This window comes from Citrus clementina, unplaced genomic scaffold (assembly GCF_000493195.1).
Source record: "Citrus clementina cultivar Clemenules unplaced genomic scaffold, Citrus_clementina_v1.0 scaffold_5, whole genome shotgun sequence".
NCBI lineage: Eukaryota > Viridiplantae > Streptophyta > Magnoliopsida > Sapindales > Rutaceae > Citrus > Citrus x clementina.
In genome coordinates this window covers 10,273,755-10,345,313 of record NW_006262201.1, presented here as the reverse complement: position 1 = coordinate 10,345,313, position 71,559 = coordinate 10,273,755, and the positions used below count along the sequence as shown (strand labels likewise).

At 39.3% G+C, this 71,559-nt stretch overlaps 6 protein-coding genes, 1 long non-coding RNA gene and 1 other non-coding gene across 10 annotated transcripts; 2 read left to right on the top strand and 6 right to left on the bottom strand.

Moving 5' to 3' along the window:
• Nucleotides 1-226: 226 nt before the first annotated feature.
• Nucleotides 227-15,104, bottom strand: LOC112098550 (disease resistance protein RGA2-like). 3 transcript variants are annotated; one of them, XM_024185144.1, is made up of 10 exons: nt 11,816-15,104; nt 11,305-11,436; nt 10,983-11,094; nt 10,772-10,858; nt 10,569-10,691; nt 9,992-10,457; nt 9,709-9,821; nt 9,528-9,580; nt 9,350-9,443; nt 8,912-9,253 (listed from the first exon to the last, which is right to left on the bottom strand). In XM_024185144.1, exons 1-2 carry the CDS (start codon nt 14,963-14,965, stop codon nt 11,407-11,409), a joined length of 3,180 nt encoding a protein of 1,059 aa, XP_024040912.1. In that variant the 5' UTR covers nt 14,966-15,104; the 3' UTR covers nt 8,912-9,253; nt 9,350-9,443; nt 9,528-9,580; nt 9,709-9,821; nt 9,992-10,457; nt 10,569-10,691; nt 10,772-10,858; nt 10,983-11,094; nt 11,305-11,406. The 3 variants fall into 3 exon arrangements, with proteins under 3 accessions (XP_024040914.1, XP_024040912.1, XP_024040913.1); XM_024185145.1 differs by lacking the exons at nt 8,912-9,253; nt 9,528-9,580; nt 9,709-9,821 and having other exon boundaries at nt 9,429-9,443; XM_024185146.1 differs by lacking the exons at nt 8,912-9,253; nt 9,350-9,443; nt 9,528-9,580; ... (3 more) ...; nt 10,772-10,858; nt 10,983-11,094 and adding an exon at nt 227-249.
• Nucleotides 848-2,581, bottom strand: LOC112097897 (putative disease resistance protein RGA4). The gene has a single exon (XM_024183489.1). The coding sequence runs from the start codon at nt 2,579-2,581 to the stop codon at nt 848-850; it is 1,734 nt and encodes a 577-aa protein (XP_024039257.1).
• LOC112097896 (putative disease resistance protein RGA3) lies at nt 2,626-3,939 on the bottom strand. The gene has a single exon (XM_024183488.1). It carries the CDS (start codon nt 3,937-3,939, stop codon nt 2,626-2,628), a length of 1,314 nt encoding a protein of 437 aa, XP_024039256.1.
• Nucleotides 15,105-23,405: 8,301 nt separating the features above from the next.
• On the top strand, nt 23,406-25,760 carry LOC112097895. Its single transcript, XM_024183487.1, has 2 exons — nt 23,406-25,013; nt 25,437-25,760. Exons 1-2 carry the CDS (start codon nt 23,406-23,408, stop codon nt 25,758-25,760), a joined length of 1,932 nt encoding a protein of 643 aa, XP_024039255.1.
• A 19,499-nt stretch (nt 25,761-45,259) lies between these two features.
• On the bottom strand, nt 45,260-45,856 carry LOC112098279. Its single transcript, XR_002905384.1, has 3 exons — nt 45,795-45,856; nt 45,471-45,582; nt 45,260-45,346 (listed from the first exon to the last, which is right to left on the bottom strand). It is a non-coding gene; the product is annotated as an uncharacterized LOC112098279 (long non-coding RNA).
• Nucleotides 45,857-47,753: 1,897 nt separating this feature from the next.
• Nucleotides 47,754-49,478, bottom strand: LOC112097894 (putative disease resistance protein RGA3). The gene has a single exon (XM_024183486.1). The coding sequence runs from the start codon at nt 49,476-49,478 to the stop codon at nt 47,754-47,756; it is 1,725 nt and encodes a 574-aa protein (XP_024039254.1).
• A 6,223-nt stretch (nt 49,479-55,701) lies between these two features.
• LOC112098746 lies at nt 55,702-55,808 on the bottom strand. Its single transcript, XR_002905855.1, has one exon. It is a non-coding gene; the product is annotated as a small nucleolar RNA R71 (small nucleolar RNA).
• Nucleotides 55,809-61,365: 5,557 nt separating this feature from the next.
• On the top strand, nt 61,366-63,342 carry LOC112097893. The gene is made up of 3 exons (XM_024183485.1): nt 61,366-62,056; nt 62,315-62,745; nt 62,797-63,342. The coding sequence occupies exons 1-3, from the start codon at nt 61,366-61,368 to the stop codon at nt 63,340-63,342; spliced, it is 1,668 nt and encodes a 555-aa protein (XP_024039253.1).
• Nucleotides 63,343-71,559: the final 8,217 nt, after the last annotated feature.

Sequence of the window (71,559 nt, the reverse complement as noted above, 5' to 3'; positions counted from 1 at the left end):
ACAATTCAATATGTTTATATAGGATAAATGATTCCAAGAATGAAACAAGATATAAATGATGATCTTAGCACCTTAACATCATGCAAAAATAATCATCATGTCTTTCAGGCAGCTGTCCATCCTCAATTGAAACAGAGCGGACCCGGCCATCGCTTCCTTCTTCAAAGTCCAGCAACCAAACGTTGCACAATAACCATAGTGATAATCCTTGGTTACCCTAATGTTCTCCATAGAGTCTTCAAAGTCAACCTAAAAATGAAATGAAAATGCAGTGCAGGTGGAAATGAAAATTCTAAAAATAAAATAAAATAAAAATGCAATGCTTGAGCTTGAGCTTGCTTTAACACCATCACAATAGCGAACTTTCATATATCTTTACTTCTCTGTGGTTCAATTATTTACTTCTCTGTTCTTGTTTATTCACAACAAGATATCAATAGAAGAAGATGGAAATGAAATTCTATAAAATAAAGCAAGTGAATTACCAGCAGAACATTTTAGCAATCCTTCGGCTAAAAGACATGATGATTATTTTTGCATGATGTTAAGGAAGTTTAAATTTGATAACTAGGAAGTTTAAATTTTAAATAACTTAAATTAAAATATATATACCATGATTGATTCTATAATTTTTATAACAGCATCATAAAGTGACCCATTAAATTAATGGTTAAAGTAAACAAAATTCAATATGCAAATCAAAATATTAGAAAAATATTATATATTCTTGTCAGACATTGGCAATATATAGAATTTTAATTTAAAATATAATTATTTTTATTAATTTCATTGCAAGCAACAACGAAGTAAATCAGAGGAGGAGGAGAAATTACCGGCGAGTGATATCTTACGGTGACCACTTGATGTGGGGAATGTGAGATATCTTCTGCAAGTCTTCTCCTTTCCCCTCTCTATAATGTTCTTCTAGAAGGTCACAGCCCAAAATTATCAATAGCTGCAGTGTTTGAAGAAGGTAATCCGGCAGCACCTTTAAATTGGGGCAATCAGAAATCCACAAAGAAGTAAGACGTGGTATGTCTGTTGTCCTGCGATCTTCTAGAATGGGCAGTTCTTCTAGAAGATCACAAGAACAAATACTCAGTTCCTGCAGTGCCGTCGTTTGAAGAAGGTAATCCGGCAGCGCCTTTAATTTGTTGCAAGAACTAACTTCCAAGAAAGAAAGACGGGGCATGATGGAGATGTTTTCCTTCATCGTAATCCTGTAATTCCACTCTTCCAATTCTTCCATTCCGTGAATTTCGAGTGATTTCAATTTGGGGAAGGCAAAAACTGATGGTGACGATGAAGATGAAGATGGGCCATCCTCACTGCTTTCTTCTATTCCCAAAAACTCATTACCCACTCTTTTTACACTTTTCAAGTTCTTTAGTTGGAGTTTTTCCAGAGGTAATTTTCCCAAAGGAGGCAAACGCTCACAGTTAAAACACAAGAGAAGTTTTAGTTCCCTTAGATTGGTTAGCGAAGTCAACCATTTGGGAAAAATGTTGCCTCCGTAGGATACAATCCGTAATTCCTCTACATTCAAAGGCGGTTGTAAGGCTTCAAGAAGTTTCTCATTCTTCCTCCTCCCTTCTTCATCTAACCCCTCTACAACTTCTGCGTCTTCTTCTTCTTCATCTTCCCAATCTTCATCTCCCCCATCAAACACAAGACACAAACGAAGGAGGTTTTCCATATTGTGGAGTTCTAATCTCTCAGCCTCATCTAAATGTGACACACTACTCAGCTCATCTATTACATAATCTCGAAGGAGTTGAAGATTTTTCAGAGATTCAAGCCTAGATGTACTGCTACCATCAACATCTCCTCCCACAACAAACCTGTCCAATGTTCGAAGACTGGTTAACCTGGCAATCCCTATTGGCATATGCTTTAACGGAGTTCTAGCATTTAGTAAACTCCTAATGTTCTTTAACTTCCCAATCCCCGCAGGCAATTCTCTAAGATATTCGTACCGCCTAATATCTAGCTTTTGTAAATTATATAATTCACACAAAGTCTCAGGTAGTCTCTCTATAGCTAGTCTAGACAAATTAAGGAATTTTAAATGTATCAATTTTCCGACATTTTCTGGAATTTCTCTAATCCTATTTGGGTAAAATTGCTTTATAACTAATGCCCTTAAACATGCCAATTTACTAAATAACTCTGCAAGGTTGCTACTACTAAGGGACAGATTATAAAATTCATCACTAATTAGGAGGGTACGCAATCTATTAAGTCCATGAATGGACATAGGAAATGAAGCGCCTCTTTTAAGCTTTAACCCTAAGTGACGGACTTTGTCACCAAAAGAGTTTATGACTGATTCTTTGGTACCGCTAATTTCTAGCCACAAACATTCTTTGCTACTCACAAATTGAGCAAAATCATGTACTATGTCATGCATCTTACACTTCACATATTCACCATCGGCACCATATATTTCAAACTCTTGAAAGAAAGAGCGTGTTGCTAAGATGTTGAAATACTCTTCTCCAATCATCTCTATTTCTTCGTCTTCTTCTGCATTAAGGTAACCTTGAGCCATCCAGAGATCAATCAATTCCTCTTTATCCATCTTGTAGTCTTTTGGAAAGACAGCACAATATGAGAAACACTGTTTTACCATAGAACTAGCGGACAAATCATTATACTCAACAACAAAGGAGCCAAAAGACCTTTCGTAATATCTTCTACCTTCCACATTTCACTCTCTAAAATTCTTTGCCACTCTTTTACTGTACGTTTAGAGCGCAAGAGATTCCCTATTACTTTTGCGGCAAGAGGCAGGCCTTTGCACTTGCGTGCAATTTTTCGCCCGATTAGTTCTAATTTTTCACAATCCTTGAAAGAGCGACCGAAAAATGCCAACCGCTTGAACAACAACCAGCATTCCTCTTCAGCTAGTTGTTCAATGGAGATAATATCTAACTCTATTGTTCGCATCATACGTGCAACTGACTCATTACGTGTGGTAACCACAATTTTACTTCCGGGAAGACCATTCTTTAGACAAAAGAAGAATTGATCCCATATATTATAATTCCCATCCCATACATCATCTAAGACAATAAAAAAATTTTTTCCTTCAATTGATCTATGGATATGGCTCATAAGAGATTGGAATTCGCTTAAACCAGAAGTTGACTCGCCTAGACCTTCAATGATTGCTTTAGCAACCCTCATCTCATCAAAAGTGTCTGATACACACACCCATATAACTTTTTCAAAATTTCTTTTAACCTCATCATTATTATAGGCTAGTTGTGCAAGAGTGGTTTTACCTATACCCCCTAACCCAACCAGTGAGATGATATGAGGATGTTGTTCGCCACTCTCACCCAACAACTTACCTAACAGCTCATTTTTCTCGTCATCTCTACCAAAAACCTCTCCCTCATCAATCAAGGAGGTGGTTCGCACTCGCTCTGGTTTCTTAACATTGTTACTCACATTCTCAACAAATTTAAACATATCTTTTCGAGTGGCAACACCATCTAGCTTTTCACTGATTTCGCTAATCTTGACAGCAACATCATCACGAAGAATGAGTTGTTTGAAACCACCTAAGTAGTTTGAGGCAGCACGAAAGAAGGAACATACCTTCTTCTTAGGAGGAGCAAGAGCAAGAGCATCGTCATCATCGCCGCCCTCATCAAGCTGCAATTTCCTTGTTTCAGTGATCCACTCTTCCAACACATCTTCAATGTCGTAGGATGCGTCTCTGAGCTGATCCAGCCAAAGAGTAACAGCTTTGTCCTGCTTCATTTGCCTCTGCTCTGCATCTTCCAGTACAGCTTGAATGGCTTGAAGATTGGTAGTAAGCTTTCCCACTTCTTGTTCGACACCCGTCACAAGCCTCCACTTTTCTTTCACCTGATCTTGAGCAATGGATTTCAGCTGGTCCAAGAGAGAGGAAACGATCGCATGAGCCATTCTGATATTAGATCAAATGGTAAATGCAGCAATTGCTTTTCTTGCTGCTAAAATGCTCAGAGGAAAGTAGGTTTTATGTATTCTGTGAGAATGTTCATTCAAGCATGTTTGCATTCTTCTTATACCATATGAAATATTTAATTTTTACCCTTGAGTCAATGTCAATGTGAACGTTCTTTCGTGCTGCAAATTAAAGGAGTCACCATCTGGGGCTAGCTTTCTGATCCACCACCTCAATAATTGCACAGCATCTGCCCTCTGTTTCTCTTATTCATAATAATTCATTGTTAATTCTTCAGAGTACACAGCATCAGCACTTGTAAAATTCCTTACATTTGTATTTAGTTACATGCTGCTCTTGAGATAATTAGTAACAAAATATTTGTAAACTGCAACAAAAAGCTCAGTGCAATCTATCTATGAATCTTGCGAGTTCACATATAATACAGTCGATTTTGGTCGGGACCGTGCGAGTGAAATTTTTGATAAAATCATCTCCTGACAATTTATTTATTATATTTTTCAATTTATCCATACTAACGTATGGATCCATTCCTTTTATTATCAGGTAGGCCAAAGCCATTTGGACATTTGAAAAAGTATGTGATTCCGTTTTAGTCTATTATGTCACGACAAAAAGAGAATTGGAAAATGTAACATTCTCAAATTAATTTGTAGTGGAAAAGAGAAAAATAAAACAATAGTTGGAAAAATCATGCAGCCGACCCTTTTAAACAGTAGTTATTCTGTCATTAATTTTTTTTTATTTAATTAAGAAAAGGGAGAAAAGATAGCATATGTTATGATTATTGTGAATTTTCCATCCCCTATATAAATTCTTAAATTTATTTAAATTGTGAGTCATAGTAGTATATTACCTAAATTATGTTATCAGGCCATGTTCGGATACTGGGAGTAAGTATGGAATTGGACTAATTTTGTGATTAAAAATTTATCTCATGTTTGGTAAGCTTAATTGAATTGGATTTAGGAACTAAATTTAAATTTATTCCTAAAATTATGGGATTAAGAATCCTAATTTACACATTACTTTAGTTGAGATAAGATTAAAGAAAAAAAGTTATCCATTTATGAGACTTTAATTTATGTCATTATTATTTATTTATACTTAATATTAATTAATTTTTTAATTTATGATTTACTTAAAATTTATATTTATCTATTAAATTGGAACTTTACTTCAACTAACTCTTGAGATTAATTTTTCATTACTTGCGTATTTGATAATATGTCAATAAAATTAACCATTTAATAATTTCTTTCATTATTGATTGTATTAAATTTAATAATCACTAATATAATATTAAAAATCATCATGGAAGTTACTGTTTTGCTGGAATCGGGACCAATTTTTTGATAAAAAATTCGTTATAAAATATGCAATTAAAGTCGAGTAAGATCAAGTAAAGTAACACCTTGTATGGTAAAGTACATCGAGTAAGGATTTCTATAATCGAGCTAGAAAGTACAATTAAAATTAGATAAGAGTGCCGCGGAGCATAATTTTAAAGTTACAGTATCAAAGTATTTAATAAATATTTATTATTGTGACTTAAAAATTAAGTTGGGAGTATAAAAAAATCAATGATACATTTATTAATTTTATCAAAATTATTAATTAAAAATCATATATACAACACTAGATCAACATTTATATTATAGTTTCAGTTCCTTTTTCACAATAACTATAACTGCAACACGGTAGTACTAAATAGGAAGTCGAGTGCGATCTAGTAATTAAAAGCGCTATGGTTTTTTGGCATTACAAGATGATTCAAACTTGAACTTGCCATCAAAAGTGTATCAAAACAATCACAGAGACACTCTGTTTGACAAATCTGCAGTAGAATTTGCACAATTTAACTGGGTTGCAGAGAGTGAATAAGATTCCAAAGCAACAGGCAATTATTGTTATTAAGAAAACAATTCATCGCTAGAACAAAATTAACTTTTCTAACTTACTAGAATTTAACTGGAGAAAAATTGGAATATACGAAGTTGTATCACATATAGTATTTAGACATCAAGAAAAGAATCCCTCTATCAGTGAACTATACTTGCCAGGAAACACGGTGAAATACCACCACCTCCCTACTAGTTCTTAGATGTCTCAAAAGAGTTTGATGACGACTTCCGTGTTGTACCTCTTCGACAGGCAGCAAAATTGGGCTATTGACTAGGATTAACTCCCAAGAAATTTATGCGGTCACCTTCTTCCGGACTATCCTCTTTCTTCGCACTTTAGGAGCCCTTGCTTCCCCTTCAACAGAGTCGACATTCCCTTGTTTGATGCCAAGGAGCCCAAGCCCAGAGACAACGGCATTCTTCGATATCAACCACTTTGGGGACTTTTGAGTTGAGCCATTGACATCCTGAGACGGCCTGTTGTAAGCCTTCTTCAAAAGGTCATCTGACTGAAGTAGTGGATCCGCTTCCACTCCTAGCCAAGCAAGCCTTGATCTTTCTCCTAATTGGACATTCAAAACCCTGCATGGAATCCATTTGAGAAGTTGAACAGTAGACAAAGTCCAACACATATAGGCATTAAAGAAGAATTTGGACAGAAATTACTGATTGTTTACGCACAGGGCTGAACAAATGGGAATCTTAAGGCACTTAAAAGTTGGAACCATATTCACCACTTGTATTTCCTCAGAGAACTATCTCAGAGTTCTGTTAATTTAAAACTATTCTTACGTATTTAACTACAAAACTAGAGAAATCGTACTTCTGTAGCGGAGTCTCACTATTGTTAAGGATCTAGACTTGGAAAGTATGCAAGTTGATTAGGTAAAGAAAAATTGAAATAATACTTGGTGATAGATCAACACACTTCAATCGAAACCACACTAACATCATATCAGACAAATAAACAGATTCCCCCAGTCAAAGTTTAACAAACAAAACAATAAAACAAGGATAATTTGGTACGACCAGAATAGTCTATCAATGTATATAGAGAGGGAGAGACCTCAAAGCAGTGCTTAAGAACAGTGCTACTCCAATAACATCAATATGGTTGATGACCGCTCTATCAAATCCATTGGAAATTGTATACTTAAGAACAAGAGACTAATCATTTTAATCGTAACGAAACATGCACACTATGAGTAAGTGAGCCTTCGAATGAAAATCTAAATCCTTGCAGCCTGCGTCATGCAGCTTCTCCCAATGAGTAAGTGAGCCTTGAACAGTTATCACTCAGCTCAAACTAAAATGAAATTACTGTGGACATGTGAATTAAAAATAGATATAACAAACAATGAAAAACAGAGCTAAAGAAGAACTTACCTGTGCGTATGCTTTTTCATAATCTTCAATTGCATAACAAACAATCTTTCTTAATCTGGGAACTTTAAAATTGAAATTTAGTGCAAATGCTTTTTCTTAATCTTTCAATTCACATATGAGAGCCTGATAACACAAGGAAACACTGTAAGTGAATTGTCAACTGTGACATATTTTGGGTAAAAATTATCAACTGTAGTTATCTGCATAACATTTAGTGTCAACCCCAAATTCCTTCCTGATCCGTGGAAGCATTTCAGCCCACAGACGGTTAGCTTTGTCAATATACGGCAACTCAGGATTCTATATTTAAACTATGATGTTTGATGACTTGCTGATACAAAAGACATTGCCCCAAGCACTTTTTTACATTAGCTAAAATCAAGCCAGTCACTTCCATTTGTTGCAGTTTTAATGCAGAAAGAAAAAAAGGGGAAAAAAATCTGCAAGATGCCACTTGTAATACCGCATGTTCGCAGAAGCAGAGTTAAATAATTACAAAATTACATTCTTTATTGCACAAAAATGATATATAGCAAAACAAGCATAAGGAAATAACAATATAATTTTACATTGTTCAGCTTTTGGTCTACGTCACAGTCAGAGACGTGAAGAGAATTTTACTAAGAAATAAGAGTGTACTAATGTTAAAGAAAAACATTCAGTAATCGCTGATATATGCTTAATTTCTCACCCACTAAGGACGTTCAATTCACTCAAATGAAACTTTCACAGGAAGGTCTCATTATTAAGGCTTTAGCTTCACTTCACATGCTCAACAATTCAAATTTGAGGATGATATTTCTCAAAATGGAGGGCTCTATTTGGCTTGCCAACAATCTTCCTCACCACTATCATCCTTGCTATACCGGTTGCACTGAACAATCTTCATTCTGACATTTGCCATATTAACCTGAGTACACAAGAATCCGAAACAACTGTTAGAAATTTTAATCTTTATATATAGCCAAAATGGTGAATAAGATGTTGAACATGATAACAAAAACCTGATTTAATAAATAACTAAGCGGCCGATAACAAGCACAGAATCTCATCGTGTGGGGGAAAGCCTTGACAACAGAAGATGGTGCTTTCATTCAAGCAATGATAACTTTCCAATCTCATAAGGTAGCTTAATGCCCTTTTAAGAACATCTGCACCAGCCTGACAATTATTGATGGAAATTCAAATTCAGAATCATGTTCGTATGAGAGATGAAATGTAATGAGCGACTTGGCCACTATATATGCATTTATCATCTTCAATTTGCTCATCTTTGTCTAGAGTATTGCTTCTGCGTTAACTTAATTAGCGTGCAAGCCACCTGAAAATGGTTTTAAATAATGAGAGTCTGAATTCGAATGAATTAATCAAATATGATGACAGAAAATACAAAAGTAAAATAACCACAAGAAGTAGAAATATACTTTTGTTAGATTTAGAGCATAATTCTTCTGTCAAGTTCTTTTCCATTAGCCTTGTTTCTGTGTGTGCTCAAACGCAATTCCTCAACCCTCAAGATAGTTTCTGCAGACCCTGAAAACTGGTTGTGGCCCTAAGGAACTTGAAAATTAGAAAAGATTCAGAATGAGTGACTAAATATTTTAATCAAAACTAATTAAACATACATGCCCTGAAAATCTGAAACTGAATTACTCAAAGAAACATAGTCAATATACGAAGATGATTTTACTAACAAGTGAGTGCTTACACATATTGGAAGGATAATGATTACTCATAACCCAAATCCCCAACACTCCCTAATATCTCACTCAAGTGAGTTCGAGCTCCCAGAATTCACTACTGTGAAACTCTTACAACAAAATTCCCTTCAAAGATTCTCTACTCAAATTTGATGATGATGACCCTCGAAAGGAGGCAAAAAATCTAACACTGATCAAATTGGCTTGTGAACAATTAATCTTACTGGCCATCATGCATACCAGGTGTGGTGAACAATCTTCATTCTGACATTTGCCTTAATAAGCGGCTTAGTATCCTTAACCTGATAACTTACACAAACAAAAACAACTTGCTTAAAGTTTAATATTTAGAGGCAGAACAGTAAAGAAGATGATATATATTGATACTAAAATTTGACCTGTGTTATCCTGATGTCAAGAATCACAGCATCTCATGTGGGCAGAATCTTTGCAGTACAAGATGCTTGCAAAATTGAAGCAGCATCTTATCACCTGTAATTTAATTAAGACAATAACTTTCCCCAACCATTTCAATGCATTATTGGCAACTAAATTCAGAGGGTGCTAATTAAATACCCTTTGAACAATATCTTCTGATTCGTCTCCAATCTGACAATTATTTCGAAAATCTAAATGACAATCACGCATCGATGGCATCAAAATTTGGCTACAAAGCAGCCTGGAAAAGGCTTTACTCTCTTAATGAGAGCATGAATTCGAAACAAATATGATGAATGAAGAAAATAAGGCATAATACCACCAAAAGTAAAACTTTTTCCCAGTGCTCTATGTTTCTGTTTGTGCTAAAACCAATGGAAACCGATGGAAATGAATTTCTGGGAATTCGACATATCAGCGAAAACAGGTATTCTGTACAAGCAAAGTAAAATAGGGTTACAAAAATTTTTAAGATTGATATGATAATTAAAATTTCAGTCACCATATAATAAATAGAAAACTTTGGACACAATGATTTTTTGCATATTAAGATTGCTATACAAAATATAATATTAGCATTAGGAGACCGCACCAAAGCATACCGAATTGAATGTGCCTTTTCACAGCCATTTTACAAGCTTTGAAGCTTTACCACAAATGCTTTTTCCAACCCGTGAACATGATGCACCCGAGAGATACAAGCTATGAAATTGTTACTACAGCAAGCGTTGGAACATTTGTTAAAGAAGGAAGTTTATGAAAATCCGCCTTTGGATACCCGTCTCCTGTAATCAATTTCATCCGTAATAACAATTTTCAAGAAGTATCAACTGCTTTAAGTTCATCGACATCACAGAGATCTTCAACTAAAATAGAGCAGATCCGGCCATCACTATCCCTTCGACTGCTCTTTTCCTTAGAGAATGCTTGAATTACAGAGTGTGTGTAAGGCATTCTTATTCAAGGTCCAATGATCAAACCCTGCACTATAACAACAGAGGTAGTAGTTTGTTCGCCAGCCTAATCCTTGGTCTCAAGAATGTCCTCAACAGGGTACTCGAAATCAACCTAAAAATTAAGAATGAGTTGGAAAACTGTTTATGGCCCTAAAGAACTTGAAAATCAGAAAAGATTACGAATGTGTGACTAAACATTTTGCTCGCAACTAAACATACAAACCTTGAAAATCTAATTTTGAAGTACTCTTGAATGAATGAGGAATTGCACGAGCTGGTGCCAACTAAGTTTACTGCGAAGTCTCTTACAAATCCTTAAAGATGATACTTTACATACCACAATAACCTGATAACACATAGGAACACAATGAACATTAAAGTGTGTTCTGACAATGCAAATTTGTGGAAATTATCAGCTGTGGTTACCTGGACAATATTGCCAACACCAAACTCCTTCCTCAATTGAAACATATGATCAGCCCACAAATGCTTTGCTTTGTAGCTTTTGAGAGCCTGAAATTTTTATCACAACCAACAATGAAAATTGGGTGAAAAAATTGATAATATTAGCATAATTCCATATGTTTATGTAGGATAAACCGATCAAAGAATGAAAAAAGATAGAAACAGAGCAGACCCAGCCATCACTTTCTTCTTCAAAGTCGCACAATAACCACAGTGGTAGTCGTTCCACTGCCAGCCTAATCCTTGGTCACCCCAATGTTCACCATGAAGTATTCAAAGTCAACCTAAAAATAAATAAAAATGCAATGCAGGTGGAAATGAAAATTCTATAAATTAAATAAAATAAAAATGCAATGCTTGAGCTTGAGCTTGCTTTAGCATCATCGCAATAGTAAATTTTGATATATCTTTACTTCTCTGTTCTTGTTATTCACAACAAGATATCAATAGAAGAAGATGGAAATGAATTCTATAAAATAAAGCAAGTGAATTACCAGCAGAACATTTTAGCAATCCTTTGGCTAAACTTTTCATTTTCATAGTCTTGCTCTCCTGCGTGCATCATTAGAACCAAATTAGCGTGGACCTGCGAATTGCTAGTGTAGTTCTGACATTTCCTCGAATCCCTGGTGAACATAATTAAACTCGTATGAAATAAAACAAGGTGGGCTAATGACATTTAGTTTTCAACATTACTGCAAATGTATCACAGAGATTTTGTCTCTCAGGAAGTTACACATAACATTTCTATGATATTGTATGAACTTTTACAAAAGAGCACATATTTTTTAAAAGTAAATAAATATAGAAATTTCAACAGACTACACTTGTATTTTTTTATTATTTAATCTTTAGAAAACAAGTTTAACAGATTTGATAACTAGGAAGTTTTTCATATTTATACCATGATTGATTTTATATAAAATTTTAAGTCAAAATATAATTATTTTTATTAATTTCATTGCAAGCAACAACGAAGTAAATCAGAGGAGGAGGAGAAATTACCGGCGGCAACAGCGACCACTTGATGTGGGGAATGTGAGATATCTTATGCCAGTCTTCTCCTTTCCCCTCTCTATAACGGTTTTCCAAAAGGGGACATCCCCAAATTGTCAATTTCTGCAGCGTCGTCGTCCGAAGAAGGTAATCCGGCAGCACCTTTAATTTGGGGCAACAACTAATTTCCAAGGAAGAAAGACGTGGTATGGCTGTTGTCCTGTGATCTTCTAGAATGGGCAGTTCTTCTAGAAGATCACAAAAATATATACTCAGTTCCTGCAGTGCCGTCGTTTGAAGAATGTAATCCGGCAGCGCCTTTAATTTGTTGCAAGAAGAAATCGTCAAGGAAGAAAGACGTGGCATGATGGAGATGTTTTCCGTCCTCGTAATCCTGTAATTCCACTCTTCCACTTCATCAAATTCCTCAATATTGAGAGATTTCAATTTGGGGAAGGCAATAACTGATGATGACGATGAAGATGAAGATGGGTCGTCCTCACTGCTTTCTTCTATTCCCAAAAACTCATTACCCACTCTTTTTACACTTTTCAAGTTGTTAATTGTGAGTTTTTCCAGAGGCAATTTTCCCAAAGGAGGCAAATGCTCACAGTTAACGCACGAGGAAAGGCTTAAATCCCTTAGATTGGTTAGCAAAGTCAACCATTTGGGAAGAATGTTGCCTCCGTAGGATACAATCCATAATTTCTCTACACTCAAAGGCGGTTGTAAAGCTTCAAGAAGTTGTTTGTCTTTCTCATTCCTCCTCCTCCTTTCTTCATCTTCCCCATCTACGACTCCATCAAACACAAGATCTACGACTCCATCAAACACAAGACGCAAACGAAGGAGGTTTTCCATATTGTGAAGTCCTAATCTCTCGGCCTCATCTAAATGGGATACATTACCCAGCCCTTCTATTCCACATTCTCGAAGGAGTTGAAGATTTTTCAGAGATTCAAGCCTACACGTATTGCTACCATCAACACCTCCACCCACCACAAACTTGCCTAATGTTCGAAGACTGGTTAATTTGGAAATCCCTACTGGCATGTACTTCAAAGAACGAGTTTTATCATTCAGTAAACTCCTCATGTTCATTAACTTCCCAATCCCCGCTGGCAATTCTCTAAGATTTCGGCACCGCCTAATATCTAGCTTTTGTAAATTATATAATTCACACAAAGTCTCAGGCAGTCTCTTTATACACAGTCTAGACAAATTAAGATATTTTAAATGTATCAATTTTCCAACATTTTCTGGAATTTCTCTAATCAAATTTGGGTGATTAGGACAAAAAGGTGGGGACAGTTGTCTTATAACTAATGCCCTTAAACACGCCAATTTACTAAATAACTTCCGAAGGATGCTACTATTAAGAGATGGATTGGAAGGACTTTCATCATCAAATAAAGATGTATTGGAAAGACTTTCATCATAAATTAAGAGGGTACGCAATCTATCAAATTCAAAAAAGGACATAGGAAATGAAGCTCCTCCTTGAAACTTTAACCTTAAGTGACGGACTTTGTCACCAAAAGAGTTTATGACTGTTTCTTTGGTACCATTTATTTCTAGCCACAAACATTCTTTTCTACTTATAAATTGGGCAAAATCATGTACTATGTCATGCATCTTACACCTCAGAATATCATCATCGTCATTTTTCTGAAATTCTTGAAAGAAAGAGCGTGCTGCTAAAATGTTGAAACACTTTTCCCCAATCATCTCCATCTCTTCGTCTTCTTCTGCATTAAGGTAACCTTGAGCCATCCACAGATTAATCAATTCCTCTTTATCCATATTGTAGTCTTTTGGAAAGACAGCACAATATGAGAAACACCGTTTTACCACAGAATTGGAGGGTAAATCGTTATAACTCAACAACAAAGGAGCCAAAAGACCTTGCCCAATCTCTTCTACTTTCCACATTTCACTCTCTAAAATACTTTGCCACTCTTTTTCTGTACTTTTAGAGCACAAAAGATTCCCTATTACCTTTGCAGCAAGAGGCAAGCCTTTGCACTTGTGTGCAATTTTTCGCCCCATTGGTTCTAATTTTTCACGATCCTCAAGAGAACGACTGAAAAATGCTAACTGCTCGAACAATGACCAGCATTCCTCTTCAGCCAATTGCTTAATGGAGATAATATTTGTTGATCTCATCATACGTGCAACTGACTCATTACGTGTGGTAACTAAAATTTTACTTCTATGGTGACCATTCTTTAGACAAAGGAAGAATGGTTCCCATTTATTGTAATTCCCATCCCATACATCATCTAAAACAAGAAAAAACTTTTTTCCTTCAATTGATCGATGGATATGGCTCATAAGAGATTGGAATTCACTTAAACTAGAAGTTGACTCACCTAGACCTCCAATGATTGCTTTCGCAACCCTAATCTCCTCAAAAGTGTCTGATACACACACCCATATAACTTTTTCAAAATTTCTTTTCACCTCATCATTATTATAGGCCAGTTGTGCAAGAGTGGTTTTACCTATACCCCCTAACCCAACTAGTGAGATGACATGAAGGCCTTCTTGTTGTTCACTACTTTCACACAACAATTTGCTTAAGAGCTCATTTTTCTCATCAACTCTACCACAAACCTTTCCCTCATCAATGAAGGAGGTGGTTCCCACTAGCTCTGGTTCCCTAACATTGTTGCTCACATTCTCAACAAATTTAAACGTATCTTTTTGGGAGGCAATATCATCTAGCTTTCCATTGATTTCCCTAATCTTGACGGCAATGTCATGACGAAGACTAAGTTGTTTGAAACTACCAAAGCAGTTTGATGCAGCACAAAAGAAGGAGCGTACCTTCTTCTTATGAGGAGCAAGAGCAAGAGCAGTGTCATCATCAACGCCCTCAATCTGCAATGTGAGCCTTGCAGTGGTCCACTCCTCCAACACGTCTTCCATGTCGTAAGATGCGTCTTTGAGCTGATCCAGCCAAAAAGTAACAGCATTGTTGCGCTGCATTTGCCTTTTCTCTGCATCTTCCAGCACAGCTCGAATGGCTCGAAGATTGCTGGTAAGCTTTTTCACCTCTTCTCGGACACCAGTCACAAGCCTCACCTGCTGTTTCACTTCATCAGCCGCAACAGAGATCAGCTGCTCCAGGAGAGCGGAAACGATCGCATCAACCATTCTGATATTAGATCAAATGGTAAATGCAGCAATTGCTTTTCTTGATAAAATGCTCAGAGGAAAGTAGGTTTTATGTATTCTGTGAGAATGTTGATTCAAGCATGTTTGCATTCTTCTTATACCATATGAGATATTTAATTTTTACCCGTGAGTCAATGTCAGTGTGAACGTTCTTTTGTGATGCAAAATTAAAGGAGTCCCCACAGGAGTTACCGTCTGGGGCTAGCTTTCTGTTCAACCACGTCAATAATTGTACAGCATCTGCCCTGTTTGTCCGATTCATAATAATTATTCAAACTACTGAGCATCTGCTCCACCACCTCAATAATTGTACAGCATCTGCCCTATTTTTCCGATTCATCATTATTATTCAGACTACTGAGCATCTGCTCCACCACCTCAATAATTTAACAGCATCTGCCCCGTTTCTATGATTCATAATAATTATTCAGACTACTCAGCATCAGCTCCTGTAAAACCTTAAAGCAATCCACCGAGAAATCTTCTGAAGTTATATATAATAGATTAATTTGATCTAGAATAATCTTAGTGCTGGAACAATTTCAAAATAAATGATGTCTTATTATAAAGACATGTCTAATTAATTTTGATATTTAATAAATATCATATTAATTTTGATATTTAATAAATATCATACTATGGTCTATGACTTACCTCATATTACCAAAAAAATATGTGAAAGATAATTAAGGAATAAATCTTTCAACAACGATTTATAAAATTGCTTTTGATAAAACTGTTCTGATGAAATAAAATTATGTGAAATTACTAAGAATTTAATTAGCCCCTCAAAAAGGTTTATTCATTGCTTGACTTCTCGAGTTTAAAATTCGAATGTCAAAATAGATAAAAAGTTAAAAAAATTATTTTGAGTTTTCTCCATCCGTTTACCATTTTGATATATAAAACTCTCCTATTGCTTTAAAGTGTCATTTTTTATTTTAAACAAGTCTCAGCCAAAGATTAAGGACCACCGCGCAGCTGCCCCAAACGGGTCTTAAATTGTCATATGTTCGCAAGATATTCAGCACAACAGTTGAGTGAAATTTCTTCATCCTTGAGCGGAAAATACAAAGAAAAACGTAGTTCGCAATTTTAGTAGCAAAACTAATATTTTGTTCCATATGGGGTAAATCTTCGGAAGGCCCAACTTCACTTAAAATGTTAGTTGGGGATTAATTTTAGACTGTTATTCTATTTATAGTTATTATGTAGTCGTTAGGAATTTCGAAATTTGAGAATTTTGCTTGTGGCTACAGGCTGCAGCGATTTTGATTTGCCGACTTTGATTCATAATTGAACTTACTGTTGCAAGTAAAACTAAAAAATAATTAACAAAATAAAAATCAAAGACTTAGGCCCGATTATTTATAAAAATTTTAATAAAAGGCTATTTTTCATTTTGTCATAATGAAAAAATAATTAACAAAAAAAAATCGAGTTTACTTGATTTTATTTTACAAAATATAAATTAAATTTCTATTATATGTATAAAGTTTATACATCAAGTGCTTAGGGGTCAAATCAGTCTTTTTATATCTAATTTTTAATGTTTTACTTCGAAACCTCAAAATTTTTCAAAGTTTGTAGGGTCACAATCTCCGGAGTGGGCAAATTTGTGTTCATATCAACTTGAATGGGTTTCAGGTTGATTAGGCTAGAATTGGATCAGATCAAAAAGTATGAGAGAAATTAATTGAGCTTCTCCCAAGAAAAATACATACAGATGATTGATATAAAACCATTAAATAATAAATATGATAGACTTACATTTATTTTTTAGCCCGAAAAGTATGACAGAAATTAGTACTTTCCGAATTTATTTTTTGTACCGTAAAGAATCAAATTACTCACAAAATTATTTTTGACTTTCATGATGCAAACAAACAAATCATCATTAATTTCAATAGAAAGAAGTATTCTAGGTGGAATTGATTTCGGGAGCAGAATATGATGTATTTGGGACTTCCTACTCTATTAGATAGGTTAATAACATGTTAATTGTCACATCATTAATTTTAGATTATAAATTTTATATTCAAACTTTGTATGACTGCTCCTTTTTCATTTGAAAAAAAACAATTTAACTTCTAGCATGATCTAATTAATTGATCTTGTTTCAAAAGAATAAAAAAAATAAATAAATAAAATAAAGTAATGCCATAATCTAATTGGTCTTGTTATTGACATGTACTAATATGCATTCTATATTTCTAACTTTGTACATTTCATGTCGCAAAATTTTATTAAGGCTGGGAATATATATGTTCTAATATTTTGAACATTAATTTTTATTCTACTCTTTAGAATACCAAAATAATCCTTACCTAAACATCTTTCATAAATGTTTTTTGCTGGGGCTGCAAAAATTCATAATCTAATTCTAGTTGATGTGGCTTGTGTTCCATCACATTAATGTAGATAATAATAGTTAATTCATTAACAAAATGAAAAATATTAGTCTACAAAATACAAATCCGAATTTTTTGTGTGCGAGAGGGAATTTAAAAGGGAGAGACTAAACAAATGTGGTGACAAATTACACGTAGTACCAAAATTGAAAAAACAAAGTTTAGGCAACTGGAAACATCTCTGTCAATGGCAATGATAGAGATAAATTAAAAAAGAAAACACAAAACAAGGATAACTACTAGTTGTTTTGATCATCCCTGCTTCTTTTTCTTAGCATAGCTCTTGTAATGAAAATTAACAAAAAGGGCCAAAAGGGAAGCATTAAACACAGTATTGAAGCACCAACCCCAAAACCCAGGGAAACCAAATCCCGTAAAATGATCATACAGCATCAAAATGAAAAATGTTATGGATGGCTGTGATGGGTCTGAGGATGTGGGGTCCAATGAGAGGTGATGATGATGGTGATGGTGATGTTGATGTTGATGTGTGGTAAAGGATGGATGTGAGGGAGAGGTAAGTAATGATGGAGTGAATGAGGATGTGTGGGAAGGAAGCTAGGGTTTGGTCTTGAGTCCATATGAAGTTGAGGACTTGTGGGTGGCTTACAAGCAATATTGGAGTGTTAAGCTGATTGAATTTGAAGCCATGGCTGGTTTTGGGGGAAGATTGATTTGGGAGAGATGATGGTCAGAGGAATGGGGGAGTTTCGAAAGTTTGGGATAATGTGAGGGGTGTTTTAGGCATATTTTTTCGTCTTAGCTTAAATTTTGTTAAAAAAATGATAAATTCTTTTCTCATATCAATTTAAAACTCCGACTATGTTTCCAATTCTTCTTCTATTTTTGGATTTTGGATCATAATTTTTGAATTCAATGACGGCCTCTTTGGACGCGGGTTTCTTTTTTTTTTTGGTTATTTCTTCTCAAACTTGGTGCAGATTACATGCACTCAACGTGGAACCCTTTTGAATGGAAGTTACTGTTTTGCTGGAATCGGGACCAATTTTTTGACAAAAATTTCGTTATAAAATATGCAATTAAAGTCGAGTAAGATTAAGTAAACTAACATCTTGTATGGTAAAGTACATCGAGTAAGGATTTCTATAATCGAGCTATAAAGTACAATTAAAATTAGATAAGAGTGCCGCGGAGCATAGTTTTAAAGTTACAGTATCAAAGTATTTAATAAATATTTATTATGGTGACTTAAAAATTAAGTTGGGAGTATAAAAAAATCAATGATACATTTATTAATTTTGTCAAAATTATTATTTAAAAATCATATATACAACAGAAGATCAACATTTATATTATAGTTTCAGTTCCTTTTTCACAATAACTATAACTACAACACAGTAGTAATAAATAGGAACTCGAGTACAATCTAGTAATTAAAAGGTGTATCAAAACAATCACAGAGACACTCTGTTTGACAAATCTGCAGTAGAATTTGCACAATTTAATTGGGTTACAGAGAGTGAATAAGATTCCAAAGCAACAGGCCATTATTATTATTAAGAAAACAATTCATCGCTAGAACAAAATTAACTTTTCTAACTTACTATAATTTAACTGGAGAAAAATTGGAATATACGACGTTGTATCACATATAGTATTTAGACATCAAGAAAAGAATCCCTCTATCAGTGAACTATACTTGCCAGGAAACACGGTGAAATACCACCACCTCCCTACTAGTTCTTAGATGTCTCAAAAGAGTTTGATGAGGACTTCCGTGTTGTATCTCTTCGACAGGCAGCAAAATTGGGCTATTGACTAGGATTAACTCCCAAGAAATTTATGCGATCACCTTCTTCCGGACTATTCTCTTTCTTCGAACTTTAGGAGCCCTTGTGTTTGGGAGAAATACGTCGACGAGACCAGGCATGGTGAGCAGATATCTGGTGGCATAGTTCTGCGAACCGGTGTGTTCCGTAAGAGCCTGGCGCGCGGGGGAACAGGAGCAGAAATATCCTGCTCGTCCACGAGCACGTCATCCGCGAGGCCAATTTCCTGTAAGAGGCATAAGGCCATTCCGGCTAGAGGTCGAGAGGCGAGGAGATCCGGTCAACGACAGTTGGCAAGACATGCTCTCCAGCCCGAGAATCTAGGCACAATAGCCGCGCTTCCCCCAGAACCGTGGCGTAACACGCAAGATCTCACAGAACCACGACAGCCGCGCTTCCCCCAGAACCGTAGCGTAACACGCAAGATCTCACAGAACCACGACAGCCACGCTTTCCCCAGGACCGTGGCGTAACACGCAAGATCCCACGTTTGCCCATAACGCAGCAGTCAGAGTCCCATACCGTCTCGAAAAAAGCGGAAAACTGGGATTCAGAGGAAGCCTATAAAAAGGTAGCCAACGAGGTAAAAGGGTTGGCATTTTTTTAGAAAAGAAATTAAAAAGAGAGAAAACCACGAAAAAGCCATAAGATCTGTGGCAAACGTTCCCCGAATCTTGATATCTGACTTGAGCGTCGAAGGGTTTGCGCCGGGAAAACAACCGGCGTACTCTGACTTGTCTGTGTGCGCAGGAACCTCTGGAGAAGAAGCCTTACGAGGAGACCTCCTGGTCGTGATGAAGTTGATCGAGCAGAGATCCTGGTCGTAGAACGAGGAGAACCGGAATCCTGCATCAACATTTTGGCGCCGTCTGTGGGGAGAAAGCAAAAAGCTTCTGTTGATAGCAAGAAGAGGGGCGAAGCAAGTAAAAAGCGATGGAGACAGGAGGAAGTAGTGCACAAGGGGGTGATAGGAGGCTTAACGATTCCGTGACGCTGAGGGAGATAGTCAGTGAAGCACGGGAAAAAGTCATGTTCGACCGGATGGAACGGATGGAAAAGCAGATGGAGACCTTGACAACCATCCTGCATGAGCTGCGGAGCGAGCGAAGGGTAACCCAAGAGGGAAGGGTGAGAGGCGGTGGAGTGGCACCAGGTCCCGATAGTGCGGGGAGAAGTCAAACCACCGGGAGATTTGGTGGTGAGAGAGGTAACGTACCTCTGCGGGGAGAATTTCATAGAGAAAGAGAGCAGTCCCCGGTAAGACAGACTGGTGACGAGGACGACGGGGTGGTGAATGCAGAGGAAACAGAGTTGAGGCAACACTTGCATGATGTAGAGCAAGAACGGGATCAAGTTGCAGCACGTGACCCTGGTCGTGCAGTGCAGCTGGAGGAGGAAGTGCGCAGACTAGCACAGATAATTGACGACATGCAAGGAAGGAACAGAGCCCCTGGTTGGAGGATAATGCTGGACGGAGAATCACCGCTCGCAGCAGAGATCATGAGGGCAGTTATTCCGAGAGATTTCCGCCTCCCAGACCTCAGATACTCAGGAAGAACAGATCCGCTGGTGCACATAGAGCGCTTCAACGACATAACTGGGGTACAAGGATTATCCCAATCCCAAAGGTGCAGGGTGTTCCCACTATCCCTTGAGGGACGTGCACGAGAATGGTACAGAAAACTTCCTCGGGGCAGCATTAAAACCTTCGAGCAGATGTGTCAGGAATTCGCGGAGCAGTTTTGTGGGGCAATGGCACCGGAAGATGACATGATGGAGCTGAAAAGCATGAAACAGGGGGAGCAAGAAACCCTTCGGGAATTCATCAAGAGGTTTCATCGGGCTGTCCTCGACTTGGGAGCCTTCAACCACCCTCAGGCGTTAAGGGGATTGAAAGAAGGGGTGAAGATAGGAAGGCTGTGGTACAATTTAAGAAGCCCAGCTATTATAACGTATGCAGCCGCATACGAACAGGCTAAGAGAGACATCGAGATTGAAGAGGAGAAGGCTGCACGGATTAAGACAGACCAGTTAGAAGGGTTGGGGAGGAAAGAGAAGAAAGCATTACCGGGGAATGGGCCGATCAGGAGGAGGGACCACCAGGCCTCCGGTAGTGGAGCAGGAGGTCGGGTAACTGCATACCAGCCTCATCAGAGGCCACCACAGTATCAGCGCAGCAGGGCGCAACCTCCTCGTTCCCCAGCTAGGGAGCCTTGGAGAAGGCATGAGTCGGCATCTGGTGGTCTTCATCAACATCCCCACGGTAGCAGAGCGAGCGGACCAGAAGTACTCCCACTGCCCCCAACTCAGAGCGGGGCAAACAGAGAAAGAGCAGTGCGCCTGATCGACCAGAACCCGGACTATGGGCGGTACACTTCCTTGAAGATGTCCCTGGATGAGGTGTACGAGGCCATAAAGGATCGAGGGCTGCTGCACCTCCCTACACCAATAACAAAGCTACCCAACAGGAGGGATAGAGGACGTTATTGTAAGTTCCATGGCACCCATGGCCATACCACAGCAGAGTGTAGAGATCTCAAGACCCAGGTCGAAGATTTGGTGAGAAATCGGTACCTGGACGAGTTTATGGATGGGACTTTCCCGATGGTGGCCACAACAGGTGAAGGGGAGCAGAGTGGTAGAAACTTGAGGCGCGAGCAGCCCGCAGTAAGGGTGATAGCTGGGGGCCCAACATTGGCCGGAGATTCCAACAGATCGAGAAAAAATTATGCTAGGTACGCCATGACCAGTAAAGAGGTACTCTTCAACACCCCAGCAGCCAAACGAGCAAGGGTCAGGCAAGTGCCAATCATGTGGACGGATGAGGATGAGGAAGGGATTCTATACCCCCACGAGGATGCTTTAGTCATCAAGGCTACTGTCGCTAGCAAGAAGTTTGACCGGATCCTGATTGATACAGGGAGCTCAGTTGATGTGTTATTTAAGTCAACCCTGGAAGAGATGGGAATAGCCAACCGGAAGTTGGAATACAGGAATACCTCCTTGAAGGGGTTCGGAGGAGGGAAGCTGGTCCCTCTGGGCGTGGTCGAGCTGCCTATCACAATTGGGAGCTCCCCGACAGAAAGAACAATGATACTGGACTTTGTCGTAGTGGATGAGGAAGGTCCTTACCAGATGATCCTAGGTCGGCCATTTTTACGGATGAGCAAAGCGGTGTTGTCCAACCATTATCTGGCTCTGAAGTACCGGGTGAATGGGGTAGTAGGAGTGGTACGAGGAGACCAGAGGATCGCAAGAAGCTGCTACTCCTCGGCAGCAAGGGAAGCAATGCAGATAACATCCCTCGATACCCGAGTGGAAAACAAGAAGGGCAGACAAGAACCTGTAGAGGATCTGGAAACAGTAAGCCTAGGACCAGAGAACCCGGGAAAGACGATCAGAATCGGGTCGAGACTTAAGAGAGAGCAAAAGCAGGAGTTGGTGAAATGCTTACAGGCTCATGCTGATGTGTTTGCTTGGACACATGAAGACATGCCGGGGATTGACCCTGAGGTAGCATGTCATAAGCTGGCAATAAAGAAAGGTGCTCGGGCAGTAAGGCAAAAGAGGAGGTGCTTCAACCAGGAGAGGTATGAGGCTATAAATGGCGAGGTAGAAAAGCTCTTGAGAGCAGGATTCATTCGGGAAGTCAATTATCCCGAGTGGATATCGAATGTGGTGTTGGTAAAGAAGGCGAATGGCAAGTGGAGGATGTGTGTGGATTTCACAGACCTCAATAAGGCGTGCCCAAAAGACAGCTTCCCTTTACCAAAGATCGATCAGTTAGTGGATTCAACGGCTGGACATGGTCTGCTTAGCTTCATGGACGCGTTCTCGGGATACAACCAGATCCCCATGTACGAGCAGGATGAGGAGAGCACGGCTTTCATCACTAACCAAGGTTTGTTCTGTTACAGGGTAATGCCATTCGGTCTCAAAAATGCTGGGGCCACCTATCAAAGGTTGGTGAACAAAGTCTTTAAGCCGTTGATTGGGAAAACCATGGAGGTGTACGTGGATGACATGATCACCAAGTCCAAAATCCCGGAGGAACATGTCAGACACCTCGAGGAGACATTCGAGCTTTTGAGGAAGTATAAGATGAAGCTCAACCCGGAAAAGTGTGCTTTTGGGGTCGAGTCAGGGAAATTCCTTGGATTCATGGTGAGCCATAGGGGGATTGAAGCAAATCCCGAGAAAATCCAGGCGATTGTGTAAATGACGTCTCCTCGTAACCTGAAGGAGATGCAGAGCCTCACGGGGAGGTTGGCGGCGTTGAGCAGATTCATATCCAAGGCTACAGATAAGTGTCAGCCATTCTTTCAAGTGATAAGGAGGGGAAAGAAAACAGAATGGACCCCGGAATGCGAGGAAGCCTTCCGGAACTTGAAGCAATACTTGCAGCAAGCTCCGCTGCTGTCCACACCGAGGGATGGGGACAAGTTGTATCTGTATTTGGCGGTATCGGATCGGGCCACCAGTTCTGTTCTGGTGAGAGAGGAAGAAGGAGTTCAGCATCCGATATACTACACTAGCAAGGCCCTGCTCGACACTGAGACCAGATACCCACCGTTGGAGAAATGGGCACTTGCCCTTGTGGTTGCTGCTCGGAAGTTGAGGCCATATTTTCAAGCATTCTCGGTCTCGGTAATAACAAACCAGCCATTGCGTCAAACTCTGCACAAGCCAGATGCTTCTGGTCGGCTCGTCAAGTGGGCTGTAGAGCTGAGCGAGTTCGACATAGACTATAAACCTCGCGCAGCGATAAAAGCCCAGGCAATGGCCGATTTCGTAGCTGAATTCACAGAGCCCGAAGTATGCTTAGATCAACAAGATGCAGTTATAAGCAATGACGAAACTCAAGTATGGCAGATGTCTGTGGACAGGTCATCAGGGGAGCGGGGTTCAGGAGCAGGGATTGTCTTGGAAGGCCCAGAGGGGGAGGAGATCTCTTATGCTGTAAAGTTGGAATTTGCAGCCACGAATAACCAGGCAGAGTATGAAGCCTTGATAGCAGGTCTGGAATTGGCTAAGGCCGTGAAAGCAGACAGAGGTAAGATCAGAACTGATTCCCAGCTGGTTGCGAATCATGTCAGTGAAAGATTCCAACCAAGAGAGGAAAAGATGGAGCAGTACCTGAAGATAGTCAGGCAGATGATGGGGAAGTTCGAAGCAGTGGAGGTGATACAAATCCCCAGGGAGCAGAATAGTCGAGCAGACATTTTGGCTAGGATGGCAGCAGTAGCCGACCCAAAAATGCCAAAGTCGGTCCCTCTGGAGGTGAAGTCCAGCCCAAGTATCGATCAGAATTTGGGGGTGTTGCGGATAGAACAAAAATGCTCGTGGAGGGACCCGATAGTTTCGTACCTTAGAGACGGGGTATTACCACCAGATAAGCTGCGAGCTCGCAAGATTAGAGCCCAGGCCTCGAGATACACGATGATTGATGGGGTACTGTATCGGCGAGGATATACACTACCGTTCCTTCGGTGTTTGGATGAGGACGACGCGGATTACGTACTGAGAGAAGTACATGAAGGAATCTGCGGAAATCATTCTGGCGGGAGGTCCCTGGCCCACAAGGTTCTAAGGCAGGGATATTTCTGGCCGACAATGCACCAGGATGCGCAAGAGAAGACCAGGAGTTGTGTAAGCTGCCAGAGTTTTGCAAATTTCTCTAACCAACCACCAGAGAAACTCACCTCCATGACCTCCCCCTGGCCATTTGCTCAATGGGGAATTGATCTGATCGGCCCATTGCCAAAGGCACGAGGAGCAGCAACACATGCAATAGTTGCTATAGATTACTTCACGAAGTGGATTGAGGTAGAAGCCCTTAGCAGGATCACAGAGAAGAAAACAACAGACTTCGTGTGGAGAAACCTGGTCTGTCGATACGGGATCCCTTATGCCTTGGTAACGGATAATGGCAGGCAGTTCGATAATCACAGCTTCAGGGATTTCTGCCAGAACCTCGGGATAGAGCTGAAGTATTGCTCGCCTGCTCACCCTCAATCAAATGGACAAGTAGAAGCAGCCAACAAGACCATCAAGAGGCTTCTGAAAACCAGGCTTGGAGCAAAAAAGGGTGCGTGGGTTGACGAGCTGCCATGTGTGCTATGGGCATACAGAACAACCCACAAAACCGCAACTGGGGAGACACCGTTCGCTTTGGCTTTCGGACATGAAGCGGTCGTGCCGGCTGAGATAGGAACGACCACACACCGGACAAATCATTTCAATGAGCAGGAGAACGACGAGCAGATATGTTTGAATCTTGATCTGCTAACGGAAAGGAGGGAGCAAGCAGCCGAGCGATCAGTCATTTACCAACAGAGGGTTGCTCGGTACTATAACCAGAAGGTGAACATACGGCAATTCGGAGACTGGGTACTGAGAAGAGTGAATCAGAGCACCAAAGATTCGACTCAAGGAGTACTGGGACCGAATTGGGAAGGGCCATATAGAGTCAAGCAGATAGCGGGACCCGGAGCTTACAAGCTGGTTCGCACGGACGGCCACGAGGTGAAACGCCCATGGAACGCAGCACACCTCCGAAAATACTTCCAGTAAGACTTGTTCACATTTGAAAGCTATTTTTGCTCATGTTCATTATCATTTATCTTTCACGTTTTATGTCCAAACAATTTCATGTAAGTCGAATCCTGCCATTAATGGAACGTCGAAGAATTTCTTTCGCTTGAGACCGAGAAAGTTCCCAAAGGCATGCAAAGGCTCGACAAAGTCTCAAAGCCTGTCTTATGGCGAGACAGAAGCCAAGCATGCCAGGATCTGCTCGGCCACGAGAAGCCAAGCAGAATCCCAAGCGTTGAAGAAATTATCCAAGGCATGCAAAGGCCCGTCAAGTCTCAAAGCCTGTTTTATGGCGGGACAGAAGCCAAGCATGCCAGGATCTGCTCGGCCACGAGAAGGCGAGCAGAATCCCAATCCTCGAAGAATCAAAGGCATGCAAAGGCTCAACAAAGTCTCAAAGCCTGTCTTATGGCGAGACAGAAGCCAAGCATGCCAGGATCTGCTCGGCCACGAGAAGGCGAGCAGAATCCCAATCCTCGAAGAATCCAAGGCATGCAAAGGCTCAACAAAGTCTCAAAGCCTGTCTTATGGCGAGACAGAAGCCAAGCATGCCAGGATCTGCTCGGCCACGAGAAGGCTAGCAGAATCCCAAGCTTTGAAGAAATTATCCAAGGCATGCAAAGGCCCGTCAAGTCTCAAAGCCTGTCTTATGGCGAGACAGAAGCCAAGCATGCCAGGATCTGCTCGGCCACGAGAAGGCGAGCAGAATCCCAATCCTCGAAGAATCAAAGGCATGCAAAGGCTCAACAAAGTCTCAAAGCCTGTCTTATGGCGAGACAGAAGCCAAGCATGCCAGGATCTACTCGGCCACGAGAAGGCGAGCAGAATCCCAATCCTCGAAGAATCAAAGGCATGCAAAGGCTCAACAAAGTCTCAAAGCCTGTCTTATGGCGAGACAGAAGCCAAGCATGCCAGGATCTGCTCGGCCACGAGAAGGCGAGCAGAATCCCAATCCTCGAAGAATCCAAGGCATGCAAAGGCTCAACAATGTCTCAAAGCCTGTCTTATGGTGAGACAGAAGCCAAGCATGCCAGGATCTGTTCGGCCACGAGAAGGCTAGCAGAATCCCAAGCTTTGAAGAAATTATCCAAGGCATGCAAAGGCTCGACAAAGTCTCAAAGCCTGTCTTATGGCGAGACAGAAGCCAAGCATGCCAGGATCTGCTCGGCCACGAGAAGGCTAGCAGAATCCCAAGCTTTGAAGAAATTATCCAAGGCATGCAAAGGCCCGTCAAGTCTCAAAGCCTGTCTTATGGCGAGACAGAAGCCAAGCATGCCAGGATCTGCTCGGCCACGAGAAGGCGAGCAGAATCCCAATCCTCGAAGAATCAAAGGCATGCAAAGGCTCAACAAAGTCTCAAAGCCTTTCTTATGGCGAGACAGAAGCCAAGCATGCCAGGATCTGCTCGGCCACGAGAAGGCGAGCAGAATCCCAATCCTCGAAGAATCAAAGGCATGCAAAGGCTCAACAAAGTCTCAAAGCCTGTCTTATGGCGAGACAGAAGCCAAGCATGCCAGGATCTGCTCGGCCACGAGAAGGCGAGCAGAATCCCAATCCTCGAAGAATCCAAGGCATGCAAAGGCTCAACAAAGTCTCAAAGCCTGTCTTATGGCGAGACAGAAGCCAAGCATGCCAGGATCTGTTCGGCCACGAGAAGGCTAGCAGAATCCCAAGCTTTGAAGAAATTATCCAAGGCATGCAAAGGCTCGACAAAGTCTCAAAGCCTGTCTTATGGCGAGACAGAAGCCAAGCATGCCAGGATCTGCTTGGCCACGAGAAGCCAAGCAGAATCCCAAGCGTTGAAGAAATTATCCAAGGCATGCAAAGGCCCGTCAAGTCTCAAAGCCTGTCTTATGGCGAGACAGAAGCCACGCATGCCAGGATCTGCTCGACCACGAGAAGGCGAGCAGACTCCAAAGCATTCGAAGAAATTCCCAAGGCATGTAAAGGCTCACCAAGTCTCAAAGCCTGTTTTATAGCGAGATAGAAGTCAAGCGTACCAGGATCTGCTTGACCGCGCGAATGCGAGCCGAAACCCAGGCATTGAAGAATCTTCAAAGGCATGTGGCACAAAACCATGAGCCAAGCCGGAACCTGCTCGTCTAGACAAAGACGAGCAGATTCTCAAACGAAAATTAATTCATAATTACAACACAAGAAAGTAATCAAAAAACATTTTTATTAATTTGTTAATAATTAACAGAGGGGATAATCTCCATAAACATTGTTCATTACAATATAAGAAATATATCAAGAAGATGGTGGATCAGTAAGCCCAGCAGCATCGGTTGGTTGGACCTCCTCAGGTGCAGGAGGGGTATCACCAGTTGCGTCAGGGGGGGTGCTCGCCTCGCCAACATCAGCAGGGACTGCACGAGGAGGATAGTTTTCCTCCTCAATCACAATCGGCTCTACCCTTTCGGCATCTTCCTTGGCCGCCTCCTCGTCCGTATGTTGAGCAACACCAGCTGCAAGGTCATCCATCTTCAGATCAGGGTGTTGCTTCCCGAGGACGGCCATGATGCAACGATAGGAATGCCGAAGTCCCTGGTCGTACTGGTTGTCGGCCTCCCTCTCCAAATTCTCGACCTGAGCTCGGTGGGAGTCGTGGAGAGATTCGAGCTGAGCCTCATACATAGCCTTCTGCCTTTGCAGATCCTCCTTGACCTTGGTAAGCTCCTCCTCGAGGGTAATGGCTTTTGCTTGAGCAAGTGATTCTTGCTCTATCAGCTTCAGATTCTCGAGATTCAGCTCCCCTGCTTTCTGCTCGGCAACGTCAGCTCTGGTCGTCGCCGATTGAATATCCTCCTTCATCTTCCGGTCGTAGCGGCCAATCTTAGCCTTGTAATAGGTGGTCATGCAGCTGAGGTGGAAAGCGCTATGCTGCATGGCCCCCACCAGCTCACCCAAGGTGCAGCCGTCAAAGTCCTCCAGGTCCTTCTTGCTCACGAGTTTAGATAACTCATTGAGGTAGGGGACCAGGTGTTCTGCTCGGCTGTCAGGTAAGCGAGATCGAGGCCCGACAGGAGGAGAAGAGGAAGCAGGATCTGTGGCTGCTCCACTAGCTTCCCCGACTTTTACAGGAGCAGGAGGTAAAATCTTCAAGGATGGGACCTGCTGCACGATGTTGGCCCGCTTCGCAGCAGGGGCATCCTTACTCTGGTCCCTTTTCGTGGTTGGAGGTCAAGAACGTTTTCGGGTCAGAGCCCCAATCACAGCGTCCTCCATCCTATGGCCAGGAAGTATCAAGCGAGACTCGAGCAAGTTGTATGTAGTTAACAGTTCTCGGCTTGAGCAGGAATTGGCTAGTACAGCCTCGACCCGTTTGAGCTGGTCAGGTTCAAGCGGGAAGTGGACACCCCAAGAACCTGCAACACAAACAAACATTTGATTAGAGACAAACCAGTAAAGCGCAAACGACAAGGGAGACAAGACATCTAATACGAGCAGGCAACCTGGGACCACGAAACGGGGTGGGACGCGGAAGTCTTCCCCATCAACCCGTGCAACTTGACCCCAGGGACCCCCTGCGAAGAAGAACTTCCTCTTCCAATTCCCACCACCACCAGTAGGGAGATCGGTTATGGGTTTCCTGGTCTTGGTACTTGATTGGAAGTAATACCAGCCGGCATCTTTTGGGCTGCTTTTCAGCTGGTACAGGTGCATCACCTCGTCGACCGTGGGCTCGCTTTGGCAACATCTGTCCCACAGTATGAACAGACCAGAGAGCACTCTCCAACCGTTTGGGTTCAACTGACCAGGAGATAGATTCAACCCGCTAAGTATCCGGGCAAAGTAAGGTTGCAAGGGACACCTAAGCCCATACTTAAAGCTATCCAGATACAGGGTAACATATCCCCTAGGAGGCCAGCTAGGGGTATCCTTCTTGCCTGGGACCTTGAGAAGTATTTCACCAGGAATGCTGTACCTAAGACGGAGGTCATCGAGCTCGTCAAACGTGGTCGTGCACGTCATATAGTCGATGGCATAATCACGCAACAAGGCTCTACCCCCTACTGTACCCCGTCCTTCTGGTCGTGACGTTCCAGATGGAGACACCTCACCAGAATCACCTTCGCCATCCTCACTCAAAGTATCCTCGGAGCCAGAAGATCTCTCCTCACCATTACTTCCGCTCGTAGAGGTTGTTTGGGGAGACATCCTCCTAGCACTAGTCCCGACACTAGACCTAATGGGCTCTAAAGGGATCCCGGGGTCAAAAGCAGGATCGGTGAGCAGACTAGGCAGGAAGTCCAACTCGTCGTCATCAACCTCAATGACCTTCTCCTTGCCTTTCGACATTCCCTAAGCTCTAACCACAACACCACCAACTACTACCCCAAACAGAAGAGAAGAGAAATTATCTACAACTATCCGAGACCAAGGAGATAGAAGAAATACCTGAAGTAATGGTTCAGTCGGTGAAAATCAGAGATGGAGGACCTTTATGCCGGAACTTCTTTGCCGGAGAGACAGAGACGGAGACGGAGTGAATGGCGAATATGCCGTTCGAGAGGATTTGGTTTTCCTACTGAGGACGGACTCTTAGGTTGCCAGCATTTAACAGCGCCGAATCCCGAGGGTCTCATAACCGTCGGTTTGAAATTCAAATGGAGGGGGGGGGGGATTTCTGCCACGTCACCTCGTCCGCAATTAAATGCGACATGACTCTTGGCAGCCTTTTCCAATCCCACGCGAGCGAGTACTATCGAGTTTCTACTGCTGGTCCACTACATTGCCCAACACCAGAAACTGGGGGACCGGTGTTTGGGAGAAATACGTCGACGAGACCAGGCATGGTGAGCAGATATCTGGTGGCATAGTTCTGCGAACCGGTGTGTTCCGTAAGAGCCTGGCGCGCGGGGGAACAGGAGCAGAAATATCCTGCTCGTCCACGAGCACGTCATCCGCGAGGCCAATTTCCTGTAAGAGGCATAAGGCCATTCCGGCTAGAGGTCGAGAGGCGAGGAGATCCGGTCAACGACAGTTGGCAAGACATGCTCTCCAGCCCGAGAATCTAGGCACAACAGCCGCGCTTCCCCCAGAACCGTGGCGTAACACGCAAGATCTCACAGAACCACGACAGCCGCGCTTCCCCCAGAACCGTGGCGTAACACGCAAGATCTCACAGAACCACGACAGCCACGCTTTCCCCAGGACCGTGGCGTAACACGCAAGATCCCACGTTTGCCCATAACGCAGCAGTCAGAGTCCCATACCGTCTCGAAAAAAGCAGAAAACTGGGATTCAGAGGAAGCCTATAAAAAGGTAGCCAACGAGGTAAAAGGGTTGGCATTTTTTTAGAAAAGAAATTAAAAAGAGAGAAAACCACGAAAAAGCCATAAGATCTGTGGCAAACGTTCCTCGAACCTTGATATCTGACTTGAGCGTCGGAGGGTTTGCGCCGGGAAAACAACCGGCGTACTCTGACTTGTCTGTGTGCGCAGGAACCTCTGGAGAAGAAGCCTTACGAGGAGACCTCCTGGTCGTGATGAAGTTGATCGAGCAGAGATCCTGGTCGTAGAACGAGGAGAACCGGAATCCCGCATCAACACCTTGCTTCCCCTTCAACAGAGTCGACATTCCCTTGTTTGATGCCAAGGAGCCCAAGCCCAGAGACAATGGCATTCTTTGATATCAGCCACTTTGAGGACTTTTGAGTTGAGCCATTGACATCCTGAGACGGCCTGTTGCAAGCCTTCTTCAAAAGGTCATCTGACTGAAGTAGTGGATCCGCTTCCACTCCTAGCCAAGCAAGCCTTGATCTTTCTCCTAATTGGACATTAAGAACCCTGCATGGAATCCATTTGAGAAGTTGAACAATAGACAAAGTCCAACACATATAGGCATTAAAGAAGAATTTGGACAGAAATTACTAATTGTTTACGCACAGGGCTGAACAAATGGGAATATTAAGGCACTTAAAAGTTGGAACCATATTCACCACTTGTATTTCCTCAGAGAACTATCTCAAAGTTCTGTTAATTTAAAACCATTCTAACGTATTTAACTACAAAACTAGAGAAATCGTACTTCTGTAGCGTAGTCTCACTATTGTTAAGGATCTAGACTTGGAAAGTATGCAAGTCGATTTGGTAAGAAAAATTGAAATAATAATTGGTGATAGATCTAACACACTTCAATAGAAACCACACTAACATCATATCAGACAAATAAACAGATTCCCCCAGTCAAAGTTTAACAAACAAAACATTAAAACAAGGATAATTTGGTACGACCAGAATAGTCTATCAATGTATATAGAGAGGGAGAGACCTCAAAGCAGTGCTTAAGAACAGTGCTACTCCAATAACATCAATATGGTTGATGACCGCTCTATCAAATCCATTGGAAATTGTATACTTATAATTTTTTTTCAAACTTTGTCTAAAATAAATGAATGAGATAGGAAAAATTTGAATAAATTAATCTGCATAATGACACAAGAAACAAATGTAAATTGACCACAAGTAGAAATATACTTTCATTATATTTAGAGCATCTTCCAATTTCTTTCCCTTGAGCTCTGTTTCTGCGAGTGCTCAAAAGCAAGACACAGGCCTCAAGATATAATTATCATCATCAATCTTTGGCAGCCACATGCAGTACTTGGAAAATGTTTATGGCCCTAAATAACCGGAAAATTAGAAAACATTAAGAACGAGAGACTAATCATTTTAATCGCAACGAAACACGCACACTATGAAAATATAAAATTGAATTACTTCGAATGGATGTGCCTCTTAACAGGAATTGCACAAGCTAATGAGCAAGTGAGCCTTCGAATGAAAATCTAAATCCTTGCAGCCTGCGTCCTGCAGCTTCTCCCAATGAGTAAGTGAGCCTTGAAAAGTCATCACTCAGCTCAAACTAAAATGAAATTACTGTGGACATGTGAATTAAAAATAGATAAAACAAACAATGAAAAACAGAGCTAGAGAAGAACTTACCTGTGCGTTGAGACCATGTGGGGAATGTGAGATATCTTCTTAGATTTGGTTTGAGAAACTCCATCTTCTTCTGAAAGTTCTGACAGTTCCCTAAACCCAGGCCAATGCAAATGCAACAGAAACTGCATGCTTTAACCATTAACCTTTTTAATTTCAACACTTCTTTTGTCCCCCGCCCGATGCCCTTTTAACAATTCTATGAATCAGATAAATCAGCCTTCTTCACAAAACTATGAAAAACTTTTCACCGTGTTCCACACATTCCGGGATCAGTATTGATAACAAACATTTGATGAAGACCCTGCCAATTAAAATTTCGGTCCCCACGTAGCAGAATTTCTTATTTTTCCTTTGTACACAAATGCAGACACTTAAGCAAATTAAGATTTCTTTTGACCCTGCAAGTTACAATTTCAGTCCCCATGTAATAGGAAAAATTTGTACACATATTTATAGCAAATTAATATTTCATACCTCACAATATATATCATAACCATCAATCTTTAGAAACCACATGCAGACTTGTTAAACTGTTTATGGCCCAAAATAACAGGAAAATTAGAACAGATTTTTAAGAATGAGCGACTAAATATTTCAATGGCAACTAAAATTACACATCTTGGAAATCTGAAACTCAAGTACTCAGAACACTGTAAGTGAATTGCATAAGTCAATTGCATAATCTTGGGTAAAAATTACACAGCATTTAAACAAGCTGGGAACTTAATTTCTTACCCACTAAGAACGTTCAATTCACTCAAATGAAACTTTCACAGGAAGGTCTCATTATTAAGGCTATAGCTTCACTTCACATGCTCAACAACTCAAATTTGAGGATGATATTTCTCAAAATGGAGGGCTCTATTTGACTTGCCAACAATCTTCCTCACCACTATCATCCTTGCTATACCGGTTGCACTGACCAATCTTCATTATGACATTTGCTATATTAACCTGAGTACACAAGAATCCGAAACAACTGTTAGAAATTTTAATCTTTATATATAGCCAAAATGGTGAATAAGATGATGTACTTGATAACAAAAACCTGATTTAATAAATAATTAAGTGGCCGATAACAAGCACAGAATCTCATCGTGTGGGGAAAGCCTTGACAACAGAAGATGGTGCTTTCATTCAAGCAATGATAACTTTCCAATTTCATAAGGTAGCTTAATGCCCTTTTAAGAATATCTGCACCAGCCTGACTATTATTGATCGAAATTCAAATTCAGAATCATGTTCGTATGAGAGATGAAATGTAATGAGCGACTTGGCCACCATATATGTATTTATCATCTTCAATTTGCTCATCTTTGTCTAGAGTATAGCTTCTGCATTAACTTAATTAGCGTGCAAGCCACCTGAAAATGGTTTTAAATAATGAGAGTCTGAATTCGAATGAATTAATCAAATATGATGACAGAAAATACAAAAGTAAAATAACCACAAGAAGTAGAAATATACTTTTGTTAGATTTAGAGCATAATTCTTCTGTCAAGTTCTTTTCCATTAGCCTTGTTTCTGTGTGTGCTCAAACGCAATTCCTCAACACTCAAGATAGTTTCTGCAGACCTGAAAAACTGGCTGTGGCCCTAAGGAACTTGAAAATTAGAAAAGATTCAGAATGAGTGACTAAATATTTTAATCAAAACTAATTAAACACACACGCCCTGAAAATCTGAAACTGAATTACTCAAATGAATATGCCTCTTCACAGCAATTGGTTGAAACTTTACTGCAAAGACTTTTTGAAACCCTTGAAGATGATACTCTACCCGATAACACAAGGAAACACAATCAATATAAGAAGATGATTTTACAAACAAATGAAAGCTTGCAGTTATTGGGAGAGCTCTACTCAAATTTAATGAGATATCTCTCAGAAGGGAGAGCTCTAATAATATATAAAGCCAAAAATCTAACACTCATCAAATTGGCTTGTGAACAATTAATCTTCCTTGCCATCATAAATGCCAGGTGTGGTGAACAATCTTCATTCTGACATTTTCCTTAATAAGCTGCTTAGTATCCTTAACCTGATAACTTACACAAACAAAAAAAACTTCACTAAAGTTTATTCTTTAAAGGCAAAACAGTAAACAAGATGATATATGCTGATACAAAAAATTGACCTGAGTTATCCTGATGTCAAGAATCACAGAGCCTCATGTGGGCAAAATCATCGCAATACAAGATGCTGAATTCAAGCAACATCTTATCACCCGTAATTTAAATTAGCCTTCTCAATTTCAATGTATTATTGGCAACTAAATTCATAGGGGACGTAGCTAATTAAATGCCCTTTTAACAATATCTTCCCCACCTAACAATTATTTGGAAAATCTAAATGACAATCATGCATTGATGGCATCAAAAATTGGCCACAAAGCTGCCTAGAAAAAGGCTTTAAATTCTTAATGAGACAACGTATTCGAACAAATATGGTGAATGAAGAGACAAAGGCATAACACCTCAGGAAGTAAAGCTCTGTTTCTGTATGTGCTCAAACCAATGGAAATCCATGGAAATGAATTTCTACGAATTAGACATGTCAGCCAAAACAGGTACTCTGTACAAGCAAAGTAAAAGAGAGTTACAAAAATTTTAAGATAATTAAACTTTTAGTCACCATATAATTAGTAGAAAACTTTGTACACAATCATTTATATGAGATTAAGGTTGTATACCTAAGTTTTAATTGCAAACTAAATATACACAACATGATATTAGCATTAGAAGACTGCAGCAAAACGTACCGAATTGAATGTACCTCTTAACGGCCATTGTACATGCATTGAAAGTTTACCGCAAAAGCTGTTTCAAACGTGATGCATCTTAGAGATGCAAGATGAGAAATTGTTAGTACAACTAGCATTGAAACATGTGTGAAAACTGTTAATGGACCTAAATAACTTGAAAATCAGAAAAGTTTAGGAATGAGTGACTAAGCCTGCTAATCGCAACTAAACATACAAACCTTGAAAATCCAAAATTGTACTCGATGAATGTGCAATTGCTCGAGCAGGTAAATTTACTGCAAAGGCTCTTACAAACCCTCAAAGATGATACTCTACATACCATGGTACCCTGAATAACAAAAAGAAACACAGTGAATATTAAAGGGCAATCTGACAATGCAAATTTGTGCAAATTAACAACTGCGGTTACCTGCATAATAGTGTTAATATCGAATTCCTTCCGCCATGGAAGCATATGATCAGCCCACATGTGCTTTGCTCTGTAGCTTTTGAGTACCTGAAATTGTTATTACAACCAACGGTGAAAATTGGGAGAAAAAATGGTAATATTAGCATAATTGAATTTGCTTATAGAGGATAAACTGATCAAAGAAAAAAACAAGATAGAAATGATTATCTTTGTACCTTAATATCATGCAATAAAAATCATCATGCCTTCCAGGCAGCTATCCATCCTCAATTGAAACAGAGCAGACCTGGCCATCACTTTCTTCTTCAAAGTCCAGCAACTGAACGTTGCACACAACACCACAGTGGAAGTAGTTCCATCACCAGCCTAATCCTTGATTACCCCAATGTTCTTCATACGGTCTTCAAAGTCAACCTAAAAATAAAATGAAAATGCAATGCATTATTATTAGGGATCTAGTGCTTGAGCTTGCTTTGACATCATGGTATTAGCAAATTCTGATATAGCCAAAATGGTGAATAAGATGATGTACTTGATAAGAAAAACCTGATTTAACAAATAATTAAGAAGCCGGTAACAATCACATAATCTCATCATGTGGGGAATGCCTTGGCAACAGAAGATGGTGCTTTCATTCAAGCAATAGCAACTTTCCAACTTCATAAGGTAGTTTGATGGCCCTTTTAAGAACATCTGTACCAGCCTAACAATTATTCATGGAAATTAAAACTCAGAATCATATTAGATTGAGAGATGAAATATAATAAGCGATTGGGCCACCATATATGCATTTATCACCTTCAATTTGCTCATCTTTGTCTAGAGTATTGCTTCTGCATTAACTTAATTAGCTTGCAAGCCACCTACAAATGGTTTTAAATAATGTGTGAGAGTGTGAATTCGAACGAATTAATCAAATATGCTGACAGGAGAAACAAAGTAAATAACCACAAGAAGCAGAAATATACTTTTGTTATTGTAGATTTTACAAAGGAAGAAGGAGGAAAAGTTCTCTTATTCAATTCACTAAAAAATAGAGAAAACAAACAACTTAAATAGGGAAAAATAAAGGATTAATTCTGCACTTAGGAACTAACTTATCTCATCCCTAAATCTTAGGATTTTATCCAAATCTCTAACAAACAAATCCTTATCAATTACTTCTAATTTATCAACACTCCCCCTCAAGTTGGTGCAAATATATTTGTCATGCCCAACTTGCTAACTTGAACTTCAAATGGCTGTCTCAGCAAGCCTTTACTTAAAACATCTGCAACTTGCTGTGTGGTCGGTACAAATGGAGTACAAATTATTCCTTCTTTAAGCTTTTCTGTTATAAAGTGCCTGTCAATCTCAACATGTTTCGTCCTGTCATTAGGGGTGGGCGCGGTTCGGTTCGGTTTTTTACTAAATTTTTCACAATCGTTCGATTATGATTATTTTAAAATCATAATCGCGATTAATCAAATTACCGAAATAATCAAATACTCGATTAATTGAAATAATTCGATTCGATTCGGTTCGATTATTTCGATTATGGGCCTATTGGGCCTATTTTGGACTTTTTTAAATTTAAAACTTTAAATTAATAAATCTACCATTTTACAAAATTATTGAATAACCACACACATTTTACAAAATTAAGACACTTCATATTACAACATTCATCTTAATTAACAAGTTATATTTTATTTTTAAATAAATATTTAACTGGTTGTAACCAACAACCAAATGGATCGCATACAACTTAACCGCAATGAACAAATAAATAAATGGTGCTTTATGAATAACTTCTTCATTCATTAATTGCATTTGTATTCATTTTGGCCAACCAAGAATATATATCTTAAATTATTACATAAACTATCTACAAAAATCGAGATTATATATGATAAAAAAATGAAAAAGAGAACTGCAGAAAAATTTGACATGGCAGCACAAACGTGGTGGTCCCAAATTATGACCAATTCCAATTGATGATGATGACATATGGATAATAATTTTTCTTTTTCTTTTTTGGTTTAAAGAAAAAAGTTAAAATTAATTTTTTAATATGCCCAAGAAGGAAAGTGCATCCCACCTTACGTGTTGCATCTTCTCTGTGATTTCCCAAGCAAAAGCAATCAAATTGATTGAATCAATCAATAAGGTCAATTTGTAAAGGTCTGGGTGCAGACAACGGAGGCCAAAAAGCAGAATGATTTCAACTCTGTGGAAAAGAGTGCAGTTGAGACAGTAACAAGGTTAGCAGAAGCAAAAATTGCAGTGAGGGATGCCGCACGATCGCAAAAATTACAGCGAGGGATGCCGCACGGCCAGCGGGAACAGAAGAAGTCACGACGAGCAGCGGCCAGCGGGAAGTCGGGAACCGAAGAAGACAGAAGTCAGAAGTTTAGATTTAGATTTTAGGCTTTTAGGTTTTGGCTTTAGCTTTCAAAACAATCGGTTTATTTGAGATTTTGGTTCGGTTTTGTGGTTTTTTTTTAAAAACCGAAAACCGAACCGATTGATTTTACTATTTTTTTATGTTACTATTTCGGTTTTTTGAAGATAAAAAAACCGCATAAAAACCGAACCGAACCGATCGGTTCGATTCGGTTTTTAATTAATCAGCTTTTTTTGCCCACCCCTACCTGTCATGTAGAACAGGATTATGAGCAATGCTGATAGCTGCCTTGTTGTCACAATACAACCTTATAGGCAAACTCACTGGCCTCTTAAGCTCTTCTAGAACCCTCTTTAGCCAAAGAATCTCACATACTCCTTGCGCCATTGATCTGAATTCAGCCTCTGCACTACTTCTAGCAACAACATTCTGCTTCTTGCTTCTCCATGTGACTAAATTACCCCATAGAAATGTACAGTACCCCGAAGTTGATCTTCTATCAGTGACTAAACTTGCCCAATCAGCATCAATATACACCTCAATTCCCCTCTTCTCATTTTTCTTGAAGAAGAGTCCTTTTCTTGGTGTACTTTTCAGATAATGAAGGATTCGGTATACAGCTTCAAGATGTTCTTCATATGGGGAATGCATAAATTGGCTTACCATGCTTACAGCGAAAGCAATGTCTGGACGAGTATGTGACAAGTAAATTAGTCTCCCAACAAGTCTTTGATATCTCCCCTTGTCTACTGGAACACCATTTTTTACTTCCCCAAGCTTAGAGTTGGCTTCTATTGGAGTGTCAGAAGGTTTGCAACCACTCATCCCAGTTTCTTTCAAGAGATCAAGAATATACTTCCATTGTGAGACAACAATACCCTTATTTGATCTTGCCACTTCCATTCCAAGAAAGTATTTTAGTTGGCCTAAATCTTTAATCTCAAACTCCTTGGCTAGGTTTTGTTTCAATTTGCTCATTTCTACTATATCATCTCCAATTAAAATTATATCATCTACATACACAATAAGAACAGAAATTTTATCTTCAATAGATCTCTTTGTGAACAGCGTATGATCAGATTGCCCTTGATCATATCCTTGGCTTTTAACAAAATTTGTGAACCTCTCAAACCAAGCTCTGGGAGACTGTTTAAGGCCGTATAAAGACCATTTTAGCTTACATACCTTGGTTCCAAATTTCTCATTAAAACCTGGTGGAGGCTCCATATAGACTTCCTCCTTTAAGTCCCCATTCAAAAAAGCATTCTTCACATCCAGCTGATTCAGAGGCCAATCAAGATTAGCTGTAATAGACAAGAGTACTCTAACTGTATTTAGCTTTGCCACTAGAGAGAAAGTTTCAGAGTAGTCTACTCCGTATGTCTGAGTGAAACCTTTGGCTACAAGTCTAGCCTTGTACCTTTCCAAGGACCCATCTGAATTGTACTTCACAGTAAACACCCATTTACAGCCGACAGTTGTCTTCCCATCCGGCAGATCCACTTTCTCCCAAGTAGCATTCTTTTCCAGGGCTCTCATCTCCTCAAGCATAGCTTCTTTCCACTCAGGAACATTTAGAGCCTCATAGACACTTTTCGGAATAACCACACTGGACACTTGTGAAATAAAAGCACAATATGATGAAGAAATATTTTTGTAAGATATAAAATTTGGCAAAGGATGTTTTGTACAAGACCTAATACCTTTTCTAAGAGCAATGGGAAGATCAAGCTGACTAGAAGAATTTGACTCATAATTACATGGAGGATTGTTTTCAGGGATTTCTGGAGAATCGTCACAAACTTCATGATCCAACCTCTGGTCAGATTCTTGATAGTGCTGTGGGATAGTGGCTCTTTTTTGTGCTAGATGTTCCTTTGAATATACAAGACCTTTAAATCGTTTTGTACACATCTCAGTTGTTTTAGTATTTTGATTTTGAGATGGAATTACCAAAGGTTGTTCAGTTGTGGATTCAATATTTTCAACATTTAGTTCATTTGTTTCCACAGATTTTGTGTTTCCCATCCCATTTTCTTTTGGTGACTGTTTGTAAGAAACATCATCATCCTGAACAAACTCAAAAGTTACATCAGAATTATCTAAAAAATCATCTTCACTAGTGCTCTCCCCCTGAAGAAGGAAATTGTTGTAGTATAATTATCCGTCAAAAAAAGTGACATCCATAGACACAAACATTTTTTTCAGAATTGGATCAAAACATTTATAACCTCTTTGATTTGTAGGATAGCCTACAAAAATACATTTATGTGCCTTTGGATCAAGTTTTGAATGTCTAGTATCATGATTATGAACAAAAGCCACACTTCCAAAAATTTTAAAGGGAATATCGGCTGTTAGCCGAGTTGTGGGAAACCATTCACTTAAAACTTTAATTGGTGGTTTAAAGTCCAAAATTCTCGTTGGCAGTCTATTGATCAAATAAGTGGCTGTTAACACTGCTTCTCCCCAAAGGTATTTAGGAACCTTAGTCGTAAAACTAATAGCTCTAACAACTTCAAGGAGATGTCTGTTTTTTCTTTCAGCCACCCCATTCTGTTGAGGTGTATTATTACAAGAACTTTGGTGAACAATCCCCTTTTCAGCAAAAAAAAATTCCTAACACTTTGTTAAAAAACTCTTTTCCATTATCACTTCGAAAAATTTTAATCTGAGTCTGAAATTGTGTCTGAACCATATTATAAAAATTTATAAACACAGTTTCAGCATCATATTTTTCTTTTAAAAGAAAGACCCAAGTGACTCTAATATGATCATCAATAAAAAGAATAAACTAGCGCTTTCCAGAAAAAGTTGGCACTCTAGAAGGACCCCAAACATTACTATGAATCATGGTAAATGGTTTTGATTTTTTATATGGTTGAGATTGAAAAATAGCCCGATGATGTTTAGCTAATTCACAAGATTCACATCGAAAAACAGAAGGATTTTTATTCATGAATAACTTGGGTAACAAAAGCTTTAAATATTGAAAATTTGGATGTCCTAATCGATAATGCCATAACATAATCTTACTGTCATTAACAACAGAGATAGAATTAAAACAAGTCTGCAGATCTTGCCTTCCATAGGTTGATCCGTTATTAAAGAAATAGAGTCTACCACCCATTTTAGCACCCCCAATCATCTTCCCTGAGGTTAAATCCTGAAATTTACAACAGGAAGATTGAAAAATAACTTGACAGTTGTGATCAAAAGTTAATTTACTGATAGATAAAAGATTATAAGACAAATGTGGGACGTGCAAAACATTCTTAAGGACTAGAGAAGGAGAAATAGTAATTGTTCCTTTTCCAGCAACAGTAGCTAAGGAACCATTTGCAATTTTAACCTTTTGATTTCCTGCACAAGGTATATATGAGGAAAAGAGCTGCGAATTACCGGTCATATGATCAGTAGCACCTGAATCTAATATCCAGGAGCCATGAAACTTAGTACACGCTAGGGCTGCAATGAAAGAATTACCTGACTGTGCTAGAGAACAAGATAGGTTAGATTTTTCTAAGGATTGGGAATGAAACATTTTATGTAGATGCTCTATCTGTTCCTTGGTAAAAGGAAGAGACTCTGAGGATGATTGCTGCCCTGGATCAGTGCTGTTAGCTTGAAATGCGCGGACATCTCCCCCTGACTTGGTGTCGCTGCCTGTTTTTTTCTTTGGTTTCCCATGCAACATCCAACAACTTTCTCGAGTATGCCACGACTTTCGACAATAGTCACACCGGGGCTTCTGCTTTCCCCCTGAGTCTGTACCTCGAGCCACAAGAGCAGATCCTTCACTATTTATTTTTGGTTCATCGTTATTCTTCAACATCACTTGCCGTCGTGCTTCTTCTCTGCGCACTTCTGAGAAAACTTCTCTAATAGTTGGCAAAGGTTTTTTCCCTAGTATACGTCCTCGAACCTCATCAAGTTCTTTGTTCAAACCAGCCAAGAAAACAAATACCCGACCTCTTTCAACTTTCTCTTTGTATCGAGCACTGTCATTAGAATTTTCCCATTGTTCATCTTCAAACAAGTCCAATTCCTGCCAAACAGCCATCATATCATTATAATAAGCTGTTACATCACGATTACCTTGCTGCATCTTCCACATATGGGTGTTTAATTCATACAATTGTGACTGATTTTCTAAATCTGAGTAGGTTTCCCGAATTGCTTCCCAGACATCACGAGCAGTCTTCAAGTACATGAAGGTTTTTCCAATAATAGAATCCATTGAGTTGATCAGCCAAGCAGTAACCATTGAATTCTCTGAACGCCACTGCCTGTATTTTGGATCATTAGTGGCTGGTGGTGTTACCTCGCCATTCAAGTACCCTAGTTTCCCTTTTCCATCAATCACCAAACGAACAGACTAAGACCATTCAAAATAATTCTTTCCATTCAATTTGTGAATGATAATTTGAAGAGAATTTTCAGAAAGAGAAATAGTCGGAAGTGGTTGAGAAACTTCCTCCGATGAAGTCGTACTACTGCTGCCATCCAAAGTGGTTGAACTAGAGCCAACCATGGTGGCCTTGAAATTCATGATCAAACCCTAGCTCTGATACCATGTAGATTTTACAGAGGAAGAAGGAGGAAAAATTCTCTTATTCAATTCACTAAAAAATAGAGAAAACAAACAACTTAAATAAGGAAAAATAAAGGATTAATCCTACACTCAGGAACTAACTTATCTCATCCCTAAATCTTAGGATTTTATCCAAATCTCTAACAAACAAATCCTTATCAATTACTTCTAATTTATCAACAGTTATATTCAGAGCATCTTCTTGCGTCAAGTGCTTTTCCTTTAGCTCTGTTTCTGTTTGTGCTCAAACGCAATGGCTCAAGGGTCAAGATAATTTTATGACCATCAATCTTTTCGCAGCCACATGCAGACTTGAAAAACAGGTCGTGGCCCTAAGGAACTTGAAAATTAGAAAAGATTCAGAATGAGTGACTAAATATTATAATTGAAACTAACTAAACATTATAATCGAAACTAATTAAGCGCCTAAAAAATCTGAAACTGAGCAATTGCTTCTGGTGGAAACTTTACTGCAAGGACTTTCTCAAACCCTTGAAGATCACACTCTACCTGATAACAAAGAAACAATTAATATATGAAGATGATTTTACTAACAAGTGAGTGCTTACACATATTGGAAGGATAATGATTACTCATAACCCAAATCCCCAATACTCCCTATTATCTCACTCAAGTTCGAGCTCCCAGAATTCACTACTGTGAAGCTCTTACAACAAAATTCCCTTCAAAGATTCTCTACTCAAATTTGATGATGATGTCCCTCGAAAGGAGGCAAAAAATCTAACACTGATCAAATTGGTTTGTGAACAATTAATCTTCCTGGCCATCATGCATACCAGGTACGGTGAGCAATCTTCATTCTGACATTTGCCTTAATAAGCAGCTTAGTATCCTTAACCTGATAATTTACACAAACAAAAACAAGTTGATTAAAGTTTAATATTTAGAGGCAGAACAGTAAAGAAGATGATATATATTGATACTAAAATTTGACCTGTGTTGTCCTGACGTCAAGAATCACAGCATCTCATGTGGGCAGAATCTTTGCAGTACAAGATGCTTGCAAAATTGAAGCAGCATCTTATCACCTGTAATTTAATTAAGACAATAACTTTCCCCAACCATTTCAATGCATTATTGCCAACTAAATTCAGAGGGTGCTAATTAAATAGCCTTTGAACAATATATTCTTATTCTTCTCCAATCTAACAATTATTTCGAAAATCTAAATGACAATCACGCATCGATGGCATCGAAATTTGGCTACAAAACAGCCTGGAAAAGGCTTTACTCTCTGAATGAGAGCATGAATTCGAAACAAATATGATGAATGAAGAAAATAAGGCATAATACCACCAAAAGTAAAACTTTTTCCCAGGGCTCTATGTTTCTGTTTGTGCTAAAACCAATGGAAACCGATGGAAATGAATTTCTAGGAATTAGACATATCAGCGAAAACAGGTATTCTGTACAAGCAAAGTAAAATAGGGTTACAAAAATTTTTAAGATTGATATGATAATTAAAATTTCAGTCACCATATAATTAACAGAAAACTTTGGACACAATGATTTTTTGCATATTAAGATTGCTATACAAAATATAATATTAGCATTAGGAGACCGCACCAAAGCATACCGAATTGAATGTGCCTTTTCACAGCCATTTTACAAGCTTTGAAGCTTTACCACAAATGCTTTTTCCAACCCGTGAACATGATGCACCCGAGAGATGCAAGCTATGAAATTGTTACTACAACAAGCATTGGAACATTTGTTAAAGAAGGAAGTTTATGAAAATCCGCCTTTGGATACCCCTCTCCAAGAATCAATTCATCCGTAATAACAATTTTCAAGAAGTATCAACTGCGTTAAGTTCATCGACATCACAGAGATCTTCAACTAAAATAGAGCAGATCCGGCCATCACTATCCCTTCTACTGCTCTTTTCCTTTAGAGAATGCTTGAATTACAGAATGCGTGGAAGGCCTTCTTATTCAAGGTCCAATGATCAAACCCTGCACTATAACAACAGAGGTAGTAGTTTCTTCGCCAGCCTAATCCTTGGTCTCAGGAATGTCCTCAACAGGGTTCTCGAAATCAACCTAAAAATTAAGAATGAGTTCGAAAAATGTTTATGGCCCTAAAGAACTTGAAAATCAGAAAAGATTACGAATGAATGACTAAACATTTTGATCGCAACTAAACATATAAACCTTGAAAATCTAATTTTGAAGTACTCTTGACTGAATGACCAATTGCACGAGCTGGTGACAACTAAGTTTACTGCGAAGTCTCTTACGAATCCTTAAAGATGATACTTTTCATACCACGATAACCTGATAATACATAGGAATACAATGAACATTAAAGTGTATTCTGACAATGCAAATTTGTGGAAATTATCAGCTGTGGTTACCTGGACAATATTGCCAACACCAAACTCCTTCCTCAATTGAAGCATATGATCAGCCCACAAATGCTTTGCTTTGTAGCTTTTGAGAGCCTGAAATTGTTATCACAACCAACAGTGAAAATTGGGTGAAAAAATTGATAATATTAGCATAATTCCATATGTTTATATAGGATAAACCGATCAAAGAATTAAAAAAGATAGAAACAGAGCAGACCCAGCCATCACTTTCTTCTTTAAAGTCGCATAATAACCACAGTGGTAGTCGGTCCACTGCCACCCTAATCCTTGGTCACCCCAATGTTCACCATGAAGTATTCAAAGTCAACCTAAAAATAAATAAAAATGCAATGCAGGTGGAAATGAAAATTCTATAAATAAAATAAAATAAAAATGCAATGCTTGAGCTTGAGCTTGTTTTAGCATCATCGTAATAGTAAATTTTGATATATCTTTACTTCTCTGTTCTTGTTTATTCACAACAAGATATCAATAGAAGAAGATGGAAATGAAATTCTATAAAATAAAGCAAGTGAATTACCAGCAGAACATTTTAGCAATCCTTTGGCTAAACTTTTCATTTTCATAGTCTTGCTCTCCTGCCTGCATCATTAAAACCAAATTAGCTTGGACCTGGCAATTAAACAAGTATGAAATAAAACAAAGTGGGCTATTGTAGTAAAAACAATTACACAATTACTTTAAAGAATTAAAGTCATGTATATTATATATATAAAAAATAAGATTAGCATTATACAAGATAAAATTGATAATTTAGTTTTCAACATTACTGCAAATATATCACAGAGATTTTGTCTCTCAGCAAGTTACACATAACAAATTTTCGTACATTAAAAAATAAATTACATTGCACGAAATTTTACAAAAGAGCACATATTTTTTAAAAGTAAATATAGAAATTTCAGCAGACTACACTTTGTTTTTTTTTTAATTATTTAATCTTTAGAAAACAAGTTTAACAGATTTGATAACTAGGAAGTTTTACGTATTTATACCATGATTGATTCTATATAGAATTTTAATTCAAAATATAATTATTTCTATTAATTTCATTGCAAGCAACAATGAAGTAAATTAGAGGAGGAGGAGAAATTACCGGCAAGTGATAAATTACGGCGACCACTTGATGTGGGGAATGTGAGATATCTTATGCCAGTCTTCTCCTTCCCCCTCTCCATAACGGTTTTCCAAAATGGGACATTTTATAATACTCAATTCCTGCAGCACCGTCGTTCGAAGGAGGTAATCCGGCAGCACCTTTAATTTGGGGCAATACCCAATTCGCAAAGAAGAAAGACGCGGTATGTCTATTGTCCTGCGATCTTCTAGAATGGGCAGTTCTTCCAAATTTTCACAAAAATAAATACTCAGTTCCTGCAGTGCCGTCGTTTGAAGAAGGCAATCCGGCAGCGCCTTTAATTTGTTGCAAGAACCAACTTTTAAGGAAGAAAGACGGGGCATGATGGAGATGTTTTCCTTCCTCGTAATCCTGTAATTCCACTCTTCCAATTCATCCAATTCCCAAATTTCGAGTGATTTCAATTTCGGGAAGGCAGTAACTGATGATGATGATGAAGATGAAGATGGGTCATCCTCACTAGTTTCTTCTATTCCCAAGAACTCATTACCCACTCTTTTTACACTTTTTAATTTCCGTAGTTTGAGTTTTTCCAGAGGCAATTTTCCCAAAGGAGGCAAATGCTCACAGTTAACGCACGCGGAAAGTGTTAAATTCCTTAGATTGGTTAGCAAAGTCAACCATTTGGGAAAAATGTTGCCTCGGTAGGATATAATCCATAATTCCTCTACATTCAAAGGCAGTTGTAAAGCTTCAAGAAGTTGTTCATCTTTCTCATTCTTCCTCCTCCCTTCTTCGCCTTCCCCATCTACGACTCTACCAAACTCAAGATGCAAACGAAGGAGGTTTTTCTTATTGTGAAGTTGTGACCTCTCAGCCTCATCTAAATGTGACACATTACCCAGCCCTTCTATTCCACATTCTCGAAGGAGTTGAAGATTTTTCAGAGATTCAAGCCTACACGTATTGCTACCATCAACACCTCCACCCACCACAAACTTGTCTAATGTTCGAAGACTGGTTAATTTGGAAATCCCTACTGGCATGTACTTCAACGAAAGAGTAACACCATTTAATAAACTCCTCATGTTCTTTAACTTCCCAATCCCCGCAGGCAATTCTCTTAGATTTCGGCACCGCCTAATATCTAGCTTTTGTAAATTATATAATTCACACAAAGTCTCAGGTAGTCTCACTATACATAGTCCAGACAAATTAAGATATTTTAAATGTATCAATTTTCCGACATTTTCTGGAATTTCTCTAATCTTATATGGGTCAAGATGAAAAGAAGGAAAATTTAGGGACGATTGGCTTATAACTAATGCCCTTAAACACGCCAATTTACTAAATAATTCTGAAAGGATGCTGTTATTAAGAGACGGATTGAAAAGACTTTCATCATTCTGAAAGGGTACGCAATCTATTAAGTCCATGAATGGACATAGGAAATGAAGCACGTCCTTTAAACTTTAACCCTAAGTGACAGACTTTCCCACCAAAAGAGTTTATGACTGATTCTTTGGTACCATTAATTTCTAGCCACAAACATTCTTTGCTACCTACAAATTGAGCAAAATCATGTACTATGTCATGCATCTTGCAACTCATAATATCATCATCATCATTTTTCTTAAATTCTTGAAAGAAAGAGCGTGCTGCTAAAATGTTGAAATACTCTTCCCCAATCATCCCCATCTCTTCGTCTTCTTCTGCATTAAGGTAACCTTGAGCCATCCATAGTGAAATTAGTTCCTCTTTATTCATATTGTAGTCTTTTGGAAAGACAGCACAATATGAGAAACACCATTTTACCATAGAATTGGAGGGCAAATCGTTATAACTCAACAACAAAGGAGCCAAAATACCTTGCCCAATCTCTTCTACTTTCCACATTTCACTCTCTAAAATTCTTTGCCACTCTTTTACTGTACGTTTAGAGCGCAAGAGATTCCCTATTACCTTTGTAGCAAGAGGCAAGCCTTTGCACTTGTGTGCAATTTTTCGCCCCATTGGTTCTAATTTTTCACGATCCTCAAAGGACCTACGTAGAAATGCTATCTGCTTAAACAGTAACCAACATTCCCCTTCACCCAACTTCTTGACAGGGATAATATCTATTGATCCCAACTGTAGTGCAACTGACCTATCACGTGTGGTAATTAGAATTTTACTTTCATGGTGGCCATTCTTTAGACAAGAAAAGAATGGGTCCCATTTTTTGTAATCTCCATCCCACACATCATCTAAAACAAGAAAAAATTTCTTCCTCCTAATATATTCCTGAATCTGTTTCATAAGAGATTCGAATTCGCTTAAACCAGAAGTTGACACGCCTAGACCTTCAATGATTGCTTTGGCGACCCTAATCTCCTCAAAAGTGTCTAATACACACACCCATATAACTTTTTCAAAATTGCTTTTCACCTCATCATTATTATATGCCAGTTGTGCAAGAGTGGTTTTACCTATACCCCCTAACCCAACTAGTGAGATGACATGAAGGCCTTGTTGTTGTTCACTACTTTCACACAACAACTTGCTTAAGAGCTCATTTTTCTCATCAACTCTACCGCAAACCTCTCCCACATCAATCAAGGAGATGGTTCGCTCTCGCTCTGGATTCTTAACATTGTTACTCACATTCTCAACAAAATTAAACCTATCTTTTCGTGTGTCAATTTCATCTAGCCTTTTACTGATTTCTGTAATCTTGACAGCAATATCATGACGAAGACTGAGTTGTTTGAAACCACCAAAGCAGTTTGACGTAGCAGGAAAGAAGGAACATACCTTTGTCAAAAGAGTAACAAAAGCATTGTCGTTATCATCATCGCCACCCTCATCAAGCTGCAATTTCCGTGTTTCAGTGATCCACTCATCCAACACATCTTCCATGTCGTAGAATGCGTCTCTGAGCTCATCCAGCCAATCAGTAACAGCTTTGTCGAGCTTCATTTGCCTCTGCTCTGCATCTTCCAGCACAGCTTGAATGGCTCGAAGATTTTTGGTAAGCTTTTCCACTTCTTGTTCGACACCCGTCACAAGCCTCCACTTTTCTTTCACCTGATCTTGAGCAATGGATTTCAGCTGGTCCAGGAGAGAGGAAACGATCGCAAGAGCCATTTTGATATTAGATCAATTGGTAAATGCTGCAATTGCTTTTCTTGCTGCTAAAATGCTCAGAGGAAAGTAGGTTTTATGTATTCTGAGAGAATGTTGATTCAAGCATGTTTGCATTCTTCTTATACCATAGGAGTTATTTAAGTTTTACCCTCAAGTCAATGTCAATGTGAACGTTCTTTTGTGCTGCAAATTGAAGGAGTCCCCACAGGAGTCACCGTCTGGGGCTAGCTTTCTGCAGAGTACACAGCATCAGCACTTGTAAAATTTCTTACATTAGTAACAAAATATTTGTAAACTGCAACAAAAAGCTTAGTGCAATCTATCTATGAATCTTGTGAATTCACATATAATACAGTCGATTTAAAGTAGTCATAAGTTTTTTCATTATAAATATTAGTATATTTTTAATGGTGTAATATATATCGATGAAATTAGACAGAGTAATTTCGCCTCATTGTATAAATTCATTACGAATATCATCACAAATTTGTATTTGGTCGGGACCATGCGAGTGAAATTTTTTATAAAATCATCTCCTGACAACTTATTTATTATATTTTTCAATTTAGCTTTAACGTATGGATCCATTTCTTATCTATATGGCCTTTTATTATCAGGTAGGCCAAGGCCATTTGGTCATTTGAAAACGTAGTGATTCCGTTTTAGTTTATTATGTCACGACAAAAAGTAGTTAAATATAACTTTCTTAAATTAATTTTTAGTTGAAAAGAGAAAAATAAGACAAAAGTTCAAAAAATCATGCAGCCGACCCTTTTTTCTATCTGATTGCGCGATAGGAGTATATTACCTAAATTATTTTTCAGGTCATTTTAGACATCAGTGGCTCGGTAATTAATTTTTTTCTTTTATTTAATTAAGAAAAGGAAGAAAAGATAGCACATGTTATGATTATTATGAACTTTCAAATTTATTTAAATTGTTTCAGGCCATGTTCGATACTAGGATTAAGTACGGAATTGGACTAATTTTGTGATTATATATTTATCTCATATTTGGTAAGCTTAATTGAATTGGACTGAGGGACTAAATTTAATTTTAACCCTAAAATTATGGGATTGATAATCCTAATTTACACATGGCTTTAGTTGGGATAAGATTAAAGAAAAAATTTATAGACTTTAATTCATATCATTATTGTTTATTTATACTTAATAATAATTAATTAATTCTTTTAATTTATGATTTACTTAAAATATTTTTTTATTTATCATCTCTCATCTGATTAAATTAGAACTTTACTTCTACTAACTCTTGAGATTAATTTTTCATTACTTGCATATTTGATAATTTGTCAATAAAATTAACCATTTAACGATTTATTGCATTATTGATTGTATTAAATTTAATAAGAACTAATATAATATTAAAAATAATCACGAAAATTAATAATACCATCAATTAAGTGATTTTATATTTTTTTAAATATTTGATAAGAATTTGATAAAATTAGTAATAAATCCATTACAAATTTCATCAGAAATGAAATTTATTTTTTATATTTTTCAATTTAACCTTAACGTATGGACCATTTTTTCTCTATATTGATTATGGCCGACAACTTTTGTTATCAGGTCGGCAAAAGCCACTGTCTCATTAATTCATTTGGTCATTTTGAAAAAACTGTGGCTCTGTTTTAGTCCAGTGTCAATATTTAACTTTATTATGTCATGACAAATTTCAAAATCTAATTTAGAGTGCGACTCAAATAATTGTAATTAGTAATCTATTATATATGTAGTCGGATACTTTGTTGAGAAGGAAAAAAAAAATAAAATCAGTCCCATTATGATTTTAATAAATATCATACTATGGTCTACGGACTTACCTCATATTACAAAGAAAATATGCAAAAGATAACTATGGACTAAAGCTTTTCCACAATGATTTATAAAATTGCTTTTGGAGAACGGTTATGAAATTATATCAAATTACTAAGAATTTAGTTAACCTCTCAAGAAGTTTATTTGCTTGACTTCTCGAGTTTAAAATTCGAATGTCAAAAAAGATAAAGGTTAAAAAATATTTTAAATATTATCCACCCTTGTACTATTTTAATATACAAAAAGAAGAACTACTTATTTTTAACAATAGCAACCGCGGGCATAATATATCTGATGGATTTTTCTAAGGAACAAAGCTTATTATATCTCCTATCAAAAGTGTCATTTTTTGTTAGGAAAAGGACACCTATATTCCTAAATTTTGGAGAAATGGTCACCAATACTCCTAATTTTTCAAAAAGAGACACTAAGACTCTTTTTTTACTACAATACCCTTTACCTTTATTCCCAAAAATAACTTTAATTTTTTTATAATAAATAGAAATATAATATTAAAATAAATGTATTAAAATTTAAATTATTATGAAAATAATAATTTTAACATTATTAGTATGTGAGACTTTTTTAATTGTAAAATGTACTTAATACAAATATTTATATAAAATCTCTACAATAAATACAAATATATTATTAAAATAAATATAATAATTTACATATTTTAATATTATTAATCTACTACATAGATTATATTAGTTATATAATATTTCTGTTTATTAAAAATTTGCAAGTTAAATTTTTCGAGATATTAAAGATAAAGGGTATTATGGTCAAAAGGAAGTCTTGATGTCCTTTTTAGAAGGGTGTTGGTGACTATTTCTCAAAATCTTGGAGATATAAATATCCTTTTTCCCTTTTTTATTTTAAACAATTGGCAACTAAAGATTAAACTGTCATATATTCACAAGATATTCACCACAAAAGTTGTAGGAAATTTCTTCTTACCTAAGCGGAGAATACAAAAGAAAAACATAGTTGGCAATTTCACTAGCAAAACTAATATTTTGCTCCATATCCAGGGGCAAAGCTCAGGGTAAATCTTCATGAGGCCCAAGTTTAAATTTCAAGTGTTAGCTGGGTATTAATTTTAGACAGTTTTTTTTCTATTTATAGCTAGCATGTACGGGATTCCAAAATTTGAGGATTTTGTGACTGATAATTGAAACTACTGTTGCAAGTGAAAACAAAATGAACAAAATAAAAATCAAGAGGTAGGCCCAAACTTACAAACTTTTAAAAAAGGCTATAAAAAATAATTAACAAATAAAAATCAAACAATCATGTTACTTTGACTTTATTTCACAAAATATACAATTAAAGTTTCATTATATATCTAAAGTTTTTATATAAACTATTCGAGGGTCAAATTAGTCTTTTTATACCTAATTTTAATATTTCATGTAAAAACCTCAAAAAATTTTCAAAGCCTATAGGGTGATGGTCCCCTCTAGGAGTGTACAAATTTGGGTTTGGATCAACTTAATTGGGTTTTAAGTTGATTGGCTTGGAATATTCGGATTGAATTAGATTAAATCAAAACTTTGGGGTTGAGTTTAGATCGGATCAGGTTATAATTATATGAGGCCGAGGCTGGGTTTGAGTTAAAATTGAATTTAGGTCAATTATGATGGATTCAGATAATGTTCGGAACAAGGGTAATTTTGGGCCTTTTTTTGTTTTGATTCTTTTTCAAAATTATCTCATTTTAGTTCATTTTTCTAATTTTAAACAAAAAAAAAATGAAACCTACTACTATGAAATCAAATGAACAAAAATTAAAATAAACTACTACTATTAGATCGGATTGGATCTCCATCTCTTTGCCTTCTCCTATATTAAGGTAACCTTAAATCATCTATAGGGTAATTAGTTCCTCTTTATACATGTTGTAGTCTTTTGAAAAGACAACACAATATGTGAAGAATCGTTTTACCATGGACGGCAAAGCAATATAACTCAACAATAAAGGAGTCAAAAGACCTTTCCTAATCTCTTCTACCTTCCACATATCACTATCTAAAATTCTTTTTTGTTCTTTTACTACTCTTTTAGAGCATAAGAGATTCCCTATTTTGCACTTTCATGTAATTCTTAGATCGATTGGTTCTAAATTTCATGATCCTCAAAGGACCAAACGCTACCTGCTTTTTGTTGTGTAAATTTTATTGTACTCGCAAATGCACGAATCTATCATAAAATAGATTTTGTGGTGACAAATTGATAACTCTAGGAAATGAGAGTTATTACATAAATTCTAGACTTAAATCAAGATCACTTAGAGAACAAATAAGGTGTTTTTATTACATTTTGGTTATATTTTGCATAAACATTCATTTTAGTTGAGTCTTAATAAGTTTTGTTTGAATCAAAGCAATTTGTGCTAAAAACAGGTGCATAATTGTAGGTTTTTAAAAAGTCTTAATTCATGAGGGGATAGTGAGACATTAGATGAGCAAGAGGAGGAAAGAAGATGGCCGCAAAAGAAGTAAAGTACAATCGAGAATAGTGCAGTGTTGTAGCAGATGTTAGAGCAATCAGTGCTGTAGCAATCTGGGAGCAATGCGGGAGAAAACTCAGGCGCGGGTCAGCTGCAGAATCGTGATTTGCATGTTTCCTAATTTAACTCATGCATGCCCATAGACTTTTGTTTACCCTAGTTTGCAGTATAAAAGGGAGGCGTACACCACGTCGAAAGGCGGCAAGGGAATTATCATTAGAATCATTAGAAAGGAAAGGAGAAGAAGATCAGAATTGAAGAGTGTTGTTTCGGCAACATTGAGGAATCTTTCAGAATTATTTGGATTTGTATCCTGTGAACAACATATTTATGTTTGTTTTTCTTATTCAGAATAATGAACTAGATTTGCTTGTAGTTGAGTGACAAACAATCTAATGGGTTCTTGACTGTTCTTATGTTTTGTTATGTCATTGCTGTAACATTATACTCTAGCAGTTATTATTAATATAATTGTTATTTTGGTTGACCACCTATTTAATAGTTCCAATTAAGATAGAGCAGTAAAAAGGCATGTCTTAGCGGACATTATTAGAGTATTACTTGATCTTAATTTAAGTTTCCTGGATTAAGTTATCTTGAATTCTATAAGGGCTATATTTGAAGTTAAGATTTATGACACACTAGATATAGGTGCTCACCTTATAGGGTGGAGAGACTAAAGGATCATAATGCCATACCATAAGTAGATTAGCAACTGGTCATTGTTAATAGATTTAAGGGTATGAGAGTTCCAATATGCGATAGCTGAGGATGCAGATTAATTCTGCCCAATGCTGCAGCACTTGCCGTAATAACTGGTGTTAACATGATGAAAAGTAGTCAGCCCATAAGGAAAGTTTGATCATTCAACTACCATAGTCTCAATTGAATCTTAGACACATTTAATTTGGTTTAATTCATTACAGTATTGTTTTACTTTATTCTCTCAGAATCATCAATTACAATAGAACCGACTCTACATTTGTTAACTTCAGATTGAATTTAGTTGCACTATTGTGATTGCTATAGCATTTCAAGTGACATCAATCCCTGTGGAGACGATCTTGAATATTCATCACTTGATTACTTGTTGTGTTCATTTGCACATTGACATCAATAGCATTTGATTATAAAATTAACCAACAAGTTTTTGGCGCCGTTGCCGGGGATTGATTGTTTATTTTTAAAGTGTGAAGTAAATCTTGATAGTGCCAAACTTGATTTAATTCATTCTATTGGTTCGCAGATCAATACGTGCATGCGTAAAGACAAATCTGTTGTATTCCAATTCGATCTTGAGATTGAAAGGACTGTCAGGAGACTGCGAAGAATACAAAGGAATTCAAAAGCCGTTTTAGGCATGAATAATTTGCAGGATGTGGAAAATTTGAACCCTCACGGGCCCTTACAACCAGTCAACATTCAAGAAGAGTAGAATGAACATGCTAACGAAAGACAACCAGACAATAACAATATTATTTATGTGGCTGATGATAGAGACAGAGCTATTAGAGATTATGCCGTGTTAACTCCTCAAGTTGTACACCCTGGGATAATCAGACCTGAGGTAGAAGCTGCAAATTTTGAGTTGAGGCTAGTGATGTTTCAAATGTTGCAAACAGTTGGTTAATTCAATGGATTGCTAAATAAAGATCCTCATCTCCATCTTAAATTGTTCTTGGAAGTGAGTGATGCTTTTAAGATTACTAGAGCAACACAAGATATCTTAAGGGTAAGGCTTTTTCCTTATTCCTTAAGAGATCGAGAAAGAGCATGGTTAAATTCGTTACCACCTGATTCCATCACTACGTGGAATGAGTTGGCTGATAAATTCCTAATGAAATATTTTCCACCGATAAAAAATGCAAAGTTGCGGAATGAGATTACTTCTTTCCATCAACTTGAAGATGAGAGTTTGTATGAAGCTTGGGAAAGATTCAAAGAACTGCTCAGAAGGTGTCCTCATCATGGCATTCCTTGTTGCATTCAATTGGAAACTTTCTACAATGGGTTAAATCCTAGTACTAGATTAATGGTGAATGCTTCAGCAAATGGAGCCCTGTTATCCAAATCTTATATCGAAGCTTATGAAATTTTAGAGAGAATTGCCAATAATAATTATCAGTGGCTATCAACCAGGCAACCAGCAGCAAGAGGATCAGCAGGGTTACATAACATAGATGCAATTACAGCCTTATCAGGGTAAGTAACTTCATTGACTAACATGGTAAAGGCCATGACATCTGCTCCAGCATTAGTGAAGCAAGTTGCTGAACTTTCTTGTCTATACTGTAGTGAAGAACATGACTTTGATATAGGTGCTCACCTTATAGGGTGGAGAGACTAAAGGATCATAATGCCATACCATAAGTAGATTAGCAACTGGTCATTGTTAATAGATTTAAGGGTATGAGAGTTCCAATATGCGATAGCTGAGGATGCAGATTAATTTTGCCCAGTGCTGCAGCACTTGCCGTAACAACTGGTGTTAACATGATGAAAAGCAGTCAGCCCATAAGGAAAGTTTGATCATTCAACTACCATAGTCTCAATTGAATCTTAGACACATTTAATTTGGTTTAATTCATTATAGTATTATTTTACTTTATTCTCTCATAATCGTTAATTACAATACAACCCACTCTACATTTGTTAACTTCGAATTGAATTTAGTTGCACTATTGTGATTGCTATAGCATTTCAAGTGACATCAATTCCTATAGAGACGATCTTGAATATCATCACTTTATTACTTGTTGTGTTCAATTACACATTGACATCAATAGCATTTGATTATAAAATTAACCAACACAAGTATTGATCCCATGAGAATGTAGATTTAATTATTCGTAAGGTTAATTTTCTAGGTGTAAATGTGAGTTGGTTGGAAGTGAATTTTTTTTTAATCTCAAGATTTAAAATGAAAAGGCAGAAATGAATTAAAGATGAAAACAATGTAAATGAAATGCTTAAATCTCTGGATTCACACTCAACATCCACTATATGCTTAATATTTCCTTTTTAGTTCCAATTAATGCATGAGGGAGAGTATTTCCACTCCTCATAATCCTCACTCTAATAAATATGGTATCAAGTGTTCAGCGTGCCAGACGATAATAATTCTTCTGTCAATAACGTGGCAATACCATCCACTAAATAGCGTAGATGCACTCTCTGTCAACACTAAGTCAAAACAACCCACAAAATACTAGAGGGAAATTTTCTCTCTAATTAATATGGTGCTAAGTGCTCATTGTGCCATACAGTAACAATCTTTCACTAGGGATTCGATATACCGTGCAAAATCTAGAATGGATACACTATTGTCAACAATGAGTCAAAACAATCACATAAATTAGAGAGGAAAAGAAAATAAACTCACCTATTTCAGCCCATGGATCATGTTGAGATTTCACCTTCAACCTAAGCTTGAAACTAAACTAGCCACTCATATTTGAACTACGGGTAAAATGATAATTTTACTAAAATATGTAGAAAACACAAGATGGAGAGAGAATCATCGGTCATCACCACATCAGCATTTCTGTCCAATAAGATGTTGCCACATCATCGATCAACCCCACATCATCAATCAATGCCACATCATTGGTCCAATAGGATATTGCTTCATTATCGGTCAATGTCATGTCATCGTACCATATATGTGAACAATGTCATACTTGTGAATAGCGCCATATATGTGAAAATTATTGTATCCATGATCAGTACCGTATATATGAACAATACCAAATATATTTTATGCGCCTCCTAAGTTTTTATGTTCCTCTCATCAATCAAAGAGGTGTTTGGTAGTCGCTGTGGTTTCTTAACATTGTCACTCACATTCTCAACAAATTTGAAACAATCTTTTTGTTCGGCAATATCATCTAGCTTTTCACTGATTTCTCTAATCTTGACAGCAATAGCATGATGAAGACTGAGTTGTTTGAAACCACCAAAGCAGTTTGAGCAGCAAGAAAGAAAGAACATACCTTCGTCAAAAAAGTCAACAAAATAGACTTCTTGTGTGGTTAACTAAATTCTTAGTAATTTGATATAATTTCATAACCGTTCTCCAAAAGCAATATTATAAATCATTGTAGAAAAGCTTTATTCCTTAAGGTACGTTTGGGATTGAGTTGTTGTAGCTTAAAAGTTATAGCTGCTGTAAAAAAAACTGTAACTATAAAATAAAAGTTAATAATATGTAGTAAATATAAATTTTAAGTAATAATTTTGATAAAATTATTAAAGATATAATAGATTCACCATTATACAAGTGAAAAATCATATCAATAAAACTTTTAAGTTACAGCAGCTAGTGTATACTAAATACTTCATTGTTGTAGTTTTTAACCTACAACTGTCCAAACTCAATCCCAAATGCACTCTTAGTTATCTTTCGCATATTCTCTTTGTAGTATGATATTTATTAAAATCATTATGGGACTGATTTTATTCTTTTTTTTTCTCCTTAACAAAATATCCGGCAGATATAATAAATTACTAATTACAATTATTTAAGTCGCAGTCTAAATTAGATTTTGAAGTTTGTCATGACATAATAAATTTATATATTGACACTGGACTAAAACAGAGCCACAACGTTTTCAAATGACCAAATGAATTAATGAGACAATGACTTTTCTTTTTGCCTACCTGATAACCAAAGTTGTCAGCCCCATAATCAATATAGACAAAAAATGGTCCATACGTTAAGGTTAAATTGGAAAATTATCCAACTTATGTATTATATAGAGAGAGAAATGTCGGGTTAGCCGATATCGGTATTGGAAGAGGCTGATAATGACTTCATAAATATGAGGGAAAATATCTCTCCTTGAGCAATCTTTTGAAGTCGGAGAGAGGCTAAGACCATCTAACATTGGCATCAAAGCTCAGGTTCACCAACATCTCAACTAACTAATAGGGAGAATGGATGTTTATGCTTCTAACCCAAGACCTGATGAGTGAGGGGAGATTGTTGGGATTATCCCACATCGGTTGTGGGAGGAGCTCGTGGTGATTTTATAAGTGTGAGAAAAAAATCTCACTTATTGAACTAGCTTTTGACTTTTGAGGTTGAGATAAGCTCAAGACCACCTCATACGAAAATTGTATAGTATTGGAATAAAAATTCCACTACCAATAGTGGGCCTATTATTGACCATTAAGTTTAAATACTAAAATATTCACCCCAAATATTGAGGTTCATCATTAAAATTAAAAAAAAAATTCACACTTTTGGTAGCAACTCAAATAGTCTAGGAATGGAAATTTTTTTGAATGAAATACTTAAAAGATAAATATTCACTGATCACTTGATGTTTTAGACTTTATCAAAAATACAAAAAACACATTTTTTTTTCTTTACAACAATTCTACTTGATGTTTAAAAAGGGTAAAAGCTCATTTAGTCCATGTATTTTAAGATTAATATCCATTTAGTCCTTGTATTTTTTAAAATATCTCAAAATAGCCTTGTCGTTAAAGTATTGATACCCCTATCGTTACTTTTTTTTAGCTTACTTTTACAATATTACCCTTTTATAATAATTTTTTGGATATTAATAAAAAGAAAATAATTAAATTACTAATTTGACCCTAAAAAAATTTATATTAATTTTTTTGCAAGCACCATTTGCACACTTGGTAGTTTGCATGCAATTTTGACAATTTATGACAATTAAAAATTAATATATTTTTTTAATTTTTTAGGGTTAAATTGGTAATTTAATTATTTTCTTTTTATTAATGTCGAAAAAAATTATTACAAAAGGGTAATATTGTAAAAGTAAGGCAAAATAAATAAAAAGTAACGGTAGAGGTATCAATACTTTAATGGTATGGATGTTTCGAGACATTTTTAAAAATACAGGAACTAAATGAACACTAATCTCAAAATACAGAGACTAAATAGGCTTTTATCTATTTAAAAAATGTATCATTTCTACACTATTGTCATCATGCCGTTAGAATTTTATTGATGTAAGAATGATAAAATTATCATTGGGCTCTTAACGAACAAAAACGACGTCGTGTTTAAAGAAGAATTATATAATCCCATCTGCTTGAAACTTTCAACAGTAACAAACAAACAACTGAGACAAGACATAACGAGTGAATGGTGAATGATTACCAGGGGCCAAAGAAGGCGAACCGCCACATTTGTTTTCGCTGTGGTCCTATAATTTATTGAAAAATCAAACGAATCATAAATTTCCTCTTCTGCAACCATTACCAACTGTTGATGCTGAAATCTGCTCGCCCTTTGACCGACCAGATTCTTTCACCAACGTGTATGTTATCAACTGTTGCTCGAACCACTGGGGTTGGAATCACCCTCCTTTCTTTTGCTAAACCTGCGTTCACCAAAAATGGATCAGAGACGCCGGTGGTTTTGCCAGCGTAAACCCTCCGATGCCTAAGTTAGCACAAGGCGTTTATGGGAAAACAGCTCAATTTGGATTAAAAAATGGTTTCTAATTTATTCAAAGTTTGTAAGAAAATGGTCTGGTTGCAATTTGGCAGCGTTTCCCCTCTCTCAGTTTTTTCATCCCTTTCTTCATCGATTTCTTCTTCTTTTATAGCCGCTATTCCACGTGTCCGTTTTCCCCTCATCTCTCCTTTTTCGGGTGGTGGCAGCCCCTCATGGGACTTTAACTGCTACATTATGGGCAAACGTGGGATCTCGCGTCTCCCGCAACGGTTCTGGGAAAAGCGCAACTACCGTGATTCTGTGAGATCATGTTCCTGCTTTTTGGGGGATGTGTATTGGCTCGGTATATACCTCTGGTCGGTATATTCCCCTGGTTGGTACTCGTGTTGGTCATCGTGTTCTGCTCGTACCACTTGGCTGAGGTGATCCATGTCGGGGTGGAAATAATAGCATGGCCGACCTGGTGCTTTTATTTACTTAACACCAGTCCCCCAGTTTCTAGTCTCGCGAGTGGAATGAGTTAAGAGTAGAAACTGATAGTCAAATCTTACCGACCCGGGGAGCTTCTCATCTGGTCTTCTGTTTATCGGGACGGACCTCAGATACCAATTTTCTTTTGGGGAGAATCCGACCTGAGCATAGGCCTAAATGAGCATATACATTGCATATCTGGGCTTGCATCTGGCCTGGTCTCTGGTAACGGTTAGTGACGTGGCATCTCCAGACTCTTCGTATTTGAAATTTGAAATGATGGGTTATCTGTCCTCGATATTCGGTGAATGAGCTGTCATCCCCATCACTTAAACGCTTTCATTTCCCCCTTTTCGTTTCAAATCCCTAGACTGAAATCATCATCGTTTTGCTATTCGTCTCTCCGTCGCCAACTAACCCCCTCTATGAACTTTGCTCACACTTCCCGCATCTGGAGTATCCATTTGCTGGGTTTTTCTTTTGTCACGGCCGCGCTATTAGTGCCCGTTCAATCCAGGTATTGCTTTTACTTTCTTCTCTGGTTGCTGTTGATTGGGTTCTGTGTCACCCCTTTTATATCCGTATACTTGAGTTTGCTTTGTTTTCTTTTGGGATTCCAATATGTCGAATCGGAAAAGGAAGTTGATTGTCGAAGAGAGTGACGAGGAAACAGGGGACTCAGACCTTAATTTGTCAATACCCACTGATTTTTTACGTCCCTTTAGTAGTGTAGACCCCTCCCATGGTAGGGATACCCTTGAGTACCCACGCCCCTTGGCTGTTTCTCCCTCCCTCGAAGTAGAGCTCGTAGGGAATAGAGGTGGACCTGCGTCGGGCTCTGGTGAGAATCACAGCTTTGATGGGGTTGGGGTCCCTGAAGGAGCTGGTGATGGTGAGGGGAGCAGTTCCGGACCGAGCGTACCCCCTCAGAGAAGGAACCTCGGTCATAGGGTAGAGGCGGACTCTTATCCTATTGACTACATAGCTTGTTCCACTACCCAAACTGATCTGTTCAAGCTTAGGAACCTTTACAATATTCCTGAGGAGGTTCTCCTAGTAGTTCCTGGGAAAGATGATGTTCCTAGTCGGCCTCCGCGGGGGTACGTGACGATGCACCTGGAGAGTTTCAAATTAGGAGCTCGGCTGCCCCTTCAACGTTATTTTGCTAAAATCCTGGGTGGCATGCACCTAGCCCCAGGTCAGCTACATCCCAACGGGTGGAGGGTTCTCTCAGCAATGTTTGTGCTGTGGGAGAGGTGTGGATCAGAGGAGTCCTCCCTTGTTGAAGTGAAGCATCTCTATCAGCTGAGGAGTAGCCTGAAGGAAGCAAGCTGGTACTATTTCATGTCGAGCTCTGCGAAGAGGAAACCAATCACCGGCTTCCCCTCCTCGTACAAAAATTAGAAGAACCAATTCTTCTTTGCTGGGGGAAGTTGGTGTCCAGCAGCTCATTCGTTGGGTGGTGATATTTACCTCCCAACACATTTTGTCACCCCAGGTCGTCCATTTTTGCCTATATCTTTTCTCGACTTGTCACTTATTGGTTTTTTAACCTTGTTTGTTCTTTCAGAATTGTGGGGTTTGATTAAGGAACTTGAGGACCGACCTTTGCTTCAGGTGGAAACTACTCTGGTGAACGCGTCAACCTGCCAAGACCTGCTGTCACCAACAAACTTGGTCGGTTCGGGCTTAGTGGACATTGCTGCCGGGATGGATAACAAGATCCTCAGTGCAATGAGCAGAAAGCGCGGTCGGGCTCTGAGCAGCTCCAGCAACCCTTCTCCTCCTCCGAAGAAAGTCAGTGATGGCCCTTCAAAGGCTTCTGTTCCTACCCTGCCCCCTCCACCACCTCGTAAGAGTGTCGGGGATAAAACTACTGACAAGAGTTCAGAGGTTAGCACCCGCTCTGGGGACCGATCCTCCCCTCTTCCGACTCGTGATCAGGGTGACTACCTGACCCCGTATCAGAGGGACTATGGGAAGTCGGTGGGGCCCAAGATGGTCCAGGACATTGAGAGCATGAATCTCAATTAATTGGCTGGTTCTGTCCAGAGGGTCTCCTTCAAGTTGGCTACCATAATATCTTGTTACAAGAACAGGATCACGCGCCATGAGAGGAAGCTTCAAGCTGAGAACCAGGACTTGAAAAAGAGGGTTGAGTCTGCTGATCGCTCGAAGGAGAAGCTGGCCGAGCTGAACAGGCAGATTGCGGAGCTAGAGGAGAAAGTTGCGGTTGCTGAGTCCACTTCCTCCAAACTTGAGGGTGAGTTGGGTGACTTGAAATCTGATCTTCAGGCTACTCAAAGTGAAAAGGATACTCTGAGGACCGCCCTTGAGGGGGAAATCAAATCCTTGGGTGAGCAGCTGGCTGAGGAGAAAGGCAAATCCGCTGATGTAGACGATCGGCTAGATGCCGAGTATGATTCTGGGGTTGCTTTCTCCTATAAGTGCATCATGTCTGTGCTTAAGGAAGAATATCCCGAGCTGGACATGAGCAAGTTGGAAGCTGGAGTGCAGCGGTATATGGCAGAGGTTGGCCAGGCAGATAAGGAACAGGGTGAGCAGGATCAGGTGGAGGCTCTTTTGGATAGGATGTAGGAGGGGGAAGCTGGGGGACGTGCTTTCGAAGTGGGTCAAGGGTCCATGCCTCCTCTTTCCGGTATTGCTGATCTCCCACCTCTGTGATTGCTGACCCTTTACCTCCCGAGGTAGTTGATCCTTCAGTTGCTGGAGCCGCTGACTCTCCTAATCTTTAAGTCTATTTTTGTATAAACTCTAGATTCGCATTTATTTTGCAAACAATTGAACATTTATAAATTTTTAGATGCTCTCTATTGGCTTTCTTGTCTGGTTTTTGTTTATAGATTGTTTCTGCAAAATAATCGGACAATTTATCTGATTTTGCCTGCTGGTTCCTTGGTGGACCGAGCAAGAGTGGTGGGCATTTACTTGCCTCAGTAAAATTTTCGTAAAATTGGTTGCTGGTCTTTTGTTGACCGAATAGACGCAGGCACTTGCTTGCCTTAGTGAAATTCTCGCAAAATTAGCTGCTGGTCTTTTGTTGACCGAGCAGAAGCAGGCCCTTACTTGCCTTGGTAAAATTCTCGTAAAATTAGCTGCTGGTCTTTCGTTGACCGAGCAGAAGCAAGCACTTACTTGCCTTAGTAAAATTCTCGTAAAATTAGTTGCTGGTCTTTCATTGACCGAGCAGAAACAGACACTTACTTACCTTAGTAAAATTCTTGCAATATTAGCTGCTAGTCTTTCGTTGACTGAGCAGAAGCAGACACTTACTTGGCTTAGTAAAATTCTCGTAAAATTAGTTGCTGGTCTTTCGTTGACCGAGCAGAAACAGGCACTTACTTGCCTTAGTAAAATTCTTGCAATATTAGCTGCTGGTCTTTCGTTGACCGAGCAGAAGCAGGCACTTACTTACCTTAGTAAAATTCTCATAAAATTATCTGATGGTCTTTCGTTGACCGAGCAGAAACAGGCACTTACTTGCCTTAGTAAAATTCTTATTGGGTTTGCTAGCAGGGGGATTTCATGCTGAATTCATCTTTATTTGAAATTTGAATGTATTACAAGAATACATAATATATACAGGCGCAACAAGCCATCATGCAGTTAACAAAAATAACTTCTTCAAAAATAATTTTGCTTACTGGAAATACTTCTTCAAGTGCTCGGCGTTCCACGACCTCTTCACATCTCGTCCATCTTGGTGCGCTAACTTATAAGCTCCTGGTCCAGTGGCTCGTACCACCCTGTATGGGCCTTTCCATTTCGAGCCAAGAGCGCCATGGTTAGGATCCCTGGTGTTTTGGTTCACCTTCCTAAGTACCCAATCTCCTGCTCGGAACTGCCTCACGCGTATGTTCTTGTTGTAATAACGCATGACCCTTTGTTGACACTGGGCCATTTTCTGCGAGGCCCCATCCCTTTTCTCCTCAAGCAGGTCCAGGCTTAAGCAGATCTGCTCGTTGTTTTGCTCCTCAGTGAAAGGTTCCATTCGATGTGTCCTTACTCCAATTTTTGCTGGGACTACCGCCTCATGACCAAAAGCTAAAGCGAATGGGGTTTCCCCTGTGGCGGTTTTGTGAGTTGTTCGGTAGGCCCATAATACTCCCGGTAGTTTATCAACCCAAGCTCCCTTCTTCTTCCCCAATCTAGTTTTCAAGAGCTTCTTTATCACTTTGTTGGCCGCTTCCACTTGTCCGTTTGCCTGGGGGTGTGCGGGGGTGCAGAACTTCAGGTCCACCCCCAAATTTCGGCAAAATTCCCTAAAGTTACCGTTGTCAAATTGCCTCCCATTTTCTGTAATGATGGCATAGGGGATTCCGTATCTGCAGATGATATTCTTCCAAATAAAATCTGTTGTCTTTCTCTCCATGATTTGGCTGAGGACTCCCACTTCTACCCACTTGGTGAAGTAGTCTATTGCCACAATTGCATGTGTCGCCGCTCCTCGGCCCTTAGGTAACAGACCAATCAAGTCGATTCCCCATTGAGCAAAAGGCCATGGGGATGTCATAGTGGTCAGCTTTTCTGGGGGTTGTGCAGGAACCTCAGAGAAGTTTTGGCAGGTTTTACAGTTCTTTGCCATCCTTTTCGCATCCTGATGCATGGTTGGCCAGAAGTATCCTTGCCGGAGCGCCTTGAAGGCTAAAGTTCTTGCTCCCGAGTGATTGCCGCATATTCCCTCATGGATCTCCCTTAGTACATAATCTGCCTCTTCGTCATCCAAACATCTCAAAAGGGGCAAAGTGAACCCTCGGCGGTACAACACTCCATCTAATAGCGTGTACCTCACTGCTCGGCATTTTAATTTTCTTGCTTGCCTTTTGTCCTCTGGTAAAACTCCATCGCGTACATATGCGCGAATCGGGTCCATCCAGGATTCTCCAGTGCTTACTCTCATCACCTCTACCTCCTCCCCTATGCTTGGCGAGGTCCTTACCTCTAGTGGAACTGACTTAGGTAATTTCGGATCTGCAATTGCGGCCATCCTAGCCAACATATCCGCTCGGTAATTCTCATTCCGGGATATCTGCTTTACCTCTACCTCTTGGAAAAGCCCAACCATCTGCTTCGCCTTCTTCAAATAAAGACTCTCCCCTTGCTTGGAACTGATCATTGAGCTGATTACATACCAATTGGGAATCTACGTGAATTTCTACCCTCTCTGCTCTTAAAGCGTGTGCAAGTCCGAGCCCGGTGATAAAGGCTTCATATTCAGCTTGGTTGTTTGTGAGCTGAAATTTGAACTTCACTGCATACGTTATTTCGGTTCCTTCTGGGCTTCGTATCACAATTTCTGCTCCAGATCCTTGCTCACTACATGATCCGTCAACCATTACCAGCCACACCCCCTCTGGTTTCTCCTACTCTATTGGCTGCTTCTCTTGGACCTCTTCCCCTAGTTCAACACGGTCAGCCATAAAATCAGCCAGTGCTTGGGCCTTGATTGCTCCTCGGGGCCTGTGGCTTAGCTCCACGGACCACTTCACTAACCGCCCTGATGCATCTGGTTTTTGGAGCATTTGCCGAAGAGACTGGTCAGTCATCACAAATATCGGGTGGGCCTGAAAATATGGTCGCAGTTTTCGTGCTGCCGTCACTAGAGCCAGTGCCCATTTCTCCATTAATGGATACCTAGTTTCTGCGTCTACCAGGGCTTTGCTAGTGTAATACATGGGGTGTTGCTTCCCTTCTTCTTCTCGGACTAACACTGAGCTGGTAGCCCACTTTGAGATTGCCAAGTACAAAAACAGCTGGTCACCTTTTCTCGGAGTTGACAGTAACGGGGCATGGGCCAGATACTCCTTCAGCTGCCCAAACGCCTCCTCACATTCTGATGTCTATTCCATCTTCTTCCCTTTCTTTATGGTTTGGAAGAAAGGGTGACATTTATCCGTGGCCCGCGAGATGAATCGGTTCAATGCTGCCAATTTCCCTGTAAGGCTCTGCACCTCCTTAACTGTTCGAGGGGATCTCATTTCTATTACCACCCGTATTTTTTCTGGGTTGGCTTCGATCCCTCGGTGGCTCACCAGGAATCCCAAAAATTTGCCCGAGCTGACTCCAAATGCACATTTCTCCGGGTTTAGCTTCATTTCATACTTCCTCAGTAATTCAAAGGTCTCTTCCAGGTGTTTCACGTGATCCCTCAGTTTTTTGGACTTTGTGATCATATCGTCCACATATACCTCCATGGTATGACCGATCAAGGGCTTGAAGATCTTGTTCACCAACCTTTGACAAGTAGCTCCTGCATTTTTCAGGCCAAAAGGCATCACCTTATAGTAAAACAAACCCATGTTAGTTATAAAGGTGGTGTTTTCCTCATCCTGCTCGTCCATGGGTATCTAGTTGTATCCTGAAAAGGCATCCATGAAGATGAGCAGACTGTGACCCGCTGTTGAGTCTACCAATTGATCTATCTTTGGTAGGGGAAAACTGTCCTTCGGACATGCCTTATTAAGATCTGTGAAATCCACACACATCCTCCACTTCCCGTTGGCCTTCTTTACCAGTACTACATTGGAAATCCACTCCGGGTACTTGGCTTCCCTTATAAATCCCGCTTTCAGCAGTTTTTCAACCTCGGTATTTATGGCTTCGTACCTTTCTTGGTTGAAGCACCTCCTTTTCTGCCTCATTGGCCTTGCTCCTTTCCTGATCGCCAACTTGTGGCAGGCTACCCTTCGATCAATTCCGGGCATATCCTCATGAGACCAAGCAAATATGTCTGCATGGGACTGTAGACACTTCACCAGCTCACCCTTTGTCGCTTCGCCCAATTCTGACCCGACTTTAACCACTCTGCTCGGGTTATTCTTGCTTATAACGACTTCCTCCAACTTCTCGACAGGTTCCTGGTGACCATTTTTTGAATCCCCTCGGTTATCTAGAGAGGTAACCTGCAGCGTTTCCTTGGCCGCTGTAGCATAGCAGCTCCTCGCCATTCTCTGATCGCCTTTTACTATGCCAACAACTCCATTTACTCTGTACTTCAACGCAAAATAATGCGTGGACATTACACATTGGCTTATCCTCATGAACGGTCTCCCCAGTATCATCTGGTAGGGGCTTTTTTCCTCTACTACGACAAAATCCAACATCATCGATTTTTCAAACGGTTTTGACCCCACAGTAATCGGGAGTTCGATGATCCCCATGGGAGTTAGCTGTCCCCCTCCAAATCCCTTTAAGGATGTATTTGTCCGCTCCAATTTCAAGTCTGCAATCCCCATATCATCTAGAGCTGACTTAAACAAGATGTCGACCGAGCTGCCTGTGTCTACTAGTATTCGTCGCAACTCTATACCAGCCACCATTGCCTTAATCACCAATGCATCCTCATGAGGATATAAGATACCCTCTTCATCTTCATCTGTCCACATAATGGGAACTTGCCGCACTTTTGCCTTCTTGGTTGCTGGCAAATTAAAAAGCACTTCTTTGCTAGTCAGGGCGTATCTCCCATAGTTCTTCCGGGCCCTGTTCGAATCCTCGGCCAATGTTGGCCCTCTTGCTATCACACGGATAACTGGTTGTTCATGCTCCAGACCCCTCACAACTCCTTCATCCCTTGTGTATTGTGACTCAATGACAGGGGACACTCTATCCACGTACTCATCCAAGTATCGGTTCTTCACTAAATCCTCCACCTGAATCTTTAGGCCACAACATTGGCTGATAGTGTGACCGTGAGTGTCGTGGAATTTGCAGAATCTGCTCTTATCCCGTCGGTGAGCAGGTTTTGTTATAGGGGCTGGTGGGTACAGCAGTCCTCGTCCCTCGATCCTCTCATACAGTTCCTCCATGGATATTTTTAATGGAGTGTACTGTCCATATGCCATGCTCTGGTCAACCAATTGAACTGCTCGGCTATCGTGGATGTCGCCTCGGCCTGGTGTAGCCGGTAGCTGCTCTGGTCGTCCAGACCTGGAATTAGTTGCATTTAACGCTCTGGGATTGTTGTGGTAAGGGTGGGCCACCGTCTGCCTGAATTCTCGCTGCCGCTCTGGGAACGGGGGGCGGGGAGGTTGAGCCCGGCTGTGTTGGAACTGTTGTGATCTCGGAGCTATGGGGTAAGGGCGGGACCGAGCTGATATTCCGCCCATTACTGAAGATTCCCCAGCTCGCTTTCCCGACCCGCTCCCGTTCGGGGCTCTCCGTTCCTTTCGCCTCAGTTCTTCCAGCTGTTCACTTTTTATTCTCGCCAATTTCTCCTCTTCGATTTCTATATCTCGCCTCGCCTGCTCATATCCCGCCAAGTAATTCTGCACTAGGGGGCTTCTTAAGTTATACCACAGTCGGCCAATTCTTACACCCTCTTTTAATCCCCTCAGCGCTTGCGGGTGATTAAAAGCTCCTAGATCCAGTACGGCTCGGTGATATCGCTTAACAAAATCCTGAAGGGATTCATCCTCCTCCTGTTTCATCCCCATCAGTTCCATTATGTCGTCCTCTGGGGCTACTGCTCCTCGGAACTGTTCGGCCAACTCCTGGCACATCTGCTCGTACCACTTTATACTTGCTCGGGGTAGCTTGCGGTACCATTCTCGGGCTCGTCCCTCTAGTGTCAATGGGAACACCCTGCACCTCTGAGCTGGTGTGAGCCCCTGCACACCCGTCATGTCGTTGAAACGCTCAATGTGCACCAACGGATCGCTTCGCCCGGAGTATTTGAGGTCGGGGAAGCGGAAGTCTCTTGGGATTACGGTACCCATGATTTCAGTTGATAACGGAGATTCTTCATCTAGCATTATTCTCCAGCTTGGGGGCTTCCTCTTGCCCTGTATCTCCTCTATCACTCGCGCTAATCTGCGCACCTCTCCCTCCATTTCTACAGCACGGTCAGGATCACGCGCAGCTATCTGATCTCGCTCATGCTCGGCATTCTGCAGCCTCTGTCTGAGCTCTCCTTCATCAACACTGGCCCCTCGGCCATCCGTTTCCAGTACCCGTCTGGGGCGAGGTTGATCCCTCCCTTCATCTACCTGTTCTCCTAGAATCTGACCAATGCTCCTGTGGGGATGCACCCCATTAGGTTGGTCTGCTGGCGGAGGGATTTCCTCGACTCTACGCCTTCGGAGGCTGGGTTCTGCTCCAACATCGTCTCTCCCCACGGGGGTTTCACAATCCCTTCTCCGCTCATCCCTCAACTCATACAGTATGGTCGCGAGAGTCTCCATTTGTTTCTCCATCCGCTCCATCGATCTTGCATCATCCTCTCCCGGGCTTCATTTGCTATTTCCCGAAGAGTGATTGTCTCCCCAGCTTCGTTATCCTCCCTCACAGCGTCCTTCCTTAGTACATCCATGTCTAACCGTTCACTGTTTCTCCGGTAATTACTAATTCGGTGGTAGCTTTTTATCCAGCTTCCCCACAGACGGCGCCAAAATGTTGATGTTGAAATCTGCTCGCCCTTTGACCAACCAGATTCTTTCACCAACGTGTATGTTATCAACTGTTGCTCGAACCACTGGGGTTGGAATCACCCTCCTTTCTTTTGCTAAACCTGCGTAAACCCTCCGATGCCTAAGTTAGCACAAGGCGTTTACCGGAAAACAGCTCAATTTGGATTCAAAAATGGTTTCTAATTTATTCAAAGTTTGTAAGAAAATGGTCTGGTTGCAATTTGGCAGCATTTCCCCTCTTTCAGTTTTTTCATCCCTTTCTTCATCGATTTCTTCTTCTTTTATAGCCGATGTTCCACGTGTCCGTTTTCCCCTCATCCCTCCTTTTTCGGGTGGTGGCAGCCCCTCATGGGACTCTAACGGTTACATTATGGGCAAATGTGGGATCTCGCGTCTCCCGCAACGGTTCTGGGAAAAGCGCAACTACCGTGATTTTGTGAGATCATGTTCCCGCTTTTTGGGGGATGTGTATTGCCTCGGTATATACCTCTGGTCGGTATATTCCCCTGGTTGGTACTCGTGTTGGTCATCGTGTTCTGCTCGTACCACTTGGCTGAGGTGATCCATGCCAGGGTGGAAATAATAGCATGGGCGACCTGGTGCTTTTATTTACTTAACACCAACGATTGCCCCAAAATAACAAAATGAGCTAAAATAACGCAACATACAACACAGTATCAAACTACCACCAAATTTTATCATTTAAGCAATAAACAAAACAATTCAAGGTTTAAAAAAACTTTAAAATTTAAAATTCTTAAACGAGTTGATAATAAGCTCCAATCCGCCATCGCCACGATCCGCGGGTACAGGTACCGGCCCCATCCCTTGTGAACCTGATTAAAGTGCGGTTTTCTCTTAAGGTCTCTTTTAATTATGTTAGTTTTAATTTTGATTTCTTTTGTTTTGTTTATTATTTAATAACTATATTGCAGTCATCTAATTTTTTTTTGTCATTAAATTAGGGCAAATTAGTTATTTCATGTTAAGGGTAGAATAATCATTTATAATCAGGGTAAAATAATCATTTTCTCAATATTATGTTAAATTCTCTCATGCTGTTATGATAGAAGTGGAGCAATGATGCACTCTAAACATTAAGAATTGTGGGAACGAGAACATTTTTGCAGTGGCGGACCCACACGTGGGGTAGACCGGGCTGTAGCCCGATCTAGTCCAAAAAAAGTCATCTATACCCATACTTTTTAATTAATTTTGTAAAACAATAGAATTTTTATTTTCTTTTCATATATTTCCCTAACTCAATACCCTTATATTTCTATCAATTTAGTATAACAATATAGTTTTTATTTTATATTCAAATATGTCCCCAACCCAATTACCCTTACATTTTCATCAATTTTATATGACAATAGAGTTTTTATTT

Bases quoted from the DNA above. Each gene is read 5' to 3' on its own strand.
- LOC112097895 (XM_024183487.1), top strand. From the start codon at position 23,406: ATGACGTCTCCTCGTAACCTGAAGGAGATGCAGAGCCTCACGGGGAGG. The intron at 25,014-25,436 runs GTAGAAGCCCTT...TTCAATGAGCAG, and splicing joins ACTTCACGAAGTGGATTGAG to GAGAACGACGAGCAGATATG.
- LOC112097894 (XM_024183486.1), bottom strand. From the start codon at position 49,478: ATGGCTCTTGCGATCGTTTCCTCTCTCCTGGACCAGCTGAAATCCATT.
- LOC112097896 (XM_024183488.1), bottom strand. From the start codon at position 3,939: ATGGCTCATGCGATCGTTTCCTCTCTCTTGGACCAGCTGAAATCCATT.
- LOC112098550 (XM_024185146.1), bottom strand. From the start codon at position 14,965: ATGGTTGATGCGATCGTTTCCGCTCTCCTGGAGCAGCTGATCTCTGTT. The intron at 11,437-11,815 runs GTAATTTCTCCT...TATGTTCACCAG, and splicing joins AGTGGTCGCTGTTGCCGCCG to GGATTCGAGGAAATGTCAGA.
- LOC112097897 (XM_024183489.1), bottom strand. From the start codon at position 2,581: ATGGATAAAGAGGAATTGATTGATCTCTGGATGGCTCAAGGTTACCTT.
- LOC112097893 (XM_024183485.1), top strand. From the start codon at position 61,366: ATGTCGAATCGGAAAAGGAAGTTGATTGTCGAAGAGAGTGACGAGGAA. The intron at 62,057-62,314 runs GTAGCCTGAAGG...TTGTTCTTTCAG, and splicing joins GCATCTCTATCAGCTGAGGA to AATTGTGGGGTTTGATTAAG. The intron at 62,746-62,796 runs GTCCAGGACATT...GGTTCTGTCCAG, and splicing joins AGTCGGTGGGGCCCAAGATG to AGGGTCTCCTTCAAGTTGGC.